Genomic DNA, 72,089 nt, shown 5'->3' with positions numbered 1-72,089 from the left:
ACATACATATTTTACCAAATAAAAAGAACAGCAGTTTTAGAGTTCATCCCACTCATTGATGTGAGCATAAGTATTGGGACAGTTGAACATAAGGCAGATATAAAAGATTAAAAGCTATTATTTAGTTGCAGATCCCTTGCGCTCAATCACAGCAGTGAGTCTGTGACCCATATACTCCACCAGACTCTTGATCTCATCCTTTGAAATACTTTTCCCAGCCTTTAATGCAGCCAATTCCAATTGTTGCTTGTTTTGGTGAGTTTCTGCCTTTACTCTCCTCTCCAGCTGGTGAAATTCATGTTCAATCAGATTTAAATCTGGAGATTGACTTGGGCAATCTAAGACTTTCCATTTCTTTCCCTTATAAATTCCTTGACTGAACTGGCAGGGTGTTTTGGGTCATTGTCCTGATGCAATATGAAGCACTTCCCAATGAATCTGGTGGCATTTTCTTGAATATTGTAGGCAAGATGTTTTTTTGTACCCTTCCAAATTCATTCTGCTACTGTCATCATACATTAAGTCATCAGTAAAGTTGAGAGGGCCTGTTCCAGAGGTAGCCATGCATGCCCATGCCATGACACCACCTCCACCATGCTTTACAGATGAGGCTGTATGCTTGGGATCATTGCACTTCCCTTTTTTTCTTCACATTTTTGCTTTCCCATCACTTAGATAAAGGTTCATCTTTGTCTCATCGGTCCATAAACACAGCTCCAAAACTCTTCTGGCTCACCTTTCTGGTTTTTTGCAAACTCTAATCTTGCCTTTCTATTTTTGGTGCTGGTCAGAGGTTTGCATCTTGCTGTGTAGCATCTGTAATTCTGTGTCAAAGTCTCCAGAGGACAGTAGATTGTCAGAGCATCATCCCAGCTTTCTGGAAGTTGTTGCTGATTTTACAGACATGTGTTTTAGGGTTCATTTTCACAGCTTTTATGATTTGTCTGTCATCAACTACTGTTGTTTTCTCAGCCGATCAGGTCGTTGTTGATTGCTGGTGGTTTCCAAACTCTTGATTTCTCCATGCCCTTTGTTTTTGCTAGAGCTCTAATTGACTTCCTCTTTTCTTTTAGCATCCAAATTGCTTGCTTTTCTCTCAAAGTCAGCTCTCTCGTCTTCATCCTGGTTTGTGTGTGTCATCATCGAATGCAAGATTCAGAATACAGAAGTAATGGATATAACTGATACGACACATTCCCTGCTTTTAATATCTGAAGAATTAATGCAACAGGACACAGCTGATCACTTAGAAAGACCTGTGAGGCAGCTGCTCCAATACTTATGCTCACATCAATGAGTGGGATGAACTCTAAAAGTGCTGAACTTCTTAGCTGGTAAAACATCTCTGTGTTGAATCACCCAGTAATAAAATGTGACATTCTGTAGTTTTGTCTCATATTCATCTTTTAATCATATTTGTAAATGTCTTGACTTCACAGCCAACAGAGCAATTTTGTCTTTACTGTTCCAATACTTTTGGAGGGCACTGTGTGTGTGTGTGTGTGTGTGTGTGTGTGTGTGTGTGTGTGTGTGTGTGTATATATATATATATATATATATATATATATATATTTTTTTTTTTTTTTTTTTTTTTTTACTAGGGTGTGCCTTGATGTCCTTTGTAAAACATGTATCTTGATGGGAAAAAAAGCTGAGATGTATGTGTTAGCAGAGACACTCGCATATCCACAACTGAGGTGAGAGTTAAATGGAGAAACTGTGATTATGTCAAATGATAGTGTCCTAAAATGAGCACTCATTTGGGTGTTTGTGTTTGAACTTGATAAATGGGAAGACACTGCCAACACGTGTATGTCCTGTGTGTGCGAGGTCATATAATAAAAGAACGCTTCAAGTGTGTATTGCAAATGGTGTAGGACAAGTTGCAAGCTGAAATCTATTTATGCTGAGGGATTTGTCAGAGACTCGAACCCAAAGCTTGAGCAATAGTAGTGATGATGCTTGCCTTAGCACACCAGAAATGCTTACATTCTTTATTACTGAGACAGAGCTATATTAATCATATCAATGTTTGCAACAAAATAATGTCAATAATAAAAAAAATACTCTCCCATAATGCTCTTCTAACATAATGCTCTTCTAACACATGTGAGAATAACTGTTTGCATGTCAATAATGAGTTTGTTGCCATTAGAGTGAATCACAAAGAATGCTCTCATCGTCAGTACTTTAATTCATCTTGCACTCTTTCATCACTGACAGCCACTGTGATTAAGCACACGTGTTGTTGTGTGCATCAGCTATCTTGTGTTGATCATGCTGTCATACTGGGGCATACGAAAGCGTGAGAGAGAGACAAATTACAGATCTTGCTGAGTCTGTGTGTGTCAGTTTTCTGCCTGCTCTTAGTTTGGGGTTTTGGGCCACGTACACAAGTTTTGTGAGTGAGTCCCCTGCAGATCTGTGAACATACTGCATATGTTAGAAGAAGTGAAGAATTGTGTTTTGTGTAAAAATTGAATGGTATTTCTATCTATTTGAATAGCGAATGGCTGGTCATCATGTTTGGCAATATATTTAGTTACAGTAAAGTTCTTGAAGTTATTATAATGTCTGTGTTTTGGCTTTGTTTTCCTATTGAAATGCTCTCTACAGCCCTCTTGCATTATAAAACCCCATTATAAACAAGGCATTTGTTGCATCCAGTGGGGACATAATTACTGATTATAATGACTTATACTGTCTTTTTACACATCGCGTTACATCGTTACATCGTGCCACGTAAAGATTACTGTTGTGTATCAATACGTATTCTTTCATGTAAGAAAATATAGTATTATTGAATGCTGTAAATGTTGTGACTTTTGACCTCGCTCCTGATTGGTTGGATGGGCTGGATATAAAATATAAAAAATATAAGATATAAAAAATATAAGATATAAAAAATATATATATCTGTTCCAAAGAACATTGTGTGTAAAAGGTCTTTTTGGCAAATACACAACAATTACCATGTCTGCATTTATGATCGGAGAAACGACAAACAACAAGCACTACTCTACACTGCTCAAAACCCGCGAATTATCAGTGGCAAATTCTTTAAATATGAAAACATACTTACAGGCTGTGAGTCAGAAGCGCCAGGCTGTCCCTGCAAAGTTGGAATTGCCCCACTTTATAGAAACAGTCTTTGTGCAAGCCAGCATTAAAGGCTACTCTTCCAGGTTCAGGAAATAGTCCTCCGTAAAATGCGCTGCACACACTCTAATATTTGGGTTGAACTGTTCTGGAACAGTGTTGTAAATACAACTTAACCACTGATTTCTAGTTGTGTCCTCTTTTGGAAGTCCAAACATAGTACTTTCTCTTTCACATCGAAACACAGCGTCTCCAGGACATGGCGCCGGCGGCAGCAACAATACTACAGCCAGAATAATAGTTCTGCCTTCTTTCTTTGCGTAAACATTTGGGTGGTGTTTTGCAAATCTCTCCACATCGTGACGTAGACATGTGGGGGCGTGTTTGAATGAGCCGTTTTAGATGGGTGTGGTCAAGTCTTAACTTTTATAAAGAATATCTCTTTGGGTTTGAGACTTTAGTCTTTGCAACTTTAGGGATCTTATCTATCCACAAACAGCTTGTAACACTCCAAAGAGAAAGGAAAACTTGAAATCGCATCATATGACCCCTTTAAAGAAATGTGCAACATCAAAAACATTAATCAACTGAATTTAATCAACATTTAACTTGAGCTTAACAATAACACTGTTTCATGCAATAAAATGGAAATTAATTATTCAAAAATCATACAATGTGATTTTCAGATTTTTTTTTATATTTTGTCTCTCACAGTTGAGGTGTACCTACGATGAAAATTACAGATCTCTCCATTCTTTGTAAGTGGGAAAACTTGAAAAATCGGCAGTGTATCAAATACTTATTTGCCCCACTGTATGTATGTAAATAAAATAAGTAAATAAAATGGAATAACTATACACATTTTATATGATAATAATTTAATTATTTAGCAGACCATAAGGGACATCACAAGCAATTTATCATACAAGAATCAACAATATGTGCAGTATCACAATGCAAGTGTAAACTAGAGCATTTACAGAAGTTAGAGCGGGGCTTAAAATTAGAGAAAGAAATTTGAGTTTTTAAGATCGAGGGTTGAGAACCAGAAGGGCATAAGTGACATTTTTGGTGAAATGGAGATATATAAATCAAATGAAAGCTCTTAATGGGCTTTTTCTACTGGCACAAGTACTGTCATCCATGAGTGTACAAATTTGTATTATAAAAAACTGAAATAAGTACACAAAGTCAGATCAAACTATGGTGAAATGTTTGTTTTGGCTCTCCTGTAAAGTTGGTGAAATATCAGTTACGCCCTTCTGGTTCTCAACCCTCGAGATGTTCCTTTAGTCAAGACAAGAGTAAGCAGTCTGTCTTTAAACATTTCTTGAAGATTGTGAACATCTCAGCACATCTGATGGAGGTTGGAAGTTTGTTGCACCACAGGGAAGCAGAGAGAGTAAAGGCTGTGGAAAACGACTTTGTGCTTCATTGTGATAAAACGACCAGACACTGTTCGTTCACTGACCACAGAGTGACTAGAAGGACCTCTTTAAGTCATTCCTATTGTAGTCTTGCATAGTCAGACTTTGACTCAAGGCAAACAATCTGGACCTTTTCACTGCTTATTCTGGTCAAGAGCCATTCACTCTTTTCCTCCCCAGCCTATATGCCCTGACATCACCAGCATTTCATTATGAATCCTGATATGTCATTTCTAAATCATCGTCAGTAATCATACATGTCAATAATTATTTTTGAAATCAGCGGATAACTTTTTAATTGCCTGGTTTGTACTCTCCACAATTCAAAGAGAAAGTAAAAACATTTCATGAAAGTCTCTCACAATACGGTTCAGCTCACTGTGAGAATCCTGCATTCGCTCCTGCACCCACTAATAGGCCTACTATAAGACTGACAAGTTGAGTAACCAACCAGAATTTGCTTATTTCAGTGTGACGTCTGAGGCTGGTAAGTACCAGATATTGACTACACTTTCTGAACAAATATGAAAACAAGACTGATAGAAGCAAACAGGAACGGTCCATCATCCAAAATCCATCGGCCTTGACTTTTATTGGTAGTTTTATTAAAGCATATGTTAAATGTCAGGTTCATGTGTGTTCTGTGTGTGTTTGTTTACATGTAGAAGCTTCACATTTATATGACCAGCTTCATCTGTTTGACCCCTGATTGCTTTTATTGGAGATAATCTGCCCCAGAAGCATGCACATTTGCATGAGATTTTACTTTTAACGAGCTATGACTTGAAATTGTGTGTGTAAGAGAGAGAATTCATAGTATTTACAATTTTTTTTTTTTTTTTTTTTTTTTCTGAATTTGAATTGGACTGAGCTTAGTTTTTCCTGGCTAAGAAACAGTTATTTGTTAATTGGTGTTATTGTGCAGACATGCATTAGTTTCCTTCTGCATAATAGATCCCTCCATAATTTACGTTTTAGTGAATAAATAGAAAAGAGTAATGCCAATATACACAAATAAATGGTTTGTAAAATTTAACTGTATCAACCAAATGTTGAAACAGGTGGAAAATAATCTAAACTAATTACTAATATAGCAAAAACTTGATTAAACAAGCCATGAGTTTGAGTTCATATAGCTCAGCTAGAGTTTCATTAAGAGAAGAGAACAAAGCAGCATTGCCACCAAAACCATGATTTCTTTGGGCATATGGCATATATTCTCCAAAATTCCTGAGACGATGCTAATATTCAAATCACGAATGAATCAAATCGAAGAAATGCTCTTATGTCTGTTCTGCAAATCCTTTTGAGTTTTCTTCTGTGCTTGAAAGCTCCTGTATCAGCAAATCTCAAAAATGTGTTTTATGGTTTCATGATCTTTTAAAGTGTGTGTGTCCATGCACAATCAATTGTGGGTATGTTTCTTCATCCAGATGAAAGAAATCGTTCTGAGAAATAGCTGCTTTAGCTATTATATTAATCAAGAGAAGCAGGCATGAGAAAGCCACAAACGTTTATGCCTAAACAAGTCACACAGAATTGTTCCTGATTCTGATTATGTGAGTAATTTTCCTTCTATTTTATATACTAGCTGTTTAAACCAAAATTTAAAACAGATCGATTGAACCTGCAAAGTTGGACTGACAAAAAGTTGACAGGCTCATAAGACATAATCAGTTGCAGACGAAAACATCACCATTTATGCTGTGACCTGAGGCTGCAGTTGCAAATATTCACACAAACAGATGAAAAGAACATGTATGCATCTGTGTGTGTGCTATTTTTCTAACCTCTGGAAAATCTGTTTGTTACTAAAATGAGTCTTAATCAGCAGGACCCAGGAATTGTCTTGGTGTTTTTGAATAGTTTTCCAATACAAATATCTCAACTTTCTTAAATCATTTACTTTAAAAGCAAATGAGGGGTGCCAAGGGGGTAAGACAACTTAAAACTCAAGTTCTTTATTTCTTCAAGCAGCAATATAACATGTGCCATTTAGCATCTTAAGTAAATGTATCTTGATTTAAGATATGTTCAGATATTTTTAGGTCACAATCGTGAGACCTACATTTGTGTAATTACTGCCTGGTTGATCATATGACAACATGTAATTAAAGATGACGTGTTGTTATAAAAAAATAAATGTGCACCTAAAATACCAGTAGGACCATTAACAGATTTTAATACCTAGTCAGAGCACATTTGTATAGAGTGATATTTATATTACTTTATTGATGTTTTTGTTATTAAAAGCAGGTTTTTTTAATGGCACCAGAAAAACAATATCCTGGTCTGCTAATTTGATTGGAACAGTATTGATATTTCATATTCATACACTTTCCTGTGTAAGTTCAGTGCTTGGTTCTGCTCTGGCTTTGATTAAAACAATTATTTTTGACAGAATATACCAAAAAATAAACAAAATAGCTGGCCACATTGTGTTTGACCACATAGATATATAGATCCACATAGATGTCAATATAGATATACTCTATGTATATGTCACGGTTTCCCTCAGTCCCCCCTCGCTAAACTCACTCTGCTCATTACTCACTGGAATAATCGCCTGCACCTGTTTGCAATCACCAGCTAATCAAGGACTCTGGCTGCGTTCGAAAGCTTAGGCAGCTGGGCCCGTATTCTTAAAGATTCTAAGAATCATTTTAGAGAGCTCCTAATTTAACTTAAAAATTTCTAACTAGGAGTCTTAGCTTAAAAGTGATTCAGGACCAATCTGAGAGCAACTCTGAGCGAGGAAAGGCAAAAACTTTTATCTTAGTGAGGAGGTGGGGCTGACCCCGTTGCTAGCTATGAGCTATGATTGGTTGGTTGTCCATGAAGGAAATTAAAAGAGCGCTTTTAAGAGTAGGGTTTATTTTAAGCCTTCACTTTTTCCTGTTTTCCCGTACACTCTCTCTCTCTCTCACACACATATTATATGTATGTATATTCTTAATTTTGTATTTACCATGCTGTCATACTTAACGTATTTTATAGGAAATGAACTGCGGCATCATAAGGTTCTGAAAATGCTGTCAGGTACAGATGCAAATCATCGCTGCTGCATAGTTGCATTTTTCCAGTTGCTAAATATGTTAATGTAGTGATTACGTCCATCTCTGGCGCTATGCCATTCCAGCGAGGTGTCTGAGATGTTAAAGTGTCTCAAATATCACTGACATACACTTTACTTTTTATAGAATCTACATAGAATCATATTCTATTTTTATTCTTCATATCTATTTTTATTCTCATATCTATTTGTTATTTTATTTTATTGCTAGTTTATTTCTATATATATGTTTACTGTACTTTTTGTATTTGTATTTTTGTAAACTTGAGGTTTTTCTTAATTTTGTTGGACAATTTGTTGGACAGTCGTACAATACATTTCACTACATGTCGTACTATGTATGTATATGTATGTGACAAATAAAATTTGAATTTGAATTTGAATTTGAATTTGAAATAAGATCGGTCACAGACATGATCCCTGCACGATCTAATGTGTAGCATCTTATTAACTTACTGTCATGCATTGTGTGTGCAACACATTTCTTCTCCCTCTTCATGTTTCGTCCGTTTTCTCCACTGCTAAAGAAACTCTTAAGCCCCTTAAAAGTCCTCGTCCGTACTCCTAACAATCTTGGACCTTAAGACCTCTTTTAAGGGTTAACATGCTTTCTGAATTACTTTTTTCTTTACTAGGATCTTTTCTTTAATTTTAAGAGGAAACACCCACATTTCTAAGAATTTTCTTAGAATTTTGTTACTAGGAGCAACTCTTAGCACCAGGATTGTTCATGAATACGGGCCCTGAACTGTTGTCCTGCTGCCCTATCAGCTAATGACTATCTTATAGGCAGCATAATGTTTTAGCTCAGCTGTGTGAAGGACATCAATACAGCAGTGAAGGATACATCAATGCTGCTTTCAGAAATCAATCAGATAGAGGTATCTCAGGCCGCGTTCACACTGCGAGCCTTAGTGCTCAATTCCAATTCAGATCTGATACTTTTGTATAACTGTTCACATGTTTGTTTTAAATGTGCCCAGTATCAGATTTCCAGTGTGAAAAGATCATGGTCCTGAACTGAACCGTATGAACAGGGTTGCCAGGTTTTCACAACAAAATTCGGCCAATTGCTTCTCAAAACTAGCCCAATCGCGTTCCGGGGGTTAATTATTGTGTTAGTGAGGTCGCTTCAACCCAAGGAGTTGAAAAAAAACCTGCAGCAACAGTGAAAAAATGTAGCCCAATTCTGCGGGATAGCAGTGGACTTGGCAACACTTGCAAATTCCGATATGACTGTTCGCATTGCAAAACATTTGACCTGTATCAGATTTAGTACCGCATATGGAAATGGCATAAAACGGAATTTAAAAGATCATGTTCACGTTTTACATGTTATATAGTACATAGATTGATTAATGGCACATGTCATTACGTCCCCATGCAACGCCATCCAACGCCCTCTTCAGAATTTCATGTAAACATACAGTTCCTCTTTGTTATGGTACCGTATACAGTTTTTAATTTTTCATTTTATGTCAAGTATAGTTAATTATTTGTCATGCTATACGTGCAAACAGACGATGGCGTTGTTTAAGCCATGCTCTTTTGTTTTCTGTCAAATGGTTGACCACTGTGTGTGTCTCCTGTCGAAAAAGGTGGCAAAATGTCCTACACAATGGTAATAATGTGATTAAGGTGTATATATGTCTATACTGCACTCAGAGCCGATCCTTCCGATACGCAGAATACGCAAGCTGCGTAGGGCCCCCGAAACACTAGGGGGCCCCTTCCTCTCAAAGATATTTTACTTTTAGTTTAATTTTTGAGTTTGACAAGCAGTTATGAAAACATGAACGATCATTTATTTTAATGCGGTGCGCTGTCACCCTCTCTACCATGCTCTCTATGTAAAAAATATAATACAAAAATTAAATAATGTAAATAATCAATAAAAAATAAATAATCAAAAATTTCTGTTTACATGGTAGATTCTTATTATCTTAATTGTGTTAAAATCTGAATATTGTTGTCCATGTAAACATACTGATTGTCATGAGAAAAACAAATATGAGTCACATGCAAGCAAAAAATCAGATGTGGGCCACATTTGCTTGCAGTGTAAATGTAGCCTCAGTAATGAGGATGTGTCACAATCATTGGATTCATATATACCTTGTTACCTTCCTACCTCCATATGCTGCCTGCAGGGGTTACATTTTTCAGCTTTTGGACGCAGCCTCAATTTAAACCCTGTCATGACTACAGCTTTTGGTCTGAACTAGTCAGTACTCCTTCTGTTCATCCATCACTTCTCCTGTTCTTTCCACATCTCCTAGCCATGGATAAACCTGCAAGGTAAACCTGTTAACATTCATCCAATGCTTCATATTCACATTCATATGAAAGAGCAAATTCCTTACGCCCTCCATTCAAATCAAATACACTACATGGTCAGACAGATCTTTTGCTTTGTCTTTGCAGGTTTGATCCTGAGGGCTTCTCCAATGCTGTCCTTTCAGATGACTTGAATCTACAAACCCGATTCTAAAAAAGTTGGGACACTGTACAAATTGTGAATAAAAACAGAATGCAATGATGTGGAAGTTTCAAATTTCAATATTTTATTCAGAATACAACATAGATGACATATCAAATGTTTAAACTGAGAAAATGTATAATTTTAAGGGAAAAATATGTTTATTTTAAATTTCATGGCATCAACACATCTCAAAAAAGTTGGGACAAGGCCATGTTTACCACTGTGTGGCATCCCCTCTTATTTTTATAACAGTCTGCAAACGTCTGGGGACTGAGGAGACAAGTTGCTCAAGTTTAGGAATAGGAATGTTGTCCCATTCTTGTCTAATACAGGCTTCTAGTTGCTCAACTGTCTTTGTCGCATCTTCCTCTTTATGATGCGCCAAATGTTTTCTATGGGTGAAAGATCTGGACTGCAGGCTGGCCATTTCAGTACCCGGATCCTCCTTCTACGCAGCCATGATGTTGTAATTGATGCATTATGTGGTCTGGCATTGTCATGTTGGAAAATGCAAGGTCTTCCCTGAAAGAGACAACGTCTGGATGGGAGCATATGTTGTTCTAGAACTTGGATATACCTTTCAGCATTGATGGTGCCTTTCCAGATGTGTAAGCTGCCCATGCCACACGCACTCATGCAACCCCATACCATCAGAGATGCAGGCTTCTGAACTGAGCGCTGATAACAACTTGGGTTGTCCTTGTCCTCTTTAGTCCGGATGACATGGCGTCCCAATTTTCCAAAAAGAACTTCAAATTTTGATTCGCCTGACCACAGAACAGTTTTCCACTTTGCCACAGTCCATTTTAAATAAGCCTTGGCCCAGAGAAAACGCCTGCGCATCTGGATCATGTTTAGATATGGCTTCTTTTTTGACCTATAGAGTTTTAGCCGGCAACGGCGAATGGCACGGTGGATTGTGTTCACCGACAATGTTTTATGGAAGTATTCCTGAGCCCATGTTGTGATTTCCATTACAGTAGCATTCCTGTATGTGATGCAGTGCCGTCTAAGGGCCCGAAGATCACGGGCATCCAGTATGGTTTTCCGGCCTTGACCCTTACGCACAGAGATTGTTCCAGATTCTCTGAATCTTTGGATGATATTATGCACTGTAGATGATGATAACTTCAAACTCTTTGCAATTTTTCTCGAAGAAACTCCTTTCTGATATTGCTCCACTATTTTTCGCCGCAGCATTGGGGGAATTGGTGATCCTCTTGCCATCTTGACTTCTGAGAGACACTGCCACTCTGAGAGGCTCTTTTTATACCCAATCATGTTGCCAATTGACCTAATAAGTTGCAAATTGGTCCTCCAGCTGTTCCTTATATGTACATTTAACTTTTCCGGACTCTTATTGCTACCTGTCCCAACTTTTTTGGAATGTGTAGCTCCCATGAAATCCAAAATGAGCCAATATTTGGCATGACATTTCAAAATGTCTCACATTCAACATTTGATATGTTATCTATAATCTATTGTGAATAAAATATAAGTTTATGAGATTTGTAAATTATTGCATTCCTTTTTTATTCGTAATTTGTACAGTGTCCCAACTTTTTTGGAATCGGGTTTGTATTAGGGATTACATTTTTCATTCTGGCTGAAAAACAACCTGCCCACAATCTTATTAAACAGAGCAACTGATGTCTTCTGCATTGGAGAGCTTTTAAAGATCTGCTAATTACATTAATGATATTTTATGATCTGGTTTCCCAAATAATTAAGCTTAACTTAAACGTGTTGTCGATTCAATTTAGTAAGGACAGAATATATATTGTGGCTTTCCTCAAAGACATTCTGATCAGCACAGAAATATAAATGATGGTCAGAGAGAGTTGTTATTTACATTTATGGGTGTGTTAATTATGTGTTGAAGCCTCATAATTACATTGAGTTTCAGATGATTTATTTTCAGCAGTTTACAACAGCTTGTGCGATAAAATAATATACATGCTATTATGTCTAAATACAGTCTTATGAGCGTATATGGGTGTAACGTGTAAGGGGGAAAGTATGTTTGTAATTGCTATATGGGTTGTATGATTGTGAGTTACCATCTATCTAAGCTGCAGAGAACAAACTGTAGTTAAATAAATGCTTAGCTCAAAGATGAGATGGCAATAGAGTGGATGATTTGCAAGCAGTAGAAGTGGAAGTGTCAGATAGATGCATACCTCCACAGTCCACACATAAAAACAGATAGTGGTCAGGCCCTGGCTCTCACAAGGCTGAATTTAGCGGTCAGGACAACAACTGGACACCACTGCATTAGTTTGTCGGCATCTTCATGCTATGCGACCGCAGACATACCTGATTTAGCAAATGATGGCAAGATGAAAAGGAGAGAAAAACAGTGGACAGAAAACAAATACAGTAACTGCCGTAAAAGGTGCATCCCAATTTACGTACTTATGCACTATTCTATGCCGTTTTGTAGCATAAATAGTGCAAGTAGTGCATTCGCACTGAAAATTCCAAAAAGAAAAAAATGCACTTTACATACATGGATTATGCACTTAATTAATTGGGTGTGGTGGGGGTGGGGGGTGGGGGGGTGGAAAGTTGGACAGCATGCACTCAACTGCCGCAGCTTTAATTACGAAGCACTGGGGGAGGGGCTCCGATTATGAATTACAAAATAACCTTATAAAATCCATACATTACACAGCTGAGTACATATAAGTACATAGTGTATAAGTGCATAGTGCATCATTTGGGATGCAGCTTTAGTTACCATTATTGGAAATGTAGTCCGTCCGCTAAAGGCCACATTAAAACTGTCCTGGAAACTTTTTACTATCCTTTACTTTTCAAAGGACTGTTATGTATAGTTTTAATTAGGGATGCACGATATGAAAAATTTTAACCGATACCGATAATTAAGTCCTTCTCATGGTCGATGCCGATACCGATAAATTCATATTTTTTTATTATAATTAGTTGCACCCAAACACTGCGGCGTTTTTTACTTTTCTTAGTAAATAAATCTTGTACCAGAGTTACAGCAAGGGTTTTTCGGTGGTGGAAATCCATTGCTGAAATTTCCTTGTTGTAACAGAGAGCGCAGCTGATGGTTGCTTAGCAATGACAGACGCCTCCGGAGTGCAACCGCCCGAGCGCTTTGGAAAAAAGGAGCGTTTTCCACGCGTTTTTAGGCGCGATATGTGAACGGCCTCTGAAGCTGCAATCACTTGCACTCGGAAAGAAGATGAATCTCAGATAAATCAGACTGATTGATTGATTTACCAGCAAGCATACTTTATCGGATCTAGTTATCGGATTTAATTTATTTATCGGAGCAATAAAAATGGTCATTTTCTCTCATATCGGTCGATAATTTATCTGTCCAATAAATATCGTGCATCCCTAGTTTTAATCTTTTTACCCTTCTTCCAGACCCAGACTTTTAATTATATTTAAATTCCATCACAAAATAATTACATGCTGAAAATAGCGAGTATAAATATTTATGATTTCTATATAAATCGCGTTTGGTCTCATACTGTATCGCGTATATTGTCAGTGTCTGCACTTACTTGGCAATTTTTAGTGATAAACAGGAAAGTGGGTTCAGCTGAATTGTAATAGTGATTTGTTAGACGGGTATAAAAAAGGTTATTATACCGCGGCAGCCCTCGTGTAAAGCCACCCTAGTGTGAAGACCGAAGAGTGTAAAGACCATCGACTCTACCGTACGACTCCACCGGACAGGGACACCGGCAGAGGACATAAGTATCGACTTTTAATTATCCTATATTATTCCTACTACTTGCTTCACTTCTGTATTAGTTTATATAACCTACGTGTTTCCAGATCAATACTATCACAACCACTCGCAAGCCACGCATCACACACTGTAGACAGCACAATCCTATCAACCTGCGCACTTTGCCTATGTCTGCTAATACATTACTTTCTTTTTCTATTGGTCTCTGGAATTGTCAGACTGCTGTCAACCAAGCTGATTTCATTACTTCCATTACTAGTCATTCAAGGTTAAACCTCATGGCCCTGACAGAGACCTGGATCAAACCAGAAGACAATGTTACACCTGCAGCACTCTCCAATAATTTCTCGTTTTCCCACACCCCTCGTTTGACTGGAAGAGGTAGAGGTACTGGTCTGCTCATCTCTAATAATTGGAAATTTACTCCTTTACCATCTCTGAGTATCAACAGCTCTTTTGAATCACATTCGGTTACTATTACCTACCCTCTAAAAATCAATTTTGTAGTTGTTTATCGTCCTCCAGGATTACTAGGTAACTTTGTGGAAGAATTAGATTTACTGCTCTCAACCTTTTCTGAGGATGGTACTCCCTTTGTCTTACTTGGAGACTTCAACATCCACCTAGATAAACCTCAGGCTGCAAACTTCCACACTCTGCTTGCGTCTTTTGATCTCAAGAGAGTGCTAACTACGGCTACTCACAAATCAGGCAACCAACTGGACCTTATTTACACACGGCACTGCTCCACTGATCATGTGCTGTTACTCCACTGCACACCTCAGATCACTTCCTCCTTACTCTTAACCTCAACATGATTCCTGACACATCACATACCCCTCCACATGTCACTTTTCAACGTAACTTGCGTTCACTCTCACCCTCCCGGCTATCTGCTATGGTTTCATCTTCACTTCCTCCCCCTAAACAGTTATCCTCTCTTGATGCTAACAGTGCTACTGATACTTCCTGTTCCACTCTGACGTCTTGTTTAAATACTTTCTGCCCCTTATCTTCCAAGCCAGCCCGTACCACCCCTTCTGCCCCTTGGCTATCCGATGTTCTCCAAAAACATCATTCTAAACTCAGGGCTGCGAAAAGGGTATGGCACAAATCACGAAATCCTTCTGACCTTAATTTATATCGATCACTCCTCTCTGACTTCTCTGCTAATGTTTCCACTGCTAAAAGGACATACTATCATGACAAAATTAACAATTCGCCTAACTCTCGCATGCTCTTTAAAACATTTTCCTCCCTCCTTTGTCCTCCTCCTCCTTCATCATCTCTAACAGCTGACGACTTTGCCACATTCTTCATTAATAAAATTACAAACATCACTGCGCAATTTTCCACACCACAATCTATCAAACATATCTTACCAGATACACTCGTTCACATCCTTCTCTCCACTCTCTGAGGCAGAAGTCTCTAAACTCATCCTTTCCAGTCATCCTACAACCTGTCCGCTTGATCCTATTCCATCTCATCTCCTTCAAGCCATTTCTCCTGCAGTTGTACCTGCACTCACTCACATCGTTAATACATCCCTTCACACTGGAATTTTTCCTTCAGCATTTAAACAGGCACGTATAACTCCACTTCTTAAAAAACCCACTCTTAACCCAACTCTTTTAGGGAACTATAGACCGGTTTCCCTTCTTCCTTTCATTGCAAAAACACTTGAACGAGTTGTGTTCAACCAAGTCTCTGTCTTTCTCACACAGAACAACCTCCTGGACAGTAACCAATCTGGCTTCAGAAGTGGACATTCGAACGAAACTGCCTTGCTTTCTGTTGTTGAAGCCCTAAGACTTGAAAGAGCGGCTTTCAAATCTTCATTACTTATCTTGCTGGATCTGTCTGCTGCTTTTGATACAGTCAACCATCAGATCCTCTTGTCAACCCTATTGAGAAAGGGCATCTCTGGAACCGCACTCCAGTGGTTTGAGTCTTACCTCTCTGATAGGTCCTTCAAAGTATCTTGGAGAGGTGAGGTATCCAAGTCGCAACATCTAGCTACTGGGGTGCCTCAGGGCTCAGTTCTTGGACCAATTCTCTTTTCTGTCTACATGGCATCACTAGCTTCTGTCATTCAGAAACATGGCTTTTCATATCACTGCTATGCTGATGACACTCAACTCTACCTCTCATTCCATCCTGATGATCCGACGATAGCTGCTCGCATCTCAGCGTGTCTAACAGACATTTCTTGCTGGATGATGGACCATCACCTTCAACTCAACCTAGCTAATACAGAACTGCTTGTAGTTTCAGCTAACCCATCGCTTCATCACAATCTCACCTTCCAGTTAGGCTCATCTACCATAACTCCTTCAAAAACAGCCAGAAACCTTGGAGTTGTGATTGATGATAAGCTGAATTTCTCAGACCACATTGCTAAAACTGCCCGGTCCTGCAGATTTGCATTATACAATATTAAGAAGATCAGGCCCTTTCTCTCGGAACATGCAACACAACTCCTTGTTCAGGCTCTTATTCTGTCCAGACTTGATTATTGCAATGCTCTCTTGGCAGGTCTTCCAGCCAATTCTATTAAACCTCTACAATTAATCCAAAATGCCGCTGCAAGATTAATATTTAATGAGCCGAAAATAACGCACGTCACGTCTCTGTTCATCAATTTGCACTAGCTACCAATAGCTGCTCGCATTAAATTCAAGGCATTAATGTTTGCCTACAGAACCACCACTGGCTCTGCACCCCTTTACCTAAATTCATTACTTCAGACTTATATGCCCTCTAGAAGCTTGCGTTCTTCAAGTGAACAACGCATTATTGTGCCATCCCAAAGACACACAAAAACACTTTCACTGACTTTATCATTAACTGTTCCCATCTGGTGGAATGACCTGCCCAACTCAATCTGAGCAGCCGAATCCTTACCCATCTTCAAGAAACGGTGAAAAACTCATCTGTTCCATCTTTACTTGACCCTCTAACTCTAGCACTCTCTATTCTAATTTTATTTTATCTGTATTTTTATTAAAAAAAAAATAATAATAATAATAATAATTATCTGTACTGCGTTTGGCTAACCAAGACTTGTAATAGCGCTTGCACGTTGTTGCTCTTTTGTTGGTTTTGATTGCTTCTTATGTCATTTGTAAGTCGCTTTGGATAAAAGCGTCTGCTAAATGACTAAATAAATATATATATATAGCCTATATATATATTTAAAAAAAAAAAGATTGCTCTTCAATCGTGGTGTTCACAACAACAACAAAAAAAAATTTAGGCAGCTACTGTAGGTCTACTTTCACTTTTCAGAGTGTCATTTTCAATCAAGTTATAATTTTGGCAATTAAGGAAAATTATCCCAGATAAAATTGTCTTAAAATATTTAGAATGTCATTTCCGTCTCCTTTTATGAAGCCCGTTTCCGCCACTGAATAAAAAATAAAAAGGTAGGCCTAATTGCGACTTTTATTTTTTTCTCAGAATTCTGACTTTATAACTCTATTTTTTTTACTCTGGTAATATCTCAGCTCGGGATATAATGCAACCGCTTAACCCATGTATAAATGAACTGCCCGTGGCCTTGTTTAAAGGGCGTGGGTGTGCTCGCCTCAGATGATTGCATCCTTCTGTCTCTCTCTCTGTCTGTCGCTCTCTCTCACACACACACACACTCAGACGCCACAGAACTCCGCGTCTTCACCGATCAGCTGCGCGTGAAACACCGGGAGTCCGCTGGAGCGCATTTTTCTCTCGTCGGGTTCATTTGAGGGTGAGTTCGTTTTTTAATAAAGTTTATTAAAATGCTGTATGTAAATGAGAAACAGACAGTGTAAAAACTTGCCAATTAGGCGGAGACAGTTGCAGTAACAGAAGTATATTTTCACAATGTTGTGACTGCATTAAGTAGCCTATTAAAAGGCATTGCTCTTTTAATAACAGCACCACTCTTTAAATCAATAACACCAGCCTAATCTACTCTGCTTAATGTATCACTTATTGCATTTTTCTTTTAATGCAGCAACGATACTACTTTACCTTTTCTACTTGCATTATTCAGGATGCATATTGGTAAAACTGTAAACTTACTGATAAATTGAGTTATTTTAAAAGTCTCATACTCACACCATACACATTATTTCTACTACTGCATATGTATCCTACCCACTTTATTATTTGTATAAAATCACAGTAATTCTCTTTCTTATGCACTGCAGTACTCAATACATAAATGCAGCATACGTATTTTACTTGTTTCAAACCGCAAATGCACCGTATTTGTTTCACTTATTTAAAATCATGTCATCAACATTCAGGTCAATATATTACGACTTTACCAATATACAGTTTTTAACACTGCATTTTAACATTTAACATTGAGGTTTCCCCAGTTCTAACCTCTTGGCTTTTATTGGTTACAGTGGTTCTTGTACATCCTTCTTAGAGCTCCATCTGCAGTATTTCATTGCAGGCCTTGTCTTCACTCAACTCAAGCATTTGCACCTCCAGGGAGATGCACTGGCGGTATCAGTTAAAGTGCACAGCAGACAGTTAGTTTAAAAATGGTCTATCCACATTTACACATTTAGTTGGTGCTTTTATCCATAGAGACATGCAGTTCATTACATTTATACATTTGATCAGTTTTTCATTCTAGTATTTGAACCCTTGACCTTGGCATAGCACCTTGCTCCACCAGTCAAGCTACAAGAACTAACTTTAGGAAGTGCATTATTTACACTTGGTACACGTTTTTGCGGATTGCATAGCTATACTAACATGACTTTGAGAGGTGGTTTGAACCAAAATGCGTCTGGTTGTTCAAGCCACGTATTTAACTTTTACTCTTCTCAAAATGTAGCTGTCAGCATTGCCATTCCTGTGATGAGAGCAGTCAGGAATCCCTTTTCAGCAAAAAGACATCTGTTCTTTTTTTTTTTGGTCCCTGTATTTAATTTTCATTTGCCACATCAAGTGCACCAATTTTTTTAGCCCCACATTATCACTACCAGAAGTGAACAGAGTATATATGTTCAGTCTGTTCCATGACCATTAACTTGGTGTTATGAAACATAGCCTCACCCCTCAACTCTTGTGTCTTTTCCTTCAGGTAGAGCAAGATGACAGGTCCTCCATCTTTGTTGTTCAGTCTGACCGCATTGGCTGTGGTTGTATCTTTGGTCTATAGTGGTGCTTCTATCACAAACAATGAAGATGACTGCCTTTTGACACAGATAAAGATCCCAGTGATCCTGGACCAAAGCACAGTGAGGCTTGAAAGCCCAGAATTCACTGCAGAAAACTTCAGTGAGCCAGGAGTGATGTGTGGGATTGAGTGCCAAAGAAAGTTGCCAGAACCGAGGCCTGAGGAGCTGGAACGGCTACTGTCTTATGAAACAGTCTACGAGAACGGAACACGCACCTTCACCAAAATACAACTGGAAGAGGATGCTGAATTGAGAAATGCATCCTCTTCCGTCGTCTGCAATGCAGGACACCTTAAACGCAGAAAACGGCAGGTATACGGCATGGACGGACGCTTCGTGATCACAGACAAACACTACACCACCAATTACCCCTTTTCTGCCTCAGTCAGGCTCTCTACAGGTTGCTCAGGCATTTTAGTTTCTCCTAAACATGTTTTGACTTCTGCCCACTGTGTCCATGATGGCCAAGTCTATCTGAAAGGGACCATGAGGCTGCGAGTGGGTGTCATGAAACTTCGCTCCAAACGCAGAGGACAACGCCAACGAGGAGGCAGGAGGAGAGGAGGAAAGAGGAGAGAAAGTGAAGTGGGAAATGAAGATGTAGCCACTGACGGAGAACTACTTCATCGAGAACACAGGAGGAAAAGGAAGAACCGTATTAGACGCGACATGGATTCAGATCAGTCCAGGCAACCGGTGTTTAGGTGGACACGCGTCAAACTAACACAAGTGCCAACAGGCTGGATGAGGAGAGCAGGCAAGGAGATCTCGGCTGACTATGATTACGCCCTTCTGGAGCTGAAACGGCCCCATAAGATGAAGTTCATGGAGTTAGGCGTTGTTCCTGTAGTCAAGGACGTCCCAGCTGGAAGAATCCACTTCTCTGGTTTTGATAATGACCAATCAGGGAAAGTGGTCTACCGCTTCTGTTCGGTCTTAGAGGAGTCCAGTGACCTCATGTATCAGTACTGTGATGCGCAGAAGGGGTCAAGCGGAGCCGGGGTGTACGTGAGGCTACGGGATCAGGGAGGAAAAGGGAAGTGGAAGAGGAAGGTAATTGGCGTGTTCTCTGGACACCAGTTGGTGGATGTTGATGGGATACAGAAGGACTATAATGTGGCAGTCAGAATAACGCCCACCAAGTACGCCCAGATATGCCACTGGATCCATGGAGATGCGAGTCGGTGTAAACTGGCCTAAAATAGGTCAAAAAGTCCTCAAGACTGTAGGGACGGTCTAGATGCAAACTGCTCATGTTTCACCACGGGGAGTAGTTGAGAGCACAAATGGAGCATCTGTACAGGAAATGCCGTTTTAACGATCAATTGGGATGCTGTATATTTATTTTTGTTTTCACTTCCAAAATTTGAGACTGTAGCCTTTGTAATGTCATGTTCAGGCCATGTTTGTGTTAAAAAGCCAATGTCACCAGCTGAGGCCAAGTAGTTAACTACTGAAAAACAAAACATCTTGACATTCAGTATGATTTTTGTTTAAGTTCTTGAGGAGTTCACCCAAATATGAAAAATATCACCAGCTGCATGAAGAGCAGCGCGGTTTCTTACCTCTGAAAAGAAATGGGAGGATTATTAACTTACAGTAAGAACAAGGTGCACAAGCGAAGCCTGGCAGTATAAATCATTAAGCTTGGAAGGACGTGGAGGTAATTTATAACTGGGGTGATTCTTTGGTCCAGCTGTATTTGCATTTATTTAATATTGGATGCATTTGCCTAATAAAGTCATCGGAGATAAATATAAAATTACAAATGTACTTACTCAAATATGTACTAAAAATAAGCGTTTGATTTTTTTGTTTAATACCAAGTTACACACAAAACACCAGAAACTAGATTCCTTTCTACACCATTCTGGTTTATTGTCTTTGAAATGGCAGAAAAAGGAACATTTGTTACATTACACAAGACCGACAGCCATGTTAATTGCAAAAAATAAGTAACGCAAACAAAGTGCACATTCTACACTAACAGCTCATCAGATGGATCCACATATAAATACAAAAGCTGAGCAGAGTGACACCAGAACCAGCCAATTACAGATTTGATGCAGCTGGACTTTAACCTTCCAGAGATCCTGATTGGACAGCATCCTGGTAGGAGGGACCACCCTCTTTCTGGTCAGGGAAGAGCTTGATAAGATCATCGATTCGAAGGATGGTGATGGCTGCCTCCGTGGCGAACTTCAGACTCTTGGTTTTAACCATCGTGGGTTCATAGACTCCCGCCTGCTTGTTGTCTCTTGGCTTTCCATTTACCAGGTCCAACCCGATCCTAACAGTGCGCACACAAACGAAAAGAGGTTTAAACCGAGTAATCCATCTTTTTTAAACTGTATTGGCACTCAGCTTAATCCATAATAGGCTACATTGATTCCAGATTGTCTGCACAATTCCCATTCATCTACCAAATCCATTCGAAGGACATTTTAGGGAAGTAAATCAAAAGCTTACTTCTAAACACCAGAGTTTTTACTTCTGATTGCATGTTTGTCTGCTGTCTGACAGTGCAGTCATATTTCTAAGACCTGAGAAGCTTCCCTGTGTGATGAGAAGAGAGCAACACTAACCATTTGAGGTTCTTGCGTTCAGGGTTGACCTGAGCCTCATTGTGGAAGGCTCTGAGTTTGGCCACCAGGTCGGTGGAGTCTTGTGCGGCGTTGACTGCCAGAGTTTTAGGAATGACGAGCAGAGAGCGAGCAAACTCAGCAATAGCCAGCTGCTCACGGGAACCCTAGGTTAAACACACAACCGTTTCAATAGTTCATTCATGCACACTAATTATTAAAAAAAGCACAATTACTTTATATTAAAGAGTTGAACAGTGCCCACAACATTTTTCCCATTTATTCCCCATTCATTTTCTCAGCAAGAAATAGAGTAAAAGCTAAGAACCAAATTAAAACACAAATTTGTAAAATACAATATAAAATATTACACTATAGGCATGAAATTTAAACATTTTCCAAAATACTGTAATATTCGAACAGACTGTGCAACAATTCCTGTTTCTGTGGCAACACAGACCATCCTAATTGGAACTTTTTAGGATAGTATAGTTTAACTCGGTGCAAATTTGGCAAATTGATGTCATGCTGATGTATAGATTGATCAACCTCAGAACTAGAAAGCTAATGTAAATCACTACAAATCTATGATCATGAACCCTGCTGTTGAACCGTGTTCTGAATTGTCTGTAACAGTTCACACTGCAGGCCTAGGGTTAATGCATCTCAGTGATAAATGAGGCATGTTTGTTCTGAGCAGGATGGAAGCAGCTGTCAGCAGAGCTATTATTCTGTCCCTTTCCCCACTCAGGACTCTCACTGTCTCCCACGCGTATAACTGCACAAGCCATCAAACAGGCACGGCAGCAATTATAATGGGAGTGTGCATACATCCAATTGCACACAATACAGAAAAAATAAAGAGAGAAAAAAAACGGTCTTAACATTATTATTACAATAAAAGCCTGTCTTATGTGCATTTATACATCAGCTATAATTTAACTGTTAGTTTGTTACAACGTAACATTTTATCTAAAAATACAAACAAGACATCAAGAAAATAAAGATCCCAGCAGCTGTGAAACAGAGTCCTCACCATGCTTGTTGCATAGTTCTCCAGATAAATGGACAGTGCAGCCTCTACAGCGCCACCTCCTGGTACCAAAGATTTGGACTCCAGCACCCTCTTCACCACACACAGGGCATCATGCAGCGAGCGCTCCATTTCATCACACATGAAATCATTCGCCCCACGCAAGATGAGAGAGGCAGATGTGCGTGCCTTTGTGCTGAAAGACAGAAAAATGAAAACGGCATAAAAAAATATGCTAAAATTTGATGGGGGAAAAAATGGGAAACACTGCACAAGATCCCATGCAGTTAACAGCAATGTATTATTTTTCCAAATTAAAGTTTTTTTTTTTTTTTTTTTATCAGTTGTTGGCAAATTAGATGAAATCAGTTCAAATCATACAGAAATGTTTCATCTCTCCTCATGTTTAACACCGTTTGTACTTAGGCAAAGTAATCAAGTTTAATAGTATACCACATTTCCCACACACTGGTAATAGAGTTTTGCTTTAAATGCGTTTAGGCGTGATGTTTTAAATGTTAAATTTAATTTTTTTTTCTTCTTCTGTATACAAATAAATTTGAAGGATTTTTGTGGAGCAAGGGGAATTAAAATACACGATTCTAGCATTTATAATGTTTGAAACATTTGGTTTATTAGTATTTTATGCTTCTGAATGTAATAAAAGACTTTAAACCTTTTTTTTTTTTCTCTCAACAATGCAATTTTGACCATGTGCAACTTGTTTATTTCCACACAGTAGATAATGTCTGGAAGTTATCCAGTTATCCAAGTACAAGGTAGAGTGATTAAAAGAAACCAGAACTGATTTATTGAGCCAGTTTCACTATACAGGCCGTGTGGACTTTTACATTTATGTGGCTGTGGAGGAGGTTACGTGCAGACAACCTAAACACGGATCTTCTGAATGTAGATAATATCAGGCATAAGTTCAATCCTACAGGTTGTGTTGAAGGAAAAGGAAGAAGACCTCACTTCTTGACGAGAATGAGCTCATCGTCACACACTCTCTCCTGCACCACCTCCTCAGCCTGACCCAGCATGGCCACCTCAAACGTCTCCTCTCCCTCCATGTTAGACAGAGAAGAGCAAACAGTGGCTATAGGGGGAAATCAAAACATTGTTTAGCAAAACTAAGACATAGAGAATAAATGACCTCTGTTTTTCAAGAACACAAGGTCTAGAACTAAGCAAAGACTGAAGCAAGTGCAGTCAGCTGACCCCCAGTTGCTTTGGCGATGCGTTTGAGGTCCTTCTTGAGCACCCTCCTCACAGCCATGGCTCCTACATCTACAAAGTATTTCAGACACATGTCATCAATGCCTCCTGTGGTCAGAATCACATTCGCTCCTGACGCCAGGATCTTCTGAATGCGCTCCTTCGTGATGTCTGATTCCCTGAGAAACAAATCCAGAAAAATCATCAAAACTGAGGAAAATTATTCAGTCACAGTTTGAGACATCAAAAGTCCCAATAATGCAAATAGAAAAAATTGAGAGATGACACTCATTTGCATACAAACGGCCAAAACAAAAATGTCTAATAAGGTAATTACACTTTAAATAAAGTAGGTAAATGTTTAAAGTGTTAGTTTAAAATAAGAAAAGTTCTGATCAACCTTCTGAAAATGATAATGTCAACGTCAGGAGGTAAAAATAAATGATACAAGCTTCATATGAAGCTCACGAGTAACAGGTTCACCTCTGATGTTGTTCACAAGTGATCGGTGCTAAAAACAGACATAAAAAGGGTCCAAAATAACTGTACTCTAATTACTAAAACCACATACAGAAAGTCAAATGAGCATAATGCATATACAGCATGAATACTAACTTAGTCTGACATATCAAATAGAGCAGTGGAGAAAAAACAAATCAGTAGTTATTTGTTCTTCTTTACAAGATATATATAATATCCGTTTACATGTATTTTACTAAATTTGGTCCTCAAAAAAGGCAAAACACTACAATTTAAAATAACTTTTTTCAGTTTCCAGCATCATGACTCCAGTCTTCAGTGTCTCATGATCCTTCAGAACTCATAATATGCTGATCTGCTGCTCAAGAAACATTTCTGATTATTATCAGTTGAAAACTTTTTTTTTTCAGGATCCTTTGATGAACAGCATTTATGAACAGTATTTATAAAAAAATATGAATATATTTAATATTATAAATGTCTTTGTGACTTAATTTAAACCATTCTGAATGAAACTATTAATTTCTTCTTAAAAAAAAAAAAATCCTACTGAGCCCAAATGTTTAGTGGTATACATAAAGATAAATGTTGTACAGCCCAAAGGTAAAACACAGACACATGTATCTGTGTGTAAGAGAGGCTTCGGGCAGGCGATGCTTTATCCCACGCGTATAACTACACACACCACAGATGTGTGGCAGCAATGTAAATGGGATATTTCTTTGCGTGTGTGTGTGTGTGAGAGACATGTTCTCACCGCTGTCTGATTTGGTCCAGTTTCTCCGGATCGCTGATGACCACCTGAATGCCCAGCTTCATCTTGGTTTTCTGCAGGCTGAAGTCCAGACAGGCTATCTTGGCATTGGGCACACGCTTCACCATTCCTAGACAATACAAGCAACATTTACAAACACACATACTAACATACACGTTGCAATGCCAACAACAAGCAAGTACATGGACAGACCTTGTGATCCGACAGTGCAGTTAAGTGCGTATCCGTTGACGAGGAAACTCTCTTTCTGGCTGCGTCCGTGAGCCTTCAGCACATTCACAGAGTTGATGGGATAGCGAGCGACACCTTTGCCATCGACAAACTTCACAGCCAGGACAGCGTCCACCACCATATTAGCAAAAAAATCTGCATCACTGACAGAACGTCAAGGAACTTTCATTTCAAATGATTAGTCAAGGTCTGCAAAACTCTTTCAATGCAGTTTAAAACTCTGAAATTAAATAAAGACTCTCTATGCAGCCTTCTTGAACGCTACAATCACTTAAAACAGTATCATGGTATTACCTTTCTGGATGTTGTGACATGATTTTAGACACTTGTATTTAAACTAAATATTGTATAGAAAATAATATACACTATAAAATACTTTCAATAAGCAAAATCTCTAATAAGCAGTTAATAAGCAAAATTTGTATATAGAGGCTGCACACACACACACACACACACAAGCATGAATCAGCACAAAACAGAGGATACACTCCGATAATCTTAGAGGACATGGAAGTCTTGGCGGCATTGATGAGACACTCTCTGCCCAAATCATCAGTGCTGATGGTCAGGTTCTCATTGATGTATCTGACTGCCTCCCTGTGAACCACAGCAAATCAGACCGTTTCATTGAAATGTCAATCAGGCTTAAACACGAGACTTCCTATTGGAACAGGAAGTGACTCTTACTTGCAGGCCAGTCTGTATCCACTGATGACGGAGGTGGGGTGGATCTTCTGTTTAACGAGCTCATCTGCATTCTTCAGCAGCTCAGCGGCGATGATCACCTACACACACACAGATAAGTGGATCTCACTTTAACTGATAGTCACTCAACACTGTCTAATGTACTGTCAGGATGTGGAAGCTGCAGAGAAAAACCTGCACGTCCCGTAGTTCACGACAGGCAGTTTCTGTGTCCTGCTAGCATAGCCACACATACTGATACTATATGCATGGCACTATAACAGGAAGTGTTTCTGAACAGAAATATCTATCCAAAGCAGCAAATATCTCACCACTGATGTTGTGCCATCTCCAACCTCCTTATCCTGCAGCTCTGCTAGCTCACAGAGGACCTTAGCGGCCGGGTGCTCCACCTCCAGCAGCTTCAGGATGGTGGCTCCATCATTGGTGATGGTCACATCCTGAAACACAGACCAATGTTTCACAAAACATACTCAATAGGAGCATCTACACTGCATTTGCCATCTACAAACAATTCTAATGTTTAAGTATTAAGTATAGTATTGAGTATTAAGTATAGAAGATCTAAACATCACGGGTTACTCTGACCGGAGGAAAAACGTCTGCACTTACTCCGATGTCGTCCACCAACATCTTGTCCAGGCCGACGGGACCGAGAGAGCTCTTCACGATGTTAGCAATGGATGCAGCAGCCATGACTGCAAACCAACAAATAAAATTAATTTGAATGTTTCACTCTTTTCTGCTCGGCAAGATTTTGTATACCAATGCTGTCTGCACTGCAAGAACTGAAAGCAGAATATATTTTTGCATTTCACTGCACTGCTTTTTAAACCATTTTCTATGTAAACATGCTCTAAATGGATGTGTTTGACCATTGCATTCACATCTTTTGTGATTAACACACTCACTGTGTCCGGTAGGGCTGTCAAATTGGCTGAAAAACTAAATTCGGATTTTGTACTAAAATATTATCAATATTTGAATTATATTCGAATTTAAAAGAATTTCTGCAAGGAAAAAAAGAAGCTTTTTGCTTCTCTCCTGAGGCCACAAGAGGGCGCATCAAGCAAAATATTACTGTACTAATGCAGGTTTCTTCAAAGCAATAAAAAACAAGACTGTCTTTGAAAAAATAAATAAACTAGTGCTGTCAAACGATTAATCACATCCAAAATAAATGTTTTTATTTACGTAATATATCTATGTGTGCTGTGTATATTTATTATGTGTATATAAATAAACAGTATATATTTTGAAAATATTTACATGTATATATTTATTCATATAATTTATATTATATATAAATATATTTAATATATAAACATTTTTTTTCAAAATATACATGCATGGGTGTGTGTGTGTTTATATATATACATAATATACACACACATATACTATGTAAACAAAAACTTATTTTGGATGTGATTAATCGCGATTAATCGTTTGACAGCACTCGTTTAAAATAATGTTTATAAACCATATATAATTAATTATGTTGCTTAATTAAAAACAACAAGCATCGTATAAGTATATATAGTTTAATACTAAGGACTGAAAACCAATTACAAAGAGTAGCCTACTTTTTTCATTTAAAAACATGATAAAGTGGGATGCAGAAAAACCGCCATAAAGTCTCGAGATAAGTTGAACTTGTTAATTTTACATGGCTTTCTAAGCATGTGGCTGTCTTGTACGAGCCGCGAGTGCAACGGTGATAGACGTCCCTATAGAAAATGAGATCATGTGTGATAGGCTTGGTTGTAAACAACATCATCTCCGTGTCGATGTTCTCTTTTTCCACTATATTTTGATTGAGCAGCGCCCCATCCAGGGGGTTCAACTCGATAGACTAAAAAAGCATTACAATGCAACGACACCTACATCATCACATCTTGTGTGCTACGCGTAAAGCTGCCTGACGCACATCTAAAATTAGAATGCAGCGCTTTTGCATTCCAATGTGGAGCTTCATTTTAAATTCGACAAATATTCTAAATTCTATTTATTTTTGACAGCCCAGTATGTCCGGAGTTGCATACTGCATAGAAGACACCATGTTTGCTTTGTGACCATTTAAAAAAAAACTATATAGTATGAATGCAAGGAGCATGAATGTTTATTTTTTGCTTCATTTTTTTTTTTCGGTTTTGAGAAGTTCAAATCATTTGTATATATTTGCTTAACTTTAACCGTCCCGTATACGGGACACCTAAATTTACTTCAATATATTACCATTAAATCCTAATCTAATCATGCCTAACTATATATCATTGGAAAGGTCCAAGTCTCCTAAATATATATTTTAATAGATGCATTTATGACAAGAGTGCACCAAGAGTCTGTGATAAATCAGGAGTTCTGACCTTTGTCACAAAAAGTCTTTTATTTCCTTGCCTTTTTCCCTATCTCATGTTTTAGTAATCATCATATGTTATATACCATTTGAAAGCTTAAAATCTCACCCTGTGTAAACCATTTTGAAATTGGACATTGCGTTACCATAGAAATGGTACTTCCAAATGTTTTGGCGGTCTCCTCCCCCTCAGTGGGGGTGTCTAATTTCAAAATGTATTACGGTCTTTTGGAATCAAAACTTTTTATAATCTTGACAAAATACATATCGTTGGAAAGGTCTGAGTCTCAAGATTCAATATTTGGTGTATTTTGTTATAGATGTAATATTGAGAGAGAAATTGATAGATTTGTGACAGAAATGCATCAGAGTTTGAATGGCACCCGGTGGCTGTTTTTGGTATAACGCCTAAACAAAATTGAATAGTAACCTCAATTTTTTTTATATCAACTTTAAATTTGGAACATAACTTATGTACATATATGGCTTTAACGTTACAGCGATTTTAGATTTTTAACTATTTTTTAAAATATTTATTTTATATAAAATAAAAATAATAAGATGCATTTGTTTTACAGTAAATTTAAACTTTTATAACTTTTTAATTCTTTAATTTGTTTTAAATGATTTCACTTCTGTAATAGTCTTCTTTAAAAAGAGACCAAGCCTAGGTCTGTATTCAAGCGTTCATGAATTATAATAATTTAAGTTTGCATAGTGCACTTTTTCGTGAATTTTCACAAATGTGGATGACAGATCAGGGGTTAAGCAAGAACTCCTGGTGCGGGTACAGAGTTTAATACTACTTTACTATTGTTTTCTATGCAAAAACGCACTAGATGGACATGTTTCGCAGCTAAAGGAGTCTTAAAAACATGGGGTCTAAATAAAGGTCTCTACAGTGACAGAGACAGGCCACCTCGGACATGTTTAAGATGAAGATGACTGGGACAAATTTATTAGCTCTGAAGGGTGAGATTTGTTCAACATCCTGCTCATGCGATTCCTTGTAGCGGTTTAGATATTATTAGCCAAATAAGCTGACAAAATACACAATTACTGTAACGGTTAAAGGTTATGCAAGATGAATAAATTACTTTTACAAATCCCCTTCCAAAATTAACCATAGCCTACGGTTTTACTATCAACATTAATTAATAAATGCATTTATTATGTAAAAAAAAAAAATGGTTGCTATAGTTAAACCATGCACATTAAATATGGATTTACTACTGTGCTATTTGCACAACTGTGGTTAATACTAGGCTTTTAAACACAATCACGAGTTATTTGTGAATAGCTCCTTATATATCAGCAGGTGGAGCATCACACAAAAGCAGAAGTCTTCCGTTACCGATGCCATAAAGGCATGTCGCAGTTATTTATATATCCCTATATTGTGCAAGCACGGATTTGTACACGTCTCAGGTTTATTTTACAGCATGCGTTGATTGCGGAGACATTGCTTAAAGCTGAAGAAGTATTTCGATGTAAATCGAGGATTAAAGTTACTCTGATTCCTGAGAGCCGCACGTGCTGCTCGAGACCCCGGACGCTCTTCCGGTCAAACACCGCCGCGTGCGGCCCGTTCACCTCGTCGCTGGGTTTTATTATTGAAGGCAATTACGAGCGCATCCCGACTCACCGTTTTGAGTTCTGACGGACTCGCCGGTCGTCCTCTGGCCGAGCACAGTTAACGGACCCTCTGTCATAGACATGTTGGATGGGAGAGAAGAATGGAGACGCGCGCGGTGGCTTATGGGTAGCGTGCGAGAGGGAGGGGCGCGTGTGGAAAGTTCCAGATTAATCCAGAACAACAGCTTTTAGTTCAGACTCAAACACACACACGAGCCACCAAAGACTCGACTCTACACGTGTATGTTTATAAAGCGCTCTCAAACCACACAGATTAATCCACAGATACAGTTATAAAAACTACATTTCTCTGTTTGAAGGCGGTAATTCATTCGATGGAGCGCCCTCTCGTGTCTGGCGGATCTAAGCATTTACAAAGCAGATTTAAAGGCTCATTTATCTTTCAAACAGAAAAGTTAAACAAACACAACACAGAGGGATACAGAACACAAAAATGTTTTCACAATGCAAAAAAATTAAACAACTTGACACTTGATAAAACAAAGAAAAATAACCCACTAAACATTGGACGTCGGATAGACGTGCAGATCATGTCTATATTGGGTCCGTCGGTCCGACCAATTCTGGACATCTATTCGACGTCCAAACTAGGTCCACTATTTGGACGTCTATCCATGACCCAACTTGGACGTCATTTTGACGTTTAACATTTGACTAATCTGGGTTTTTTTGGACGTCATTTGGACGTCTATGGCAGTTGCAGTAAATGTGTTTTACAAAATAGAGCCTATCAACATGATTATACATATGAATACAGATTATTTATAAACAAACAAGATTTATTATCTGTATGACTATTTATTTATTTGGTAGACCATATGTTTTTTGTTTTTTTTACATTTTCCTGTTTTCCTTTAACAGTTTTTATTTTATTTAAAGTAGCCTATAATCAAGTTATTTATTTTTTTATTTTATATTGTATTAAAAAAAAAAAACAAAAAAAAAAAAATAAAAAATTATATATATATATATATATATATATATATATATATATATATATATATATATATATATATATATATATATATATAAATTTTTATATTTTATATTAAAAAAAAATCATGGTAGCCTAGCCTTATTCCTATCTTAAAAAGAACCAACAGCTGCAAAAAAGTCAAGGACAGACAGCTCTCTATCAAGCTAGGCAAAGAGTAGCCTACACTGTAAAAACATATTCCGTAAAAAAATGGAAAAAGTACTAGCAGCTCATTACCCGGACTTTGTACCGTAATTAAAAAACAAACATTTTCTGTTAATTGACAGTTTGGCCACAATAAAAAAACAGGACTTTTTCTGTTTTTTAATGGTGCATCTATAGTAAAAAAAAAAAACCTTTTTTTGGTGTTTTAATGGTATACCTACAATAAAAAAACAGGACATTTACTATTATTTAATAGGGTATCCATTATTAAATAGGGTATTGCACACGTACAGTATAAAAACTGCAAATATTAACTAAATCCATAAAATAACATATATACTGGCATCTCATTACCCAGACTCTGTCCTGTAATTAAAAAAACTAAACATTTCTAAAACAAAATTGTTCAATATTATACCAACAGCAAACAATTACATTTATTTGTAGTTAACTGTGTACCTACAGTGACCTTTTAAAAAACAAACAAAATACTCTGTGAGAAAAAGTGTTTTTTATTAACTTATTGACCATAGGATATGCCTCAAAAAAATATCATTGTTTTAGATGAAAGAAAAAAAAACAACAACATGAAACTTCATAACATCCTTAACAGTTGGGATATGAACATAAACTTGAAAATTACCAATTTCATGGGTCAAGCAAAAACACAATACAGTTCAGGAATAGAGTGCAGATCAACATGAGGTTTCTTAAGTACAAAATTATTGTACATTTTAGACACAGAACTAAGACATAACAGAGCCTAACAGAGGGTTATGTTGAGTGAAGCCTTGTTTAAATCCTTGGTTAAATTGAAAATACACAAAAAGGTACCTTTAAAAAGGCATTCAGAGAGAATGGCAGCTGTCATATTGATGTAGAAAGGTCAGGGTCCTGCTCATGGGTGTGCTGTCTGTCTAATGTGTAATCCTGAAGGTATATTGGTCATAAGAAAAAGAACACTGTCAATGCAGAATGCGATCACTATTGCATCAAAGCACCATTGCTGTAATGAAACACTACGGGATGCCTCTCTACAGCAGTCATGTTGTATTGGTTCGGTCCTCTCCAGATGCTACTTCTTTGGCTGTAAGACAAAAACAATCTATTAAATGGCTGTAATTAATGAAAGAAGAAATTTTACAGATCATATGAAATCACTTAAAACAAAAGTTTGTTTAAGAAAAGTTATTCAAGTTCAAATTTTATTGTTATGAAAATGTACATTAATATTATATTTTTCTTTTAATACAAATTTTTAAAAAATGTTTCAGCAAAAGAAAATACTAGAAAGTCAGAGCCTCAAGTCTAACCAAGTTGTGTGTAATAAAGTTTTGTGGGAGACTTTCAGATGCTGTGTTTCAATAGTGATTCCTAAAGGTCACTTAGTTAAAGGAACACTCCCGTTTTTTTGGAAATAGGCTCATTCTATTGCAAAATATTAAAGTAAACAAGTTCTGCTGGCAGAACAGTGAGATTTAGCAGCCAGGATATACATGTTTTATGCACACTCTTGTCATAAATTAATCAATTACTGTTCTGACATAATTTATATTATAAAAGATAGATTTATATTGTGGAAAGACAGAGACGGGGAGAAAGATGAACAGACAGAGAGAACGTGTGAAAATCAAAAGGGAGTGTTGTAATGACCTTTAAATCTTCCAAGGATTCTGAAAGTCACTCAGGTCTGACAGGAATCCAAGCAGTTTTGGTGGAATGCTGTATTGTTTTGTGCCCTTTTTTTTCTGCTTTAGACCCACGTTCTGGATTTATACCCAACAGGCTCCTGTGTCAAAGACAAAAACAAAAAATTATAATGCCACTTTGCATTGCAAAATAAAGTATACTTTAAACTGGACAAGGAACATTGTCAAAATATACCTTTGGAAAAACTCCAGAGTCAGGGCTGCTCCCTTGGGGTACATGATGTTCAGCACATAGAAAAGAATGTAAAGCACAACTTTAAGCTAAACTGCTTAAATAAATAGTTTTTTTTACAGCCTCGTTTTGTCTCCTTCCCTAACAGCGTTATGTTACACGGCCACACACACAAATGACAGACCTGCTTACAGCTGTTTAGCGTCTCAAGCGATGAGACAGTGTTGTGGAGCAGTAAAGACTACACCTATACCAGCGTTACAAGTCTTGGTAGGAGAGATGCCATTAGAAATTAGAAGGAAACAATTAACGGTCAATTACTGGGCGAATCTCCAGGGGCATAAAGATGATCATCCTACAAAATTGGTGGTACAGAATTGTTGGGAGCAGAATGAAGGATGTAGAACAAGCTTTGGGTGGAGTAGTAAAATATATGCAGAACAAATACAAGTAAATAACATCAAGATGAGCCCAACAGTTGTTATTCAGGAAAATTAACCATTGATATTTGTAACGCCTCAAGTAGATCTGCCTCAAGTAGATCTGCATCTGTTAGAGGTTAAAAAAACAGAAAGAGAAGCTGACCTGGCATCTGTGTTTTTAATATATACCAGAAAGCAATACCCTCAGCATATACAAGTGTATACAGATGGATCAAAAGATCCAGAACGTCAAATAACTGGGTCTGCTTTTTTAGTCCAAAACAGTGGCCACCAGGGTATCAATGGAGTAAAGCGAACTTCTAATCATTTGTCAGTTTATACTGTAGAAATGATAGGAATGCTGTCGGCATTGCAGGTATTATCAAACGGCCAGAGTTTTGAGAACGCAGCGGACGTGGAAGACTATAATGTGAGAAGGGCTCGCTCAGGTACTGAGGAGCTAAGCCATTCAGGGCTTTATAAGTAATTAACAAGATTTTAAAATCTATACGATGTTTCATAGGGAGCCAATGCAGTGTTGACAGAACTGGGCTAATGTGGTCGTACTTCCTGGTTTTAGTAAGGACTCTAGCTGCTGCATTTTGGACCAGCTGTAGTTCGTTGATCAAGCGTGCAGAACAACCACCCAATAAAGCATTACAATAGTCTAACCTTGAGGTCATAAACGCACAGTGGTGGTCAGTAACGAAGTAGCTTTACTTCGTTACTGTACTTAAGTACATTTGTCAAGTATCTGTACTTTACTGGAGTAGTTTTATTTTGAGTAACTTTTACTTTTACTTCACTACATTCCAAAGCATAAGATCGTACTTTTTACTTCACTAGATTTCATAAAACACATCGTTACTCCTTATAATCTATCACATGCTCCAAGACATGGAAGCGGTGTCTGATTCATGAACAAACTGATTCTTTTCAATGAACCTGTGAAATTGGTTCGCAAATCACAACAAACGATTCATTCACGAATTGGAATTATCCGATTGCAGCTGTTCTCGAGTCGACAACTCATACAACTGATTCAAATGATCCGTTTAGAGCGAGTCTCCAGTGAACTGAACTCACAAGAAAGAACCGGGAGATCTTGTGAGGGAAAAGTAAGTTACTAATGTCGAATTTTATTGCAACTGAAAACATATTTAGGTCAAATCTGCTGTAAAGGGTGATCTATTTAAGCCCGCTGAAATGCTTGAATGCAAACAGATCAATGACAGTGTCTCTATGTTTTAGGTCAAAAACGAAACATTAAAATAACAATAAAATAACTGATGCACGTTCATATTCCCCGTTGCTGTAACGTTAGCAGTTTTATTAAAATGCTAAGCATCTAGCCCTATGTTTTATATTGTTTATCAACAGTATACATTTTTATATTGTTTAGAACAACTAGCCGAGTAGACAGATATGAATGTTTATTCATAACCATACTGAAAATAAGTAAATATTGTTAGCTGATGCTGACTCTCTAGCTAATAAGCTTGCTGGTGCTAAGTTGAGGAAATGTTTAGATATAAAGTCCAAATATTTTTATTCAACCACCTAGATAGATTGCATCTGAGGGAACAGAACATGGTAACTACAGTAATGATCAAAGTGGGAAGTGATGCCCTCTGGGGGCATTTGGCCAGGGGTGTTTTTACACCACAGACAAGGTTTGAGAAGAAAAGAAAATCATTATGAAAATATAATTATATTTTCCTTTAAATGTTTTTCCTAACTTCAGGCCTTATTCTCGTGTCATATGTGACATTCTGCAAAACAACAATACATTTTTTTCTTACTGGTGAAAATTAGATGGTCAGATCAGTTTTCTCTCAGGTTCATTACAATGTAAGCTTCACAGTGAACATGACTACATCACTCTCGTCAACATAGGCCATATCAACAGCAACATATATATCTTGACTCCATATAGTGGTTATTTTGGGAAAATCCCAGGTATTTTGAGCAGTAGGATTATAAAAATATGCGCTAATATAAAATTCAATCAAGTAGTCTATATAAAATTGCAAAATAAATCTATCAGTACTTTTTTACTTAAGTACATAAAAAATTGAGTACTTTTGTACTTTCACTTGAGTAAAATTGAAAAAGCAGTACTTTTACTTTTACTGGAGTAATATTTTATAATACGTATCTGTACTTTTACTCAAGTACTTGATTTGTGTACTTCGTCCACCACTGTAAACGCATGAATTAGCATTTCTGCATTTGACGTTGAGAGCATAGGTCGTAATTTAGATATGTTTTTTTAAGATGGAAAAACACAGTTTTACAGATGCTAGAAACATGGCTTTCAAATGAAAGATTGCTATCAGACAGCACACCTAGGTTCCTAACTGATGAAGAAGAAATGATAGAGCAGCCGTCAAGTGTTAGATAATGTTCTAGGTTATTACATGTTGTGTGTGAGTGTGTGTGTGTGTGTGGGTGTGAGTGAGTGAGTGAGAGGGTGTGTGTGTGTGTCTGTGAGTGTGTGTGAGTGAGTGAGTGAGTTAGTCAATTAGAAAGTCATGCAAATATATCCATTTTGGTGTCAGGACTCCTGTTATATTGTGTGAACTTACATTGTCGTTTATAACCACTTTAGCCCCGATTGATTTGTTAGGTTATTTCAAGTCAGGTTTTGGACTTTAATCCCAGTTTTCAGGTCTCTGTGGTGTTATGATTTGTCATATTCACGCACAGCGGTGATGAGAGAACGTGCTTGAGACACAGCCTGCATCCCAATCCATCCTAGTGCATACTATCCATCCTAAATTCTATGTGATATTAGTAATTTTCAATACTATCAATCTACATATAAAATATTGGTCTCAGATTATTGGTCACTTTCTAAACAATAAAAGTGTAGCGCATCCACTAGTAATTACATATAAATAAATTGTTTTTTACTGATGCAAATATGTTAGAAACGATGCATCGTGATATAAATGCCAACTTGTATCTGGTACACACTTTTTAAACCGATCGCATCGCAACGTTGACTTTTTTTGCTGATGCACCAAGCGAATCGGGGAATCTTCCCATCCCTATAAGAGGAGTTATGAGTGCTTAAACACTAACTAGACTGACTGTGCTCATTTAGAGTGAATCAACGATTTAAATGATTCGGTTCAGTCGCAATGACTCATTTATTAACAGTGACTTGCTGCCACCTACTGGCGGCTTTAATTTCACATTTAAAGTACCTTTTCACTTTTTAAAATAATTTCAAATATCAGTATTCAATGTTTTAGGATTAAAATATCAAAACTTTATTTATGCATTTTTAACTGTAGGTTAAATGCATTCATGCCCTGCATTAAACTGTGTAAATGCACCTAAATGCAGCTTCTGTGTTTCCTCTGCACTGCAAAGATGAATTTTGTTGATAATGATTTTATTTGTTTGTATAATCTAGAGAATCTCTCTTCGTCAGACAATATACTGGATATCTGTACATTAACAACAGACACACAAAAAATTAACAATATAAAATAGAGTAACGATGAGTATAAAATGAAAGAGAGATCGTGTAAATTATTTAAGTGACATGGAAATTTTACATTGTAGATTTGCTTTATATCTTTTGATACATTTAAGTGCTGCACTTGACAATCACATTTATGATTAGAAACATGAATCATCATGAATGAGTTTAACACATATTATTATATTTGTAGATCTTAAAACTGAAGATCCAGATAGACTCATTTGAGCTTCTTCGTCCTCTGTTCCACCTTTAAATAAAACAAAATGATCATTGAATACTAAAGCAACACTAATCATTCAATATCATGTTTCTAACATACATGCAGCATTATTTCAGTGTAAAGAGTCTCTTCCAGTTGTATGGTTCACATTTATTTCTGCTCATAGACACAGTAGTGAAGCTCTTCTGTGGATCCTCACCTGATGTTCACTGCTCCTCTCATCATCATCTCAGACTATGACATACAGCTTTTATAATCAACTGAACTCTATCAGGGACTATATACTGTATTAGCGATGGATCTCTATCTACTCTGTAAGGTGGAACAGAAGAGAAAACAATCAATGTTCAGTAAAACAAATAGCAAATTAGTAATTCAATTATATTTTAGTAAAAAGTTAAATTTACATGATCTTGCATAGATATTTCTAAAACAATATATGTGTTTTAAATACATTTGTTATATATAATAATGTTTGTCTGTTTGTGTGACTCCTATTGAGTCAATATAAAGAGAAACACATGCTAATGATTGTACATCATATATAATAAACAACACAGAACAAATACAAATGTGATTTAGCTGGAATCTGCTCTGATTTCACAGCGTTTTCCTACAATCTGATCAAATCTGTTTTCAGACTGAAATGATTCACTGATGTTAATAAAGCAGGTATTGTTGTATAAAGCTGTGACAGTGTGCTTTTGTTCTCTTTCCTCCTTTGTGTTCAACATTTGCTCAACTTTACATTTGATTCTGACACAATAACCCTCTGCTGCAGTAAAGCTTGATGATCATCTGAGGATCTCCTTTCACTAATATTTGACAGAATATATTTGTTCATATCAGCAGTAACTGAAGATCTCTTTAATATCAGACTGTTTTCTCACCTCAGTTTACAGTTTGAGTTTCGTATCACATCAATGAGCTGCTGCTTCGAGTCTCCAATCATATTATTACTCAGATTAAGCTCTTTTAGAAACTGCAGCGCTTCTGAGTTTCTCAAAGACTGAGTTAAAGAAGAAACATCTGTAATGCCACAGTATATTAGTCTAGAAAGAGACAAACAGAGGAAGAGAGATCATCTCACAAACAATCATTAATGTGAAGAATCTGACACAAATATAATGTGAAGTCAGCCTCATCATGATATATTGAGTATAAAGTGTTTTGTAGTGATTTGAATGATTGTTATTCTTGTATGTGAATGTTCCTGACCTCAATCTCTCCAGTTTACAGTCTGAATCCTTCAGTACATCACATAAGAGATTCACTCCTGCGTTTGTCATTTGATTCCAGCTCAGGTTCAGTTCTCTCAGGTGTGATGGGTTTGATTTCAGAGCTGAAGTCAGGATCAGACTCTGTTTCTCTGTTATACTGCAAACACACAGACTGAAGACAGAAAGAGAAAAGACAATCAATCAGATCAAAGTTCATATCTGAGTTAAACACATCATGAGTAAATGCCATACAGTCACTCGTACACAAGAAAAATAATGTAAACGTATAATATATGAACAAATAAATCAAGAGAGGAGCATTTGAGGACACTAGTCACAACTCCAAGCCTGGATCCAGCCTCAGTCAACAAATAAGAGAATTTAACCAATCTAGATTAATATAGAGGATTAATGTGGAAACAATAGAAAAATATCACAAAATTAAATGGTCTACTTACATTTTTAATGCAAGAATATCATCAAATCAATTAAATGATTTTAAGCCATTTTAGAGTGTAGTTTACAATCTCTAAATATACAAATATAGTAAATATGCATTTTGCATCATAAAAGATTTTGTGAAAAGTAGCATTAGTTCAGTATAAATGTGACTCAGAATAATCTACTGTCATCTGTTAGACTGGTTTTATTCTGTTTTCACTTGTCTTGTTTCACAGCAAAGATTTGTCAGATTTCAGTGAGTTTGATGCTGTTTCTACAGATACAAACCCATGAACTAATGTTGTTTCTGAATCTTTCTTCAGATGGAGAAACACAGAAGATGCAGCGCTAGAAATTATGAACATGAGTCCAGCGATCTTAAACTACACAGTAAAGTTTAATCAAACTGTAGCTGCTGTACAGTATAATGATACTAACTCTAGTTTCTCCAGCTTGCATTGTGTGTTCATCAGTAGATCACTGAGTTGTTTTACTCCAGAGTCTCCTAGTTTATTCTCTCTCAGGTTCAGTTCTCTCAGGTGTGATGGGTTTGATTTCAGAGCTGAAGTCAGGATCAGACTCTGTTTCTCTGTAATACTGCATCCACACAGACTGAAGACAGAAAGCGAAAAGACAATCAATCAGATCTATGATGATCATCTTATTGAAGAACTACAGTCTGTTTGGAATCATACTAGTTATGTTTGCTAAAAGCTACTGTTTACTTTTTAACTATTTATTCAACGTTTCTCTTCTTTATCCTGTTGAAAAGGCAGATTTCTGTATGTACACAATCAGTTCATTGTATCAAATGCTGGAGATTAAACAATTACTAACTATATTAAAAAATAAAAAACACAAAATGTGACCAATAGAGTAAAACCAGTGCACTGCTATAAACAATATTACTTAAGACCTGTTGTCTTAAAATAAATAAACTTAAATGGTACTTCAGTTTCTGCAGCTTGCATTGTGTGTTCATCAGTAGATCACTGAGGTTTTTCACTCCAGAGTCTCCTAGTTTATTCTCTCTCAGGTTCAGTTCTCTCAGGTGTGATGGGTTTGATTTCAGAGCTGAAGTCAGGATCAGACTCTGTTTCTCTGTAATACTGCATCCACACAGACTGAAGACAGAAAGCGAAAAGACAATCAATCAGATCTATGATGATCATCTTATTGAAGAACTACAGTCTGTTTGGAATCACACTAGTTATGTTTGCTAAAAGCTACCGTTTACTTTTTAACTATTTATTCAACGTTTCTCTTCTTTATCCTGTTGAAAAGGCAGATTTCTGTATGTACACAATCAGTTCATTGTATCAAATGCTGGAGATTAAACAATTACTAACTATATTAAAAAATAAAAAACACAAAATGTGACCAATAGAGTAAAACCAGTGCACTGCTATAAACAATATTACTTAAGACCTGTTGTCTTAAAATAAATAAACTTTAATGGTACTTCAGTTTCTGCAGCTTGCATTGTGTGTTCATCAGTAGATCACTGAGGTTTTTCACTCCAGAGTCTCCTAGTTTATTCTCTCTCAGGTTCAGTTCTCTCAGGTGTGATGGGTTTGATTTCAGAGCTGAAGTCAGGATCAGACTCTGTTTCTCTGTAATACTGCATCCACACAGACTGAAGACAGAAAGCGAAAAGACAATCAATCAGATCTATGATGATCATCTTATTGAAGAACTACAGTCTGTTTGGAATCACACTAGTTATGTTTGCTAAAAGCTACTGTTTACTTTTTAACTATTTATTCAACGTTTCTCTTCTTTATCCTGTTGAAAAGGCAGATTTCTGTATGTACACAATCAGTTCATTGTATCAAATGCTGGAGATTAAACAATTACTAACTATATTAAAAAATAAAAAACATACAAAATGTGACCAATAGAGTAAAACCAGTGCACTGCTATAAACAATATTACTTAAGACCTGTTGTCTTAAAATAAATAAACTTAAATTGTACTTCAGTTTCTGCAGCTTGCATTGTGTGTTCATCAGTAGATCACTGAGGTTTTTCACTCCAGAGTCTCCTAGTTTATTCTCTCTCAGGTTCAGTTCTCTCAGGTGTGATGGGTTTGATTTCAGAGCTGAAGTCAGGATCAGACTCTGTTTCTCTGTTATACTGCAAACACACAGACTGAAGACAGAAAGAGCAAAGGCAATCAATCAGATCTATGATGATCATCTGAAACGTGAACAAAATGGCGCCGCTGATGGCAGCTATTGTGCGTTGCTCCTCAGTGTTCGTATTGTTTTTGTTTGTTTTTCCTATTTTTTGTTTTTCAAATAAGATCAGTTTTACCAGGGATGATCTGCTGAACATTCGGCAGAACACACCACAAAATCTTCTACCGGTTTTTGATTTTTCGGACGTTTGCTGGACATTGTAGTTGGTGGAGCCATAGCTCTGGTCAAACGCTACAGGAGGCGCAGACGGGGAAAGCGAGCCGGCGCGCTCGTGAAACTTCGTCAGCGCGGATTTAGAACGGCGTTACCTAGCATCCATTTGTCGAATCTCCGCTCTCTACCCAACAAAACGGACGAACTCCTTCTGCTCTCCCGGAAAAGTCCTTGACAAACAAGGACTTTTCTAACTCTGCTGCTCTGTGTTTCACGGAAACCTGGTTGAATGGCGACATACCGGACAGCGCGATTCATCTGCCTAATTACCAGCTGATCAGAGCAGATCGGGACACAGAATCAACGGGGAAATCGCGCAGCGGCGGGACATGCTTTTACATCAATGAGAGGTGGTGTACAGATGTAACTGTGTTAAAGAAGATGTGCTGCTCAGATCTAGAAACGCTCTTCATTAACTGCAAGCCGTTCTATTCGCCGCGGGAGTTCTGCTCGTTCATTCTCGTGAGTGTTTACATTCCACCGCAAGCGCACGTGAGCACAGCTTTACAGAAACTCGCTGATCTGATCACTGAGAGTGAGCAACAACACCCAGACTCTGTTTTAATCATTCTCGGGGACTTTAATAAAGCAAATCTCTCCCGTGAACTGCCAAAATACAGACAGCACATCACATGTCCCACCAGAGACAGTAATATATTGGATCACTGTTACACAACAATAAAGGACGCATATCACTCGGTTCCACGAGCAGCTTTAGGACTCTCTGATCACTGTTTGGTTCATCTTATTCCATCCTACAGGCAGAAACTTAAGTCTGCAAAGCCTGTATTAAGATCTGTTAAAAGATGGACTAATGAAACAGAGCGGGATTTACAAGCCTGTTTCGACCTGACTGATTGGACTGTTTTTGAAGCCGCTGCCACCGATCTGGACGAGCTCACAGAGACTGTAACATCTTATATCAGTTTCTGTGAGGACATGTGCATTCCTACCAGGACTCATCTATTCTACAACAATGACAAACCATGGTTCACTGCCAAACTCAGACAGCTCCGTCAGGCCAAAGAAGATGCTCACAGAAAGGGGGATAAAGTCTTGTACAAACAGGCCAAATACACACTGGAAAAGGAGATCAGAGTGGCAAAGAGGAATTATTCTGACAAGCTCAGGAACAAATTCTCTTCCAGCGATCCGGCTTCAGTGTGGTTAGGATTGAAGGACATCACCAGCTACAAAACACCACCCCCAGCACTCTGGAGAATCAACACCTGGCAGACGACTTAAACGAGTTCTTTTGTCGTTTTGAACGATCACCCCACACCCGCCCAGAACACCCCTCCACACAACCATTCACACCTCCAGCAACCCCTCTCTCCCCCACACCTACAATTCAAATCAGCGAAGATGAGGTGTGCCAGGTCTTCAGGAAGAACAAAAGGAGGAAAGCACCTGGTCCAGATGGTGTGTCACCAGCCTGCCTAAAATTCTGTGCTGAGCAGCTGGCCCCCATCTTCACACAGATCTTCAACAGATCACTGGAGCTGTGTGAAGTCCCCTCATGCTTCAAACGCTCCACCATCATCCCCGTCCCAAAGAAACACAAAATTACTGGACTTAATAACTACAGACCTGTGGCCCTAACGTCTGTAGCCATGAAATCATTCGAAAGACTGGTTTTGGCTCATCTGAAGGACATCACTGGACCCCCTGCAGTTTGCCTACAGAGCAAACAGGTCTGTGGATGATGCAGTCAACATGAGACTGCACTTCATCCTGCAGCATCTGGACAGACCAGGGACTTATGTGAGGATCCTGTTTGTGGACTTCAGCTCTGCTTTTAACACCATTATCCCGGAAACCCTTCAAAATAAACTAACTCAGCTCTCCGTCCCCACCTCCGTCTGCCAGTGGATCAACAGCTTCCTGACAGACAGACAGCAGTTAGTAAAGCTTGGCAAATTCACATCCAGCACTCGAACCATCAGCACTGGAGCTCCTCAGGGCTGCGTACTCTCCCCACTGCTCTTCTCCCTCTACACCAACGACTGCACATCTAAAGACCCCTCTGTCAAGCTCCTGAAGTTTGCAGACGACACCACACTGATCGGCCTCATCCAGGACGGTGACGAGTCTGCTTACAGACAGGAGGTTAAGGAGCTGGCTGTCTGGTGCAGTCTCAACAACCTGGAGCTTAACACGCTCAAAACTGTGGAGATGATCGTGGACTTCAGGAGAAACCCCCCTCCTCTCCCCCACTCACCATTATGAACAGCACTGTGACTGCAGTGGAGTCATTCAGATTCCTGGGCACCACCATCTCCCAGGACCTGAAGTGGGATATTCACATTGACTCCATTGTCAGGAAGGCCCAGCAGAGGTTGTACTTTCTTCGCCAGCTGAGGAAGTTCAACCTGCCACAGGACTTACTGAAACAGTTCTACTCTGCCATCATTGAATCCATCCTCTGCACCTCAATAACTGTCTGGTTCAGCTCAGCTACCAAATCTGACCTCAGAAGACTACGGAGGGTAGTCCGGACTGCTGAGCGAATCATTGGTACAACCCTCCCCACTCTCCAAGAACTGTACTTATCCAGAGTGATCAAAAGGGCTGGTAAAATCACTCTGGACCCCTCACATCCAGCACACAACCTCTTTGAACTGTTACCGTCTGGTCGACGCTACAGAGCTCTGAGCACCAGAACAACCAGACACAGAAACAGTTTCTTCCCTCAGTCAATACATCTCATGAACACTCAATAAATAAATGTAGAACACACAACTAATTCATTATCCATTCACCACACTCACTTATTTATTTTTATTTCATTTCTAATTTGCACATACTTGACCTGTACATACATAGTTGCCTATATTATATATTGTGTATTTTTTATTTTTTTGCTGCTTTGTACATTGGTTATTTCTTGTTATTTTGTTTTATTACCTGTGTCCTGTCCTGTTACTGTCTTTCTGTTGCACTGTGGAGCTTCTGTCACTACAACAAATTCCTTGTATGTGTAAACATACTTGGCCAATAAAGATCATTCTGATTCTGATCTGATTCTGATTTTATTGAAGAACTACAGTCTGTTTGGAATCACACTAGTTATGTTTGCTAGAAGCTACTGTTTAGTTTTTAACTTTTTAACTATTTATTCAACGTTTCTCTTCTTTATTCTGTTGAAAAGGCAGATTTCTGTATGTACACAATCAGTTCATTGTATCAAATGCTGGAGATTAAACAATTACTAACTATATTAAAAAAAATATATATGTGACCAATAGAGTAAAACCAGTGCACTGCTATAAACAATATTACTTAAGACCTGTTGTCTTAAAATAAATAAACTTAAATTGTACTTCAGTTTCTGCAGCTTGCATTGTGTGTTCATCAGTAGATCACTGAGGTTTTTCACTCCAGAGTCTCCTAGTTTATTCTCTCTCAGGTTCAGTTCTCTCAGGTGTGATGGGTTTGATTTCAGAGCTGAAGTCAGGATCAGACTCTGTTTCTCTGTAATACTGCAAACACACAGACTGAAGACAGAAAGAGAAAAGACAATACTTCAGATATACTGTATGGCGAATAAACCTATTACCAACTATACAAAGGTTACAAAGATTGAAAATCAGCACATCACATTTAAAATCTATAGTAAATGTGTTTATGTCTTGTTCTCACACACTGCCGACTCGTTAACACTTTACAATAAGATTTCATTTGTTAACATTAACTACATTAGTTAACATGAACCAGTGATGAACAATACTAGTACAGCAATTAATAACCTTAATATCAGTTTCAATATTTACTAATACAGTTTTAAATTCGCACATTATTTTGTTAACATCAGATAATCCAGATTAACTCTAAAGACAGCAAGACAATAAAGAGAAATCAGAAAATTCTGTTGAACAATAAGTTTAATGGCTACTTATGAAAATAGCCTGCTGTATCATAATTAATACACACATTTCTAGGGCCTATACATGATCAATATGACCAAAACTTTGCTGAAAAACTTGTTTTAAACAATATATTTAATGCGTTCTGTCCTCTGATTGATAATTCATAATTTTTAATCAGGTAAAGTCTTTTTCTTTTTCAGTTTCTACAAGTTACTGTATATGCTGCACCAAAATTAGACATTTTATATTTTGTGAAAGCAGTTATGAATAGTTATGTTTGTCAGCAATCAGTAAACATGATCACATTCAGCAGACCTATATTCAAACAGATCAATATATAGACATTTATCTTTAATTTACACAGAACTGAGCTGTTAATGTTAGGAAAGACATCTGTGTGTTTATAGCACTGCTGTTTTTACAATCTATCACTTGTTTGAATGAGTTTTCTAAACTCTAGAAGAAAATAATTTTTGTCCCTCTACAGTAACTGTAAATAATTATTGACTCATGATCAAACTCAACTGTTTAAAGTTTGATGTCACTCTGTAATTGGCTGTTTAATTTAATCCCTTTGTGATGCTGAGGGAAAAACTGCTCTGACTCAAACAAGGAGATATTATTATCAGCTATAGTAACATTACTATTAGAAGTAATGAAACATTGTAAATAAACTGTCAATACTCACTTCAGTGTGTTGAATGTACAGTGTTTATCCTGCAGTAGAGCAGCGATCTGATTCACTTGTGTGTCTCCTAGCTCACGTTCACTCAGATCCAGCTCTCTCAGGAGCAATGGGTTTTTACCCACAATTCCTCTCACATACTGACAACCTACATCTGCAGCAGGACCCAAAAACCTGCAGAAGACAAGATGAAGCACGATTCAATTCAGTTAAAAACACTTTATTATTCTGAAAACAAGCTCTAGTTATTTACATTCAAATACAGAAATAAACAAACCAATACTTGAAAACAGAGGCTAATAATCACAGTTATTTGAATGAAACTAGAGCAACACTCAGAAGAAAAAATACATCCCACAGAACAGAAGAGCAAAAGCTCACTAGATGATGATTTTCATTATGAAAACAGAGAGTGAAATTAAAGAATGAAGATCTCTCTGGCTTTGAGCAGAAGAAACGTCAGCACAGAGAAAACTGCTTGAGAAACTGAATGTTTGTGATCATCTGGAGACTCATAGACCTGCTGTAGAGAAATTGTGTCAATCTGAGTTTGATGGAGATTAATCTACAGTGTGTTCAGAAACATTCAAACGAGTCAACTAAAACCAGAAGTGTCCATAAAAACAAAACTGTGCATGTTAATTATGAAGGTATATCATACGGCAGAATAGCAGCACAACTAAACTGCTGACAGTCATCATCAGCACAACAGAACCAGCAGCATCTGATCTGATCATTCTGATCCAACAAACTGTCCAGATTATTACTCAAATATATTAAGATGCACATAATTTATTTATATTGTGATATTTGAGCATGTCTCACCTCAGTGTCTTCAGCTTATAGTCTGGATCCTTTAGTAAATCATCCAGCTGCTTCACTCCTGATTGTCCAGGATTATTTCCAGTGAGATCCAGCTCTATCAGGTGTGAAGGGTTTGATTTCAGAGCTGAAGACAGAGCTTTATAACCTTCTTCAGTGATACTGCAGTCTGAGAGCCTAGAACAGGAATGAACATATAACATTCAGAAGATTAAGCACTTATTCTAGAAATTACCTGAACAATTTAAAACAAAGTAAAGTTAATTATATTTTGTTCCTTATACAAATTAACTAAAACTTTCAAAGCAAAAACTCACAACTGAATATGGAGTGAAACAAAAAAAATAATTTAAATCGTTAGACATCAATCTCCAGCTTACAGCCATTCTCAAGCTTTAACCCTCTGATGCTCCCCATTTGTGAGTCTCACTCGTGATCTCGGTCAAAAACGAAATCGATGTAATACATTTTTTTCATTTTTTTGTTCATTAATATTATGTATTTTGTGTGAATTGTAGTGGTATTCGCTTAGGATAGTAAAGCCAGTAAATTTTGACCTTGTGAGGACATTGTTTGGAAACAAGCTTATAAATCCTACAGAATGTTTAAAGTTCAATGTTTTTTGAAAATCTAAATCTGCAGAAAGGTTTATGTGAGGGACAGGTTTAGAGCAGGGCTTCAGTCCTGCAGAGTTTAGATCCAACCCTGATCAAACACACCTGAAATTTTCAAAATAAAAATGCAAGGCCAGAGATGGTCTTACTATTGAGAGATGAGAGGGTCTGAATTAATTACCATTTGAAAAAGCATAACGGCTAACTAAAAAAAATAAATAAAACTAATTATATTTGCTGCTTTTTTTTTCTTGTATTTTATTTTCTTCTATTTTATCCATCCAAAATACAATGTACAACTGTGTAACAAATCAGGTTTAAGATTTTTTTTTAAATCTACACATAGGATTAGGCTAAATATACAATATGTTAAAGAGCATTTCATAATAAACAATTACAACTGGAAAAAATAAAAAACAAATAATTGTAAATGGTGTGACATCTCCGGTCTGTTGAAGTACGTGTATGTATTTCTGAGTGTGTCTGTGCAGGAGAAGGTGTGGCTTGCACTGAAGCCAGCAGAGACCATGACTGGTCTGCTCCTGACTGGTCTCAGGGCTCGCAAAATTTCTAAATCCCTGGTAGCCCTTCGGGCAGGTACTCTTCAGATTTTGGTAGCCCGAAAATTTATTTAACTAGCCCAAATAAAATGACCATAAATGTCAATCAAAAACATTTTCAATACACAAATATCAACGAATATCAAGGAAAGAGTTTTATTTTACTATTTACAAGGTATCAGCAGAATTCTTAAAAATCTATTTAAGACAATTTGAAAAATTATTTCTTATACCATTTAACGTATTTAAAACTGTCTAAGGCCTTAAAAACTCTTCAGTTAGTTGTATCAAATTTAAGGACCTGTGGGAGCAATGTTTCCTCTAATTCTTTTTCTTGCTGAGCAAAACTTTTCTCTTTTGGGCAGACATTTCGGGCACCTGAGCAAAAGCATTCTTCATACCAGACCTGTACAGCACGCACACAAAAAAGTGTGTAACTTTTAACTTTAATGTGCTATTTATATTTGATTTGACCATTGATGTAACTAAATGTACATTTTAGGTTACCTGAGAAAACATTTTTACTGTACAATACACAGCAGTTCAAAAGTCTGGATCAATAAAGTTTTTTAAAGAGGTTTCTTATGCTCATCAAGGCTGTATCTATTTGATAAAAAATACTGAATATTATTTCACAAAATAATATTGTGAAATATTATTGCAATTTAAAATAAATGATTTCTATTTTAATATACTTTAAAATTTGATTAATTCCTGTGAAGCAAAGCAGTATTTTCAGAGTCACGTGATCCTTTAGAAATCATTCTAATATACTGATTTTTAATCATTGTTGGAAACAGCTGTACTGCTTTTCTTTTTTTTTTTCTTTTTTTTTTTTTATACTGTATTTTTTGGGACCTGTGATATTAAAAAATAAAAATAAAAAGTTAAAAAGAACAGTGTTTAGTCAAAATAGAGATTTTGTGTTACAATATAAACTATTTAAAAGTTTGGGGTCAGAATTTTTTTAATTTTTTTTTTTTTAAAGATACTTTAAAAAGGTTTAAAGAAAGTTAAATAAACTGTATTCAGCAAGGATGTGTTAAATGGATAAAATTGAAAGTAAAGACTTATATTGTTAGAAAATATTTCTATTTTGAATAAATGCTGTTCTTTTAAACTTTTTATTAATCAAAGAATCAAAGAAAAAAGTAACACAGGTTCCAAAAAAATATAAAGCAGCACAACAGTTTCAACACAGATAATAAATCAGCATATCAGAGTGATTTCTGAAGGATCATGGGACACTGAAGACTGGAGTAATGATGCTGAAAATTCAGATTTGATCACAGGAATAAATGCTATTTTAAAGTATAGGTATTAAAATAGGAAACCAATATTAGAAATTGCAATAATATTTCACTATATCACTGTATTTTTTAAATGAATACAGCCTTGATGAGCAAGAGACTCAAAGTCAAAGACTCAAAAACAAGGTCAATTATTTATCAGGTTTATAATATAGCCCTAACATAATATATTATCAAAACAAACTATTTAAACTGATAGAATAGAATAGAATAGAATAGAATAGAATAGAATAGAATAGAATACAAACTGAAGTTAAATATATATATAAAAAAAAACGTGAACATATGAATTCTTCTATAGCTGTCTAAAAATCGTTATGAAGTACAATTTGTACAATACTCTTGTGTGTGACTGAACATGTTTCAGAGTTTTGTTGCCCATCCTCCGCTATTTTCAGCACTTAATCAAGCCACTCTTCTTTAATACATGAGGACGTTTTATTTCACGTCATTGCGTTTGCGTTGTCTCTCGTGTTGAGCACACTGCAACCATTGAAGTATTCAGTTTCTACAGCAACTCATTTGGTGCATATAGTTCTCTTTCTATGAAACCGGTTCTAACTCTGTCGTGACATCAGCCCTATAGCGGTTTGCCCGATCATTGCTATTCTTTCCCTTTTACTGGCGGCATTCGATCAAATGGCTTCCCAACTCATTTTTGTGTGTGCGAGGCACATTGTTTCTTCTGCACGGCGGAAAAAGAGTGCGGTCGCACGCGCGCTCAGCTTAGAGGGAACACTGCATGGGAGCCCTGTATTTAAAGTAGCCCGTCGGGTAGGGCAGTGATACATTTTGGTAGCCCGACTGGAAAACACAATAGCCCCGGGATGTCGGGCTAGCGATTTTGCGAGCCCTGGGTCTGCTCCTGGTTCCAGTGAAAAGGACATCCCCAAACACTCTAGGGAGCCGAATGAGTGTCATATGTTTTGCTTTGTCTTGGGTTCCATCTTGCTCCAGTTGATTTCTAATTGTTGTTTGTAAATATTTAGTTTAAGGGAAGTAGGGAGTGTGACACCATTTCTTATTATATATATATATATATATATATATATATATATAGTTTGTTTTATGTTTTGAGTTTAGAGAGTTAGGGAAGTTGTGTTGTATTCTTTTTTATGTTTTATTTTGGTTAGGGAATTTAGAGGGTATATTATAATGAGTTATTTTTGTTGGTTATTTTGGCCTTGTCCACTCCTGAATTTGTCCCCTTTGTTACTATTTTTATTACAATTTTGTTAATAAATCTATTCTTTGTTTGATACTAGCTTGGGAGTGAGGGCATGTTTCATTTATGTTATGGCTGGCCATACACAATTGTAACAATGGCAAGGTAAAAAAATGCAAACATTATAATTAGTAAAAATAAAAATTATGAGAAGTGAACTGAGCTGATGATGACATCACTGTTTTCTCCAGTGCTGCTTTATAGATTAATTAAACTCACTCCAACATTGATGGACTTTACACACTTATTGAACCAAACTGAATCAACAATCAACTGAAAAGTACTATTGTTTTGTCTTTTTAGAGCTGCTTTTTAGAAAAACCTGAATTCTGTTTGCATTACTAAATCATGGTTTTCTTGCTTATTACTGTAAAGCTTTGAAACAATATGTATTGTATAAAGTGCTAAATAAAGGTGACTTGACTAGTTAACTTTTTTTCTGTTCATAATGAGAGCATTTTGATTATGAATGTTGTTTGCTTTATTTGTTTTAGAAGACAATTATTTTAAGCTAAATATAAATACGGCACAGTCTTCAAGAGGTAAACACTGAACCCCTTATAGTATCTTTCATCATAAATTCAATGTAAAAATAATAGCCTGATAAAACATCTGATCTTACCTTTTAACTGGGCTGAACTCAGGAATTAAATATTTACCTTTTATTATTATTTATTTTTTTTATCCTTAAACACCACTGCTTTGGCTCTCAGGGCCCAAAATCCTAATTTTTGATGATTATTTTGACTGTTTTTTTTTCTTTTAGAAAGTACCACTGCTGCCCAGATGGAAATATGAATAACGATTCCAAAAAAGTATTGTCTGGACCTCTGCTGGGAAGGGAGCATAGAGACCGGACCTCTTGGAACTTTAACTAATACACGTTACAATCTCTTTATAGTTACCCCACTCATTAACATTACTTGTGTTACATGTACAATTTTAACCTAAAATTGATAAAAACAAATACTTTAGCCAAATATAATATTTAATCAGAATTATTGTGCTTCCTTGACTTCGCACTCCTTTCATGAAATTTGTGAAGTTTAGCGGATGCTGTCTGTCGGGTAAATACCCATCTTTCTGATCTTTTACTAATGACAGATATACATGATATAACCATCAAATGTAAGATATCCACACCATAACCAAATTAATTCTGTAAACAGTATAGCACAACACATTGGCTGAGGCAAAGTCAATGACAGACCAAATCAGAAAAAAAACACCATGGCAGGTGTAAATATAAAAAGAATCTCCATGCAAAACATACAAACTTGTTCATTATCCAAGTCTGGATTTCACCTTATGTTTTGTTGAGCACAATTTAATTTTAGTCTATCGTCACACAACTTACCTCAGTATCTCTAAATGACACTTTATATTCTTCAGTCCAGTGCAGAGCAGCTTCACTCCTGAATCCCGCAGATTATTATTGCTCATGTTCAGCTCTTTCAGACTGGTCTCTGATCCAAGAACTGTAGCCAGAGCTGAACAGCTTTTGTCTGTTAAGCCACAATCATTTAGCCTACAAGGGAAATAAGATTAAAGAATAATTCCATTGAATACATTTGCTAAATGCAAATATTAAATCCATTTTTGGCCTTTAGCTAAAATATATAGTAGCTACCTATAGCTTTAATGACAATGAATTATACATTTGAAAGTGCTAGCTCCATAGACTTTTTGTTTACTTTGACTTACAGAGCTCTTTTGCAGGTTTTGATGACTGCTGATAGTCTAATGAGACACTCGTCTGATTTCTTGAATTTCTGAAGCTCAAACTCCTCCAGCTCCTCCTCTGAGGTCAACAACACAAAGGTCAAAGCAGACCACTGGGCAGGTGAAAGGTCAGCAGATGAGAGACTTCCTTTGCTGAGGTGGGTCTGAATCTCTTTCACCAGAGTTTGGTCGTTCAGTTCATTCAGACAGTAGAACAGATTGATGGATCTCTCTGGAGACAGATCAGCTTCCAATTTCTGCTTGATGTACTTAACTATTTCCTTGTTGCTCTGGTCATTGCTGTCTTGCTGTGTCAACAGACCTCTTAAGAGTCGACGATTGGACTGGAGTGACAAACCGAGGAGGAATCGAAGGAAAAGGTCCAGGTGTCCATTGTTACTCTCAAGTGCCTTGTCCACTGCAGTCTTGAGCAAATCAATCAAGGTTTCATTTTTATTTTTCTGTTCTGTAGAGTCTTGGACAAACACACTTTTCTTGTCGATGTCTAGAAACAGATGTGTATAAATGGCTGCAATAAACTCTTGAATGCTCAAGTGAACAAAGCAGTACATGGTACCAACAATGATCCCTGTTTCCTCCTTAAAGATCTGGGTACACATGCCTGAATACACTGATGCCTTATAGACGTCAATACCACAGGCCTCCAGATCTGATTCATAGAAGATCACATTGTTTCTTTGCAGCTGTTGAAAGGCCAGTTTCCCCAGTGAAAGGATGGCATCTTTATCCCAGGAAACATCTGGTCTGTATTCTCCATCATATTTTCTTTTGCTCTGCCGGATCTGAAAGCGGAGAAAGTGTATGTACATTTGTGTCAGAGTCTTGGGAGTGTCTTCAGTGTTTGATTCCTGCAGTGTTTTGGAGGCATCACCAGCCTGACTGTTTTTGAAATCATTATTTCTTTTCTCCTCGAAAATGTTCTGGAGAACAGTGGCTGAAATCCAGCAGAAGACAGGGATGTGGCACATGATAAAGAGACTCTTTGATTGTTTAACATGATCAATGATTTCTCTGGCCTGATCCTCATCTGTGAATCTTTTTCTGAAGTACTCCTCCTTTTGTGCATCACTGAATCCTTGTATCTCTGTCAGCCGGTCGATACAGTCAGGAGGAATCTTACTGGCAGCGGCTGGTCTGGTGGTGATCCAGATGAGAGCAGAAGGAAGCAGATTTCCCTTGATGAGGTTCGTCAGGAGAACATCCAGAGAGGCTGGTGATGATACATCGGACCACGTCTCATTACCAGCAAAGTTTAGAGGAAGACGACATTCATCCAAACCATCAAGAATGAACAAGACTTTGAATCGATTTCTTCTTGTAAGGTTCAGTCCTTTTGTCTCTGGGAAAAACTGAGTTATAAGGTCCATCAGACTTTGGTTTTCTGTCTCCTTTAAGTTCATCTCTCTGAATGGAAGAAGACATATGAAGCTGATATCCTGATTTTCATCTTCAGCCCAATCCAGAACAAACTTTTGCACAGAGACTGATTTTCCGATGCCAGCAACTCCTTTTGTCAGCACAGTTCTGATCTGCTTGTCTTGTTCAGGTGCTTCAAACAAATTTTTGCATTCAACCTGTATTTCTTGTGATTCCTGACGCCTGGAAGCAACTTCAATCTGTCTTACCTCATGTTCAGCATTGACCTGTTCAACACCACTCTGAGTGATATAGAGATCTGTGTAGATATTCTTCAGAAGTGTGGAGTCACCTTGCTTTGCGATTCCTTCAAATACACATTGATACTTCTTCTTTAAGCTACATTTCAGCTGATGAATGAAGAACAGCTCACCTAAACAGAAACAAAAATACAGATATTTTTAATCTTTTTGTCTCTCCTGCATCTATAAGTGACAATCGGACAGATGGTGGGTCTCTTACCTTCTAGAGTATCAGCAGCTTCATCTTGCTTCATCTCTCTCAGGAAGCAGAGAGAGAGATCAAGAGCTGCTTCTTTGATACTGCTTCTATTTTTATTAAAGTCCTTCACAAAGTATTGTGTGTTCTCTTTTTGTAAAATTTTCTTAAACTTTTTTAGCTCATTCTTCAAAAAAGTTATTACTTTGTTCTCAAGATCCTACAAGGAAAGCAAGAAAAGGAGAGACAGAATAACAAAATGTAACTAAATCTTACATACATATAGAGTCAAAACCATTTTTCAATCACATTTAGAAAAAATCAGTTAAAAGATAAACAAAAGTTTTTATTAGCTGTGACTTTAAGAAAAAAAAAACTTTCTTTTTTAGATTCCCTATATCTTTAAAGGAAGATTCATCGGACAAGAGAAATTAGAAAATATATGTCTATTCTATTTCTATTACATTTATAGCAAGCTTTTTTTCAATAACTTATTTGTTTTCCATTATATGAATGTTAAACATTTATGAAAGTGCTTTACTTACCTTGAAGATCTGCTCAAAATTGTCTTTGAAACTCTTTTGGTTCTTGATGCCTGAATCTAATGTCTCATATTGAATGCTGTTATAAATAAAATAAAATAAAATAAAATAAAACACTGCATTTCTAGGCAACAATATTGGAAATCATAATAAAAAAAACTCTTAAAAATATTTTCTAAAAAAAGAAAGAGAAAGCATTTAAGCTGTTTAAGGTCACCTTAAAGTGTATTTTCTTATTGCATTATGATACAGACTTAAATTTAAGTAAAACCTAGGTTTCTTATTACATTTTCTGTCATGTAGGCAAATAAAACAGCGGCTAATGAATAATAGTAAATCTTGTGTTGACAATTCTGTCCAGCATAATGTCAGCACACAAAATTAAATGGGTATCACAAAAATTATAATTCACATCAAATAATTTTAGTGACTGAATCGTTTCTGCTGATGCTTACTCTGCTCCTTTAAGTTTTTATTAAAGCATTACTCTTTGTATATCCTCTTTGTGAGAGCAAGTATAGTTATATCTCAAACAAAAAATACAATGTGAATACTAGGGCTGTGCGATTAATCGAAATCGAATCGCAATCGCGATTTGAGACGTTGCAATTTGCTAATCGCAAAGCCTGCAATGTGGACGCGATATTACTGTGTTCCTGAGCATATGCATGACTGCCAGCCTTGAGTGACAGTCTTACTAACCAAAACAGTACTTGCCAACTAACCAATAGAGTGAGCGCACCTCCGTTCTCCCGATCAGCACTGCTCTAGCCAACTGCGTAAACGCCCACCATTTAAAAAGGGTCAGATCGAAAGTTAGGCAAATTAAAACTAAAGAAAAACGTATGTAACTTCAGCTTCGAAATGACAGACAACGAACAAAAAAGGTAATTTGCAAGAGCATATCAAGAGCTCCCTTATCGGTTCTGCTTTCAGTACTGGAGAATAAAATATAAATTTTTTGATGTTTTTATGTAGGCTACATGAACCTTATCTTACACATTTTATCTCCCCAACAGATTAATTTGAAATAAGTTTATGTTTGCTAATTCAGAAGACTGCACACAGAGCCCGTGTCTCTGAATACTCGCTCCACTCCGCTCTGCCCCACTGTGTTTCCCGCGTCTCACGGACGAGCAGTTTACACGCAGCCTGTCTCGTATTGCTCTTTTATATTGACGGTCTCGCGCCCCGTTCTGCTCCGCAAGTCTCTCACGAGCGCATCTGGCAATATGGACTAGGCCTGACGCATGCGCGCAACCTGTGTCCACTCGCGCCTGGCTCTGCGTTTAAAACGAATGTAAATAGCTACTTGCCAATTTCACTTGGATGAAATGAAACATTCAGCACATTTCCCACTTGTTCTTAAAATCCCAAATACTTTAAAATGAACGAATCAGCCCGTGTAACATGTAATAGTTTAGTAATTGACTAAAGAAATTTAGTTATTGATTTATAAAAAATAAACAAATCTTTCCTGTGAAATTTAGTAATTCTGTAAAAGTAGTAATACCATTATAATCTTCCCTGCAGAAAAAAAAAAAAAAAAAAAAAAAAAAAAAAGTAGAACCCCTCCCAAAACACAATAGAAAATGTAATGGATTTAAGGGTTATAATGGGAATTGTATTGGTTTTAATGTAAACTATAATGGTGTCTACTGGTATTTGATGCATTCTATTGGTGGGATGTAATCTAGCAGATGGCAACCAATAGAACAACAGTAATTCCTATTGGAATAATCAAGTCAAGTCAAGTCTGCTTTATTGTCAATTCTTCCACATGTACAGCACATACATACAGAGAATTGAAATTGCGTTACTCTCAGACCCTTGGTGCATACAGTTAACATTAAACACGTTCAAATACAGATAATACAGTTTAAACATATGCACATACAACTATACAGCTATACAAATGAGGACATAGTAGAAAAAAAAAAAAGAGATAAAGTGGCATAAGGCGCATGGCAGAATAGATAGAGTGCAAACCAGTTAAATAAAAACAAAACTGTGCAGATATATTTGTAGTGCAATAAGAGCTTATCAATCTAAGGACATTGTAGAAAAATAAAAAAAAGAGATAAAGTGGCATAAGGCACATGGCAGAATAGATAGAGTGCAAATCAGTTAAATAAAACAAAACTGTGCAGATATACAGGTCCTTCTCAAAAAATTAGCATATTGTGATAAAGTTCATTATTTTCTGTAATGTACTGATAAACATTAGACTTTCATATATTTTAGATTCATTACAACACAACTGAAGTAGTTCAAGCCTTTTATTGTTTTAATATTGATGATTTTGGCATACAGCTCATGAAAACCCAAAATTCCTATCTCAAAAAATTAGCATATTTCATCCGACCAATAAAAGAATGGCCATTATGTTCAGTTATGCACTCAATACTTGGTCGGGAATCCTTTTGCAGAAATGACTGCTTCAATGCGGCGTGGCATGGAGGCAATCAGCCTGTGGCACTGCTGAGGTGTTATGGAGGCCCAGGATGCTTCGATAGCGGCCTTAAGCTCATCCAGAGTGTTGGGTCTTGCGTCTCTCAACTTTCTCTTCACAATATCCCACAGATTCTCTATGGGGTTCAGGTCAGGAGAGTTGGCAGGCCAATTGAGCACAGTAATACCATGGTCAGTAAACCATTTACCAGTGGTTTTGGCACTGTGAGCAGGTGCCAGGTCGTGCTGAAAAATGAAATCATCTCCATAAAGCTTTTCAGCAGATGGAAGCATGAAGTGCTCCAAAATCTCCTGATAGCTAGCTGCATTGACCCTGCCCTTGATAAAACACAGTGGACCAACACCAGCATCACTGACTGTGGGTACTTGACACTGGACTTCAGGCATTTTGGCATTTCCCTCTCCCCAGTCTTCCTCCAGACTCTGGCACCTTGATTTCCGAATGACATGCAAAATTTGCTTTCATCCGAAAAAACTGAGCAACAGTCCAGTGCTGCTTCTCTGTAGCCCAGGTCAGGCGCTTCTGCCGCTGTTTCTGGTTCAAAAGTGGCTTGACCTGGGGAATGCGGCACCTGTAGCCCATTTCCTGCACACGCCTGTACACGGTGGCTCTGGATGTTTCTACTCCAGACTCAGTCCACTGCTTCCGCAGGTCCCCCAAGGTCTGGAATCGGTCCTTCTCCACAATCTTCCTCAGGGTCCGGTCACCTCTTCTCGTTGTGCTGCGTTTTCTGCCACACTTTTTCCTTCCCACAGACTTCCCACTGAGGTGCCTTGATACAGCACTCTGGGAACAGCCTATTCGTTCAGAAATTTCTTTCTGTGTCTTACCCTCTTGCTTGAGGGTGTCAATGATGGCCTTCTGGACAGCAGTCAGGTCGGCAGTCTTACCCATGATTGCGGTTTTGAGTAATGAACCAGGCTGGGAGTTTTTAAAAGCCTCAGGAATCTTTTGCAGGTGTTTAGAGTTAATTAGTTGATTCAGATGATTAGGTTAATAGCTCGTTTAGAGAACCTTTTCATGATATGCTAATTTTTTGAGATAGGAATTTTGGGTTTTCATGAGCTGTATGCCAAAATCATCAATATTAAAACAATAAAAGGCTTGAACTACTTCAGTTGTGTTGTAATGAATCTAAAATATATGAAAGTCTAATGTTTATCAGTACATTACAGAAAATAATGAACTTTATCACAATATGCTAATTTTTTGAGAAGGACCCCTGTATGTGTAGTGCAAGAAGAGCTTGTCAGTTGGGAGAACAGTCCTTATATCAGACTATCCGAAGAGGTAGTTTGCAGTCAATGCTGGATGAGGTAGTATATAATGGCCAAAACAAAAATTTTGTATTGGTTTTTATGGAAATTATAAGAATTTTTGTGATGGTTTCTATAGTTAGGGCCCAAGCCAGTAAGGCGCAGGGCCCTATTGTTCTTCTAAGGATTATTATTTTATTAGGGCCCAAGCCAGTAAGGCGCAGGGCCCTATTGTTCTTCTAAGGATTATTATTATTTTTTTTTTTTATTTTTTTTTTATTTTTTATTTCAATCATCCGGGCACTTTTGGGGGCCTTAACGTGCCCGAAAACTCTCGAAAATTGGCACGCACATTGGAACCTGCGGCCATTAGGACGCCGCTGAGGCTGGGACCCGGGCGTGGCACAGGGGCTCTACGGCGCCCCCTGGAAAATTGTCAGAAAACTTGATGTATAGCTCACACATACTTGCACGTATTCATATGAAACTCGGTACACATATAGAACTCATTGAGCCGAACAACTTCCGCACAGCATGTCTTAGGCTCCGCCCAACAGGAAGTCGGCTATTCAGGGCTGTTTAAAAAGCGCATGCTCTGGAATTTGATATACTCCTCTGAGGATTTCCATACGATTGCCACCAAACTCGGTGAACATGATCTCAAGACATTGGGGACGCTAAATTGCGAAGATATTTTTGATATGTCGAACGGTTTGCCCGTGGCGAGGCGATGAAGTTATGGCGAAAAATGAGACCCAGGAAATGCCTAATAACGTCCACATACATTGTATGATGTAGATCAAACTCCAGTGGTTTGTTCGTTGTATGATGCCGATCGGATAGATGTGACTATTATGACTGAAAGTTATAGCGCCACCAACTGGCTGCAGGAAGTGTGTCGTTTTCAAAATGCTTTGAATTCAGCATCTTATTTTTACTCGATTTGCTTCAAACTTCACCAGAATAATGTCAAAACACGGCCGATGTAAAACTGTGAAGGGAATATTGATATCTAAAATTATGTTGCCATGGCAACGTGTCAAAGTTGAAAATTCGTTTCTGGTGATTTTGAGGCAGATAACATGTTTAGAATGTCATGAAACTCAACACACATATCAGTATTAATGATAGTTAGACACTGGAAAAAGCTCATAAACGGGCGTGGAAGAGACACTCTATAGCGCCACCTTTTGTCAAAAATGAGGGGGTTAGTTTTAGCTACAGACACCAAACTCGGTACATAAATTGTTCTAATTAATCCGGACAACTTTCTAATTTACAGTCATTAGCTACGACCAACAGGAAGTCGGCTATATTTATTTTAATGTGGGTTTTTTTTAAAAACGGGCTGTAAACAAATTAATACTCCTCCAAGCAGAAACACGGAAATCACACCAAACATTTTTTATCATGATGCCAAAATACTGAAGATGCTAAATTGCGGACGTATTTTGGATATCTTGAACGATGATTTAATGGCAATTTATTAAAGTTACAGTAAAAAAGATAATTTTTTTTTTTTTTTATCTTTTAAGAGAAGCTTCCAAACACTTCATAAAAAATTACATACACAGAACAATACAGTCTGAGGATATGTGATTAATTTCATGAATTTACAATACACTATGCTTAGGAGAAAATTTAAAAACTATCAGAAAGCTGTTAGACTGCTGAGTGAGAGCTCCCTGCCAGCCTGCATCTGAGTGAGAGCTCCCTGTCAGCCTGCAGCTGAGTGAGGGGTGGGGGTGGGGTGGGGTGGGGTGTGACTGTGTGAGTGACTGTGTGGATTGAGGAGCTGGGTGAGAGAGAGAAAGAGAGAGAGAGGGTCTGTTTTTTAAAATCTTTAAAAAATGCTTATAAATCATTAAATAAGGTCTCAATTCTTAACATTAGGAAATGCATTAATTAACGTGAACTAACAATGAAAAATATATTTTTACAGCATGTTAATTCTTCCATGATAGTATGAACTAACAAAGAACAATTTTTTTAAAGCATTTATTAATCTTTTTAATGTTAGAAAAATAGTCATGTTCAAAAGATAAACTTTAAAATGTAATAATATATTAACACATTTTGGAATTAATATTGATCAACATTAAATGGTATATAATTATTAATGTTTATATATATATAATGATAGCTACAGACACCAAACTCGGTACATAAATTGTTCTTATTAATCCGGACAACTTTCTAATTTACAGTCATTAGCTACGACCAACAGGAAGTCGGCTATATTTATTTTAATGTGGGTTTTGTTTTTAAACAGGCTGTAAACAAATTCATACTCCTCCAAACAGAAACACGTAAATCACACCAAACATTTTTTCTTATGATGCCAAAATACTGAAGATGCTAAATTGCGGACGGATTTAGGATATCTTGAACGATGATTTAATGGCAATTTATTAAAGTTACAGTAAAAAAGAGAAAACTTTTCTTTTTTTTTTTCTTTTAAGAGCAGCTTCCAAACACTTCATAAAAAATTACATACACAGAACAATACAGTCTGAGGATATGTGATTAATTTCATGAATTTACAATACACTATGCGGAGGAGAAAATTTAAAAACTATCAGAGTTCTCCTGTCTCTGTGCTTCTAATGTTTGCGGTAGGTGACTGGGTGGGTGACTGACTGTGTGAGTTCAGTGAGTGTGGAGGGGGAGAGAAAGAGAGAGAGAGAGAGAGAGAGAGGGTCTGTTTAAACTTCTCAATAAAATCCTTAAAAAATGCTTATAAAGCATTAAAGGTTTTGATAACACTTTATAATTAAGTCTCATTTGTTAACAGTAGTGAATGCATTAATTAACATGAACTAACAATGAAAAATATATTTTTTACAGCATGTTAATTCTTCATTGATAGTATGAACTTACAATGAACTAACAATGAACAAAATATTTTTTATATTAGAAAAATAGTCATGTTCAAAAGATAAAACTTTAAAATGTAATAATATATTAACACATTTTGGAATTGATTTTGATCAACATTAAATGGTATATATTTATTAATGATGTAAATTAACAACAGTTAAATAATGTTGTTTTTTAACATTGGTTAATTCACAAATAACATTAAATATTAACAATATATTTTTTACTTTATTAATTTGTGTTAGAAAAAATTATTCATGTTAGTTAATGGAAAAATAAATCATAAAAAAATGCTTATAAATCATTAAAAGCTTTGGTAACTATAATAATTTCTCATTTGTTAGCATTAGTAAATGCATTAACTAACATCAACTACCAATGAAAAATATATTTTCACAGAATTTAAAGTTTTATATGTTCTGTGTGTGTGTGTGTTTCACAGAGTTGATGGTTTGGATTAACCCTTTAATTGCCGTATCCCTTAAAACCAAACTGCCAGAGGGTTACTGTGATGCTTGTGCTCGCTGGGCACCGTTTTATCGATGCCACCGGGGTGGCGTATGCTGACGGCTTGGGCCCGTCATCGCTGCTCGCAGCTATATTTTATTTATTTATTTTTTATTTTTTTTTTATTTCAATCATCCGGGCACTTTTGGGGGCCTTAACGTGCCCGAAAACTCTTGAAAATTGGCACGCACATTGGAACCTGCGGCCATTAGGACGCCGCTGAGGCTGGGACCCGGGCGTGGCACAGGGGCTCTACGGCGCCCCCTGGAAAATTGTCAGAAAACTTGATGTATAGCTCACACATACTTGCACGTATTCATATGAAACTCGGTACACATATAGAACTCATTGAGCCGAACAACTTCCGCGCAGCATGTCATAGGCTCCGCCCAATAGGAAGTCGGCTATTCAGGGCTGTTTAAAAAGCGCATGCTCTGGAATTTGATATACTCCTCTGAGGATTTCCATACGATTGCCACCAAACTCGGTGAACATGATCTCAAGACATTGGGGACGCTAAATTGCGAAGATATTTTTGATATGTCGAACGGTTTGCCCGTGGCGAGGCGATGAAGTTATGGCGAAAAATGAGACCCAGGAAATGCCTAATAACGTCCACATACATTGTATGATGTAGATCAAACTTCAGTGGTTTGTTCGTTGTATGATGCCGATCGGATAGATGTGACTATTATGACTGAAAGTTATAGCGCCACCAACTGGCTGTAGGAAGTGTGTCGTTTTCAAAATGCTTTGAATTCAGCATCTTATTTTTACTCGATTTGCTTCAAACTTCACCAGAATAATGTCAAAACACGGCCGATGTAAAACTGTGAAGGGAATATTGATATCTAAAATTATGTTGCCATGGCAACGTGTCAAAGTTGAAAATTCCTTTCTGGTGATTTTGAGGCAGATAACATGTTTAGAATGTCATGAAACTCAACACACATATCAGTATTAATGATAGTTAGACACTGGAAAAAGCTCATAAACGGGCGTGGAAGAGACACTCTATAGCGCCACCTTTTGTCAAAAATGGGGGGGTTAGTTTTAGCTACAGACACCAAACTCGGTACATAAATTGTTCTTATTAATCCGGACAACTTTCTAATTAACAGTCATTAGCTACGACCAACAGGACGTCGGCTATATTTATTTTAATGTGGGTTTTTTTTTTAAACGGGCTGTAAACAAATTCATACTCCTCCAAACAGAAACACGTAAATCACACCAAACATTTTTTCTCATGATGCCAAAATACTGAAGATGCTAAATTGCGGACGGATTTAGGATATCTTTAACGATGATTTAATGGCAATTTATTAAAGTTACAGTAAAAAAGAGAGTTTTTAAATTTTTTTTATCTTTTAAGAGCAGCTTCCAAACACTTCATAAAAAATTACATACACAGAACAATACAGTCTGAGGATATGTGATTAATTTCATTTACAATACACTATGGAGAGCAGAAAATTAAAAAACTATCAGAGAGTTGTTAAAATGCTTCTGAGTGAGAGCTCCCTGCCAGCCTGCAGCTGAGTGAGGGGTGGGGGTGGGGTGGGGTGTGAGTGACTGTGTGAGTGACTGTGTGGATTGAGGCAGTGGGTGAGAGAGAGAAAGAGAGAGAGGGTCTGTTTTTTTTAAATCTTTAAAAAATGCTTATAAATCATTAAAGATTTTGATAACACTTTCTAATAAGGTCTCATTTCATAACATTAGGAAATGCATTAATTAACGTGAACTAACAATGAAAAATATATTTTTACAGCATGTTAATTCTTCCATGATAGTATGAACTAACAAAGAACAATTTTTTTTAAAGCATTTATTAATCTTTTTAATGTTAGAAAAATAATCATGTTCAAAAGATACAACTTTACATTTTAATAATGTATTAATACATTTTGGACTTAATATTAATTAACATTAATAAATGGTATATCATTATTGTTGATGTTAACTAACAACAGTTAAATAATATAGTTTTTTAACATTGGTTAATTCACAAATAACATTAAGGATGAACAATACATTTTTACTTCATTTATTTGTATTAGTAAAAATTATTAATGTTAGTTCATGGAAAAATAAATCGTTAAAAAATGCTTATAAATCATTAAAGATTTTGATAACACTTTATAATAAGGTCTCATTTCTTAACATTAGTAAATGCATTAATTAACGTGAACTACCAATGAAGAATATATTTTCACAGAATTTATTAATGTTTGTTGATGTTAGTTAATCAAAATGTTTATGTTAATTCACAGTGCATTAACTAATGTTAACAGATAAAACTTTAAATCTTAATAATGTTTCAGTTTTGAATATTAACTAACACTAATAAATACGGTAACACTTTCTATGAAGCCCGTATTTATAATACATTATAAGGGTATTCTTAAGGCATTATAGTGAATGTATAATGGATTATAAAAAACCTTATAATGTGTTATAAAATCTCATGAATAATCGTAACAACAATTATAATACATTATAGGGTAACACTTTATAATAACTGCATGCTATGAATCATTAGGTAAACATTAGTAAATAGTTAGTTCATCCTTTATAAAGCATTGTGGCAACATTAATAGTCATTAGTAAGCAGTTTTTAAATACAGCTATAAATGGCTTGTTCTTTATTTATTAGGCATATCTATGACAAAGGAGATTTAAAGGCTCAGTCATCTTCCTAACAGAAAAAATAAACAAACACAACACAGAGGGAAACAGAACAGAAATATTTTTTCAAGATGCAAAAAATGAAACTGTACAACTGTACACTTTAATTTGTATTTATTTACTTTTTTCAATGAAATTGCAGAGGTTTAGTTTTCTGTTTTTTATCAAGTGTAAAGTTTTCATTTTTTGCATCGTGAAAAAATATTTGTGTGTTCTGTATCTGTCATGAATCTGGTCCATGCATTTTCGGTTAATCACCACCAGAGGTCACCCACTCACTGCATGGACTCTTGCACTTCACTACTTCACTGTTCACACTAATCACTCAGGCTTTATAAACCATGGACTTCCTTTTGCTGGATGCCGAGTATTGTTCTCGTATATCCTAGCAATAGCTACTCTACAGAGCCCTCTCAGTGATTATAGCCTTGCCTTGCCTTTTCTAGTGTTTTGATATCTGCCCGTGTTTCCTGGATTCACCCTTTGCCTTACCGTTTGGACCCTGTTTGCATCTCGTTTGGATTATTGCTTGTGTACCTGGATTATCTCTCTGCTTTGCCCTATTGGATATTGTTTGCGATCGTCAACCCACGCTTGCCCGGATCTCTCTTGTGTCTTGCCCATGCCATATCTATTTGGCTGTGTCTTGACTATGTTTATAAATAAAAGTTAGCACATGGATCTGCATGTCTCACGTCTTGTTCGCCCCGTTACAGTATCCCTCTGTGTTGTGTTTAACTTTTCTGTTTGGAAGATAAATGAGCCTTTAAATCTGCTTTGTAAATGCTTTATAAGGTATAAATAGTCCTCACTTTAGATGAGCTCACACAAATAGATGGCTGGCAACTGCTAAATGTTTTATAACTACCTGACTTAATCATGAATTACAACAGGAATATATGTTAATAAAGAATTTTTTAAATGTTAGAAATGTTAAATTGATCATTAATAAAGTATGAAAAATACAATTATTAAACATTATATATATGCTCGAGAACAAATCATTTGTAGCTGCCTATAAATACCTTACGACATTTCTTGAGTGCATGGATGTTTATATAAAACTATTTGTATTAGTAGACTTAGGTAGGGTAGGTAGAATATTCACATACTTGCAAAGTATCCTATACTCAGTTTGTCTGTTGAGGAACCATCAAAATAAAGTGTTAGCATACAGTATATTCATCAGACGCACTACTAATACTCTCATGACTGCTAGTTGACATGTAATTGCAGAGTTACTTATGTTATTTATAATGCATTATGCATTCATTATAATGCCTTAAGAATACCTTTATTACGTGTTATAAATACGGGCTTCATAGAAAGTGGTACCATAAATACTAGATACTTATTGTTCATGTTAATTAATATAGTTACTGTTAAAAACTGAAACCTTATTGTAAAGTGTTACAAAGTTATAAAGTTTTATATGTTGTTCTGTGTGTGTGTGTTTCACAGAGTTGATGGTTTGGATTAACCCTTTAATTGCCGTATCCCTTAAAACCAAACTGCCTAAAAACAAATTGATGCCACCGGAGTGGCGTATGCTGACGGCTTGGGCCCGTCATCGCTGCTTGCAGCTATATTTTATTTTGTTGTTGTTGTTTTTTTTCAGCAGGGTAACGATACTCATACTGTCCTGCACATTATTGACAATATAGAGCTGAAGCTTGAATTTGCAAATGTAAAAATCGCAAATCAAAATCTCAATCGCAATATGTAAAAAAAAAAATTTGATATATTTTTTTATTAGATATTTTCCCCAAATCACACAGCCCTAGTGAATACTTTGGTAAATATTTAACTATATGATAAACATTCACTGATATATTTTCTGAAACAGAAATCCATGAAATACCTTTTGACAGATGATGGAGTTTTCTCACTGAAGTCTGGTGCTTTCTCTCTTGACCAGTCACTCTTCACAGACAAAGAGCTGGACACATGTGATCCTGATCTAACACTAATGACACAGAAGACATGAGGGAAAACACTGGCTGTATCCAAAACCGCCCCCTATACCCTCATTCACTATTCCCTACATTAGTCCACTCATATAGTTCACTTGAAGGAGTGAATGAAAACGAGTGAGTGAATTCGGACACTAAGTGCACCGGAAGGACTGCCGTTTTTGCATAGTTTGCTTCATGTTAAATAATAATTTTATACGGGCAGCTCCAATAGTAAGATTGAAGGATTTATCTAGAACTCAGTCACGGAAATTATGTATAAACCCTAATAGTCAGTTTACAATTAATTTGTACCTGTGTTGTATTACGCCGTGGACGAGCGCTTCTAAAATGAATGGATGGATGATTCAGCTGTGGGCGCCATCTTCTGGTGAGACGCGGGAATTCACTCGGCGCGCGACTCTCGCAGTGCATTCTGGGGATTCTCTAGCCGTTGAGTGTACATCGCTTGTACACTCGTTTTTGCGGTGCATTGTGGGATTGAATGAGTGCACTCGAGAACATCCACTATGGTTTCGAACACCACTTAAAATGGCTGTCCCCTCAAATAGTGCACTATTTGAGGGTATAGGGGGCGATTTCGGATACAGCCACTCAGGGCCGGTTTTGCCAACAGGCGACACAGGCGGGCGCCTGGGGCGCCATCTGCTGGACGGGGCGCAGAATTGCAGGAAAAAAAAAAAAAGTGAATTAAATGTATGTATCGTATTATGAAAGCTGCGCACACGCTGTACACTTTTACTGTGCACTGTCCACACACTGCTTGTATTTGTCCATTTCTTTTACTAGATTATACAATCCTAAAAAACGACTGAGTCACTCTGACAGCTGTCAAACTCACGTAAAATGAAAACACTATAACTTATTTTCCTTGAGGTGAGATCTTAATGCTTCTCTATTGTTTTCTACTGTATCCTTCAGGTTGTTGCTTTTAAAGAGTTGTGTGAACATTTAAAAAAAAAAATGAATAACTATGGAATAACTGTGGAGTTGCTTTTTCCAAAGAGGGGGGGGGGGCACTCTCGCCTTGGGCACCAAATAACCTAGAGCCGGCCCTGCAGCCACTGACTGTGACTGTGCCAATTTTCATGTCATAGTTCAGACGCGGATCGGGCCTCGGGCCTGTTTTAGGCTTCTCCTTGTTTTTATATTTTCGACATCCATCAATTAGTGATGAAAAAAAATTGCAGTGCTGGTGGGAGACCTTGCTGCGACGGTCAAGAAGTGTCCCAAAGCAGCAGCTGAAGAGTTCTGCGTTCAGACGCACGCAATAGGCTAAAGCTTACCGCAAAGCCCCAGCAAAAGTTATTACCATGAATGTGTGGGGGGGGATAGTAAGGAGATATTTTAATTATTTACTAATAAACTAGTTTTTTCTGAGTCCGTGTCGCAAAGATGAAGATGATGATCCTGACTCGACATCTCCTCAGACGCACCTTTAGAGAGAAATGTATCTTTACGAGATTATGATTATAATGAAAGAGTTTTTGTTTTCGATAGGGCTGGGCGATATGGCTGAAAACTGTATTACGATATCAGTGTTTCATATCGGTCGATATCGATAATTATTGATATTGCTTTTAAGGTGCTACATCAAGTTCGTGGTATTACCAGTCTTGGCGGGGACGACGGTCTTGCATAATTTGCAGACGACATTTGGTCTGACTACGGTCAGACTTATAATATCCAAAAAACTGCCATATTGGCAAGTAGGGCTGGGTATCGTTCAAAAATTTTCGATACCGATACCTTGAGTTCGATACCGGTTCCTGAACGGTACTTTTTTCGATACCAGTTTTATGAAATCAGTTTTAATAAAATTACATTATCTCAAAAAACTATTTTTTTTAGCTTGTTGATATTTATACAGACTCAAAGCCTCATCTCCTGAGCCACTGCACAAAGGAACAAAATATATCCAACACAATAAATAAATAATTTTAATAAAGTTCAAATAGTTTTCAGTTTACACATCTGTTAGGCTACGTTTACATTAGTGCGTGTTCATTGTAAAACACAAAGCTCAGACAGAATCATCATTTCTAGGTTGTTAAAGACTTCAATAAATTTTAAATCTTCATCCACTTTCATAAGTGGGTGTTTTATTTTCTTTCACCATATGTTTCATTGTTATTAAATTCTGGTGTAGTATGTCTAATTATTTGAATGCATAAAAACAACTAAGTTTATTTAAATTTATTCTTAAAATAGCCTAATGAAATGTTTTATTTTTCCTCAGAAATTCTGTATCTGGTTTTCAAATGAAGACATAAAACATTAATTTAATTTATCTTTAAATTATTGAAAATCAAAGTTTATTTATTTTGGCAAACAAAGGGGGGTTACTATTAAAATTAAAACATAATTAATAATAACTGTTGTGTGATCATTACTAAAAAAAAAAGTTTTAATCATTTTAATAGTAGCCTAGTAGTAGCAGTATGTACTGTCTGCTGAACAATATTAATACCGTTAATATTAAAACCGAACTTTTATTTTGACGGGTTGCCTGGAATTCCTTTACAGTTCTGTGTGTATATGAGATGAGTTCGTTTTACTCGAATCAAACTGTAAAATGCTCATGAAGTGACTTTCAGAGCAGGTCTGGAGATGTTGTTCATGTGTTTATGTTCTCATTTAGTGAGGCGGCAGACGCTGAAATGACCGCGATCAGTCTGTGTATAATAAACAAACCGCGCGATATAAAGAGCAGACTGCTCCGTGCGCTTTCGAAACGCTCTCGCGGCTGTCAAACACTGATCAATCTGCAAGTCGCCGTTTCTAGTCAAACACACCTAGTGCTGCAGGATTATTGGCTCACTGATGGTGATGAGATTATCTAAGGGGTTATCGAAATTTGGTACCGAACGACAAGACGTTTTTCGATACTCGGTGGTATCGAGGCAATTCGGTCGGTGCCTAAAAAGTATCGAACTCGATACCCAGCCCTACTGGCGAGCTGACTTTCTCTTTTATTTACAATTTCCTCGCTCGCTGCGGCACTCATTTTCTGCTTATGAAGAGGAATCCAGCAGACCAGCCAGGTCTGGCTGCAGACGTGCACTCTCAGCCGCGCGTGCGCACTTAGACACGAGACAACGATATGGCGCAACTAAACTTGATACTGTTACATGATTGGCTGTTAGCGTGTCACTCCCTACGTTGCTAGGTTACCAGAGAGCGAGTGCCTTTGTTAATGCAACCAAACTTGCTTCGCAACCTTTGTTTTCTTCTGACGAAGAATAAAAAATATTGAACGTTTTATCGAACACATTTTTTATTGATATCATTCACGTGTCTATCGCGATACATATCGTTATCGTTTTATCGCCCAGCCCTAGTTTTCGATTTGTTTTATTTCGTTAAGTAGTCATTTAAAGCTTTCTATAGATATATTTATCATGTCCGTGAGGCATGTAGGTCTATTCGTTGAGTTTCGGTTAATTTTTGTGAAGCGCTTCTGTTCAAAACGAGACGGCAGAAAGCCATCATGTTTGTTTTCTTTATTTTATAAAAAGCACAACATTTTGTTGATATTGTGAGTGCAATATTTGGTCGTTACTCTAAAAAACAAAAACTTATGTTTAACGAACAAAAAATGTTCCAAATGTTTTTCTAAATTAACTTTAAAAAAAAACTAATATAATCACTTTGCCATTATATACAAAACTGAACTAGTTTAATAGCTGAAAGAGTACGCTGTTTTGGGAGAAGGGGAAAAAAAAGATGTCCTCGGGTAATTCTGATAAGCTGTTGGACACGGGTCAGGCTAGGACCTAAATTTGAGGCCCGTGCAGGGCTTTAATTTTTAATACTAATTTTAAAAATTAGTGTTGCACATGAAATACCTTTCGGCAGATGATGGGGTTTTCTCACTGAAGTCTGGTGCTTTCTCTCTTGACCAGTCACTCTTCACAGATACAGAGCTGGACACATGTGATCCTGATCTAACACTAATGACACAGAAAACATGAGGGAAAACACTGACTGTGACTGTGGAATATGCACAATAATTATCCTCAATATAGCCATTTTTAATATGCATTCATTTATTAAAATAGTTTTGTTTTAATATGTGACTATGTAAAAACATTTAGGTAATTTAAAAGTTCTGCAAAGCATTTGAAATTGGTTTTTAAAAGCATTGTTTTTTTTGTACATATGTAATATCTGACGCTCCAGCAGTGTTTAACATGATTGTGTGAAGCAGACTCAGTGTTACCTGTGTTTCTGTGAGAGACTGATCTCAGACGGAGAGTCCTCTGACATACTGAAGCTGAACTGATCAGCACTGGCTGTTAAAACAATCAGCTGTTCAGACCTGCAGATCAACATCACACTTATTCAAGAACATAAACAAGAACGCTGAGTCATACTAAATCACTTTAGAAACTGAGTTACAGACAAATATTACCATGTAGCATAGAATAGAATAGAATAGCTTTTTATTGTCATTGTACAGCTGTACAACTAAATTTTTTTGCTCTCACATTGAAAGTACACATATACAGGTGCTGGTCATAAAATTAGAATATCATGAAAAAGTTGATTTATTTCAGTAATACCATTCAAAAAATGAAACTTGTATATTAGATCCATTCATTACACACAGACTGATACATTTCAAATGTTTATTTCCTTTAATTTTGATGATTATAACTGACAACTAATGAAAGTCCCAAATTCAGCATCTCAGAAAATTAGAATATTGTGAAAATGTTCCATATTGAAGACCCCTGGTGCCACACTCTAATCAGCTAATTAACTCAAAACACCTGCAAAAGCCTTTAAATGGTCTCTCAGTCTAGTTCTGTAGGCTACACAATCATGGGGAAGACTGCTGACTTGACAGTTGTCCAAAAGACGACCATTGACAACCTTGCACAAGGAGGGCAAGACACAAAAGGTCATTGCTAAAGAGGCTGGCTGTTCACAGAGCTCTGTGTCCAAGCATATTAATAGAGGGGCGAAGGGAAGGACAAGATGTGGTAGAAAAAAGTGTACAAGCAATAAGGATAAACGCACCCTGGAGAGGATTGTGAAAAAAAAAAACATTCAAAAATGTGGGGGAGATTCACAAAGAGTGGACTGCAGCTGGAGTCAGTGCTTCAAGAACCACCAGCACAGACGTATGCAAGACATGGGTTTCAGCTGTCGCATTCCTTGTGTCAAGCCACTCTTGAACAAGAGACAGCGTCAGAAGCGTCTTGACTGGACTGCTGCTGAGTGGTCCAAAGTTATGTTCTCTGATGAAAGTACATTTTGCATTTCCTTTGGAAATCAAGGTCCCAGAGTCTGGAGGAAGAGAGGAGAGGCACATAATCCAAGTTGCTTGAGGTCCAGTGTAAAGTTTCCACAGTCATTGATGGTTTGGGGTGCCATGTCATCTGCTGGTGTTGGTCCATTGTGTTTTTTGAGGTCCAAGGTCAACGCAGCCGTCTACCAGGAAGTTTTAGAGCACTTCATGCTTCCTGCTGCTGACCAACTTTATGGAGATGCAGATTTCATTTTCCAACAGGACTTGGCACCTGCACACACTGCCAAAGCTACCAGTACCTGGTAGACCATGGTATCCCTGTTCTTGATTGGCCAGCAAACTCGCCTGACCTTAACCCCATAGAAAACCTATGGGGTATTGTGAAGAGGAAGATGCAATACGCCAGACCTAACAATTCAGAAGAGCTGAAGGCCACTATCAGAGCAACATGGGCTCTCATAACACCTGAGCAGTGCCACAGACTGATCGACTCCATGCCACGCCGCATTGCTGCAGTAATCCAGGCCAAAGGAGCCCCAACTAAATATTGAGTGCTGTACA

The 72,089-nt window shown here is 37.2% G+C and overlaps 3 protein-coding genes across 3 annotated transcripts; 1 reads left to right on the top strand and 2 right to left on the bottom strand.

Moving 5' to 3' along the window:
* The first annotated feature begins 17,486 nt into the window (after positions 1 to 17,486).
* LOC306859722 (inactive serine protease 35) lies at positions 17,487 to 20,780 on the top strand. The gene is made up of 2 exons (XM_079400936.1): positions 17,487 to 17,565; positions 18,904 to 20,780. The coding sequence occupies exon 2, from the start codon at positions 18,914 to 18,916 to the stop codon at positions 20,198 to 20,200; it is 1,287 nt and encodes a 428-aa protein (XP_079257062.1). The 5' UTR covers positions 17,487 to 17,565; positions 18,904 to 18,913; the 3' UTR covers positions 20,201 to 20,780.
* On the bottom strand, positions 20,690 to 30,381 carry LOC306859718 (T-complex protein 1 subunit alpha-like). The gene is made up of 12 exons (XM_079400926.1): positions 30,026 to 30,381; positions 26,637 to 26,722; positions 26,336 to 26,464; positions 26,007 to 26,104; positions 25,806 to 25,916; positions 25,281 to 25,462; positions 25,071 to 25,197; positions 23,837 to 24,012; positions 23,591 to 23,714; positions 22,619 to 22,811; positions 21,586 to 21,749; positions 20,690 to 21,290 (listed from the first exon to the last, which is right to left on the bottom strand). The coding sequence occupies exons 1-12, from the start codon at positions 30,096 to 30,098 to the stop codon at positions 21,077 to 21,079; spliced, it is 1,677 nt and encodes a 558-aa protein (XP_079257052.1). The 5' UTR covers positions 30,099 to 30,381; the 3' UTR covers positions 20,690 to 21,076.
* A 7,701-nt stretch (positions 30,382 to 38,082) lies between these two features.
* LOC306860054 (protein NLRC3-like) lies at positions 38,083 to 54,163 on the bottom strand (the record flags this gene model as incomplete). The annotated part of the gene is made up of 10 exons (XM_079401587.1): positions 53,977 to 54,163; positions 52,060 to 53,887; positions 51,713 to 51,883; positions 46,650 to 46,823; positions 40,834 to 40,992; positions 40,320 to 40,493; positions 39,808 to 39,981; positions 39,296 to 39,469; positions 38,415 to 38,588; positions 38,083 to 38,248 (listed from the first exon to the last, which is right to left on the bottom strand). The coding sequence occupies exons 1-10, from the start codon at positions 54,008 to 54,010 to the stop codon at positions 38,083 to 38,085; spliced, it is 3,228 nt and encodes a 1,075-aa protein (XP_079257713.1). The 5' UTR covers positions 54,011 to 54,163.
* Positions 54,164 to 72,089: the final 17,926 nt, after the last annotated feature.

The sequence above is a fragment of the Barbus barbus genome (assembly GCF_936440315.1).
Source record: "Barbus barbus genome assembly, chromosome: 40".
Taxonomy (NCBI): domain Eukaryota; kingdom Metazoa; phylum Chordata; class Actinopteri; order Cypriniformes; family Cyprinidae; genus Barbus; species Barbus barbus.
The sequence above is the reverse complement of the archived record's forward strand: the minus strand, read 5'-3'. Positions and strand labels throughout refer to the sequence as shown.

What these genes read in the sequence shown, in the direction of transcription:
- LOC306859718 (XM_079400926.1), bottom strand. Translation starts at nt 30,098, where the DNA reads ATGTCTATGACAGAGGGTCCGTTAACTGTGCTCGGCCAGAGGACGACC. An exon ending in TGTTGGTGGACGACATCGGA is followed by an intron (nt 26,465 to 26,636) that starts GTAAGTGCAGAC and finishes TCTGTGTTTCAG; the next exon opens with GATGTGACCATCACCAATGA. An exon ending in GGATACAGACTGGCCTGCAA is followed by an intron (nt 25,917 to 26,006) that starts GTAAGAGTCACT and finishes TGTGGTTCACAG; the next exon opens with GGAGGCAGTCAGATACATCA.
- LOC306859722 (XM_079400936.1), top strand. Translation starts at nt 18,914, where the DNA reads ATGACAGGTCCTCCATCTTTGTTGTTCAGTCTGACCGCATTGGCTGTG.